At 41.8% G+C, this 72,089-nt stretch overlaps 1 protein-coding gene across 1 annotated transcript; it reads right to left on the bottom strand.

Moving 5' to 3' along the window:
- Positions 1-45,042: 45,042 nt before the first annotated feature.
- Positions 45,043-50,346, bottom strand: LOC128739597 (uncharacterized). Its single transcript, XM_053835092.1, has one exon. The coding sequence runs from the start codon at positions 50,344-50,346 to the stop codon at positions 45,043-45,045; it is 5,304 nt and encodes a 1,767-aa protein (XP_053691067.1).
- Positions 50,347-72,089: the final 21,743 nt, after the last annotated feature.

Genomic DNA, 72,089 nt, shown 5'->3' on the forward strand with positions numbered 1-72,089 from the left:
GGTTTTGCTATATACTCTATTCTATCACCAAACCAATGCAATTGAAGCCGATAAAATTCAAACTTCCGTCCGTTGGTAATCAACGACTAGACAAGAAAACGTAATAATATTTCCTTTGAAAAAGGCCAAAACCGAAGGCCAAAACGTCAGACAGCACAAAAAAGCCGTTTTCGATATAAAACTGACTGAAAAGCTGCAAATCCACAATACAATATACCGTCAAACGGGGTAACTTGCAACAGTTCTCAACTATGAGTGCAAGTGAAAACTTATCTGTAGTACATTTGAGGACGTTTGATTAATACGTAGTTATTAGGTCTACCATAGAACAATTTCACATATTGAGAAAAAATATGCGATCAATATTGGCTGTTGCAGAAATTTTTAACTAATTTGTTACTAGTAACCTCTTAAACGGGGTAACTTGCAACAAGTAATATTTTTTTTGGAAATTGAACGAATTTAAAGATTTGTATGAGTTTCTTTTGATTTGAATATGCAAATGATAATCCGACTTGCGATTTTTAATGCTTTTGCTATGAATATACGCATAAATGCGCTATGTCACGTTGGTAAAAACAATTTATGAGCCCCGTAACGGAAATTACAGAAATAACTTTTTATATTATTCATGCAGTTGATATTCCTTGTCTGGATACAATAAAGCTGCCTTTTTAAGGACCATTCACATATTACGTAACGCACTTAGTGAGTGGGAGTTGTAAAACAACGCATTACACGTCGTATATCCATTATGCAAAATCGCGTCATGAAGTGGGACGGGAAAGTTAAAAATCATCGATATTTCGGTTACGTAATATATGATTGTTCATTACGTTACGAGTGATCGTAATTAGACACTGCCATATTGCTGGTCGATTCTCGCAGTGACCTTATTTTCGTTTTGGCCGCTTCTATGGCCATTTTCAGTATATCCAGAGAAAAACTGGCATATTTTCGACTTACCGAAAGTCTCTTACACTCTTCAGGTGTGCTTTAGTTTTGATTGATGCAAAATTAAATGATAACGCGCCTCTTGAAGGTAACGGAAAACAGCTTTTTATATCTACCAGCTATTGCAAGTTACCCCGTTTAAGTACTTGTTTTACGAATAACGTGGTAACAAGTAAGATAAACAAAACTAGTGATCATAAATCAATTATTTTGTTTCCTTATTGTTCATTTTACTATAAAAAATGGTTGTTAGGGTTCTTTTATTTAAAGTGCCTGTGGGCGACACCAACGTTTTACTGACGAAAAATTGACGATGAATTTGACACCATCTTGTGGGATTTTTTAAAAATCATCAAAACAGCAGAAAATCAACATAACAGTGTCAAAGGCTTCTTTGAAGTGTTAACATCAAGATTCAGTGACTAATATAGATTAAAAATTCAAGTAACAGATCAAAAAGTACTTTAAATTGGATCGATATAGCGTTGTTGCATGTTACCCCGCTGTTGCAAGTTACCCCGTTTGACGGTATCTCAGGTAATATCAATAACATAAAAATTTCCCTAAAACCTTTAATAAGAATGGACTGAACTAGACTGTAAGGCAGCAATTGTCAGCGAATATATTGGATTTTTTTGATAAAAGTTCAAATAAACTCAAATTGACACTTGGGCGTAATAGTTAGAACTACAATACGCAGAAATTTATAATTTGTACTTTGTTAACTCGTAAAGCCGATCAATTCACTGTAAAAGGATTATTTTATTAACATGTAAGAAAAAACACCGCTTTTGGATCCATCCAAAATTGCTTAAAACCGATAAACTTCTATGTTCCCAATTTATGGTGCATTGTACCATATTAGCCAATTTAAACGTTCGAAACTGCAGCCGACGTCCACTCGTCATCATTCGCGAACCTTCGCAGCTGTCGAAGTTTCCACGAATATGTCTACAAATACGGGCAGGTATTTCCGACATATTTCCGAGCGAACTTTACCGCAATCCATCACCTGCATGCCAACGGCCAACTTTGCCGTCCGAGGAAAATTAGTCTTGTAAACTTATTCCGTCTAAGCTTACGTATCACGTGTACCTACCGGCCTGGTTGCTTACTTGCTGGTATGCTGACAGCATTTGGCTCCTGCATGACAGCGGAACATTTCGACGCCTGCACAGAAGGGGTTCATCATGTTTCAAGATGCAATAAACTTCAGCTACACGTTTCAGGATGCGATGTGGGCTGGCTCACCGGGGAAATGTAATCTTTGCGCTCTGTACAACGGGCACACCGGTGTGCTGCATACATTGGGACCAATTTCAAAGTGCTTCGAGATCTACAACGGCATATGAAGCAAAGCTGAATACTGTTTCTTCTGACAAGTGATGATGCTGATGTTGATTCTGATGATGATGATGATAGCGATGACTTGAATTCCGTTGCTGCTTCAGTTCTCGGGAAGGCTCTATCCCCAAGCTGAGCAATAAGTTCGTCTTGTTTCTTTATTTACCCGTTACATTACTGAACCGGAAAATAAACTAATCTGAGTCCACTAGCAAAGCCCTGAACGGACATCAAAGGCGACCAGAAAGTATACCGACTGTGTGTGCGTCTCCAACTCTGTTGGAGTATTTGAAAGCCTGACGGGGGACTTCTGAGGGAAATATAAATCTGCCAACTTTTGCCCAAAATGTTCGCAAACTCGACTGGCGACCGGCAACCAGCATGATGGCAATCATATATTTACAGTAAGCATTTCAGCAATATCATCAATCACAACAGTCCAGTCCCGACTGTGCCTGCGCCAAACTTCAATCCTGTAGATATCCTGTACGCCCTGAATAAACTCGAAAATATTTTACCTGACCGCGCGGTTGCTTCCAGCATCCACTGGGTTAGCGTTAGCGTTAGCATAATCCCATTAATAATTACCCCCGCCGCCAAAAGCAGAACGGTGAAATAAATTCCACTTCAGAGTCATCCGGAAGCTTGAAAAGCTACCGGATATTTCGAACGGGGGCAGGGGTATGAGCTTTCCGAAACGGTAGCTAATTTACCGCGCGCACGGTTCTGACGGGTTCCTCATTAGGCCGGTTTTAGCTGCGTCAAATTTTGGGGCCAATGTTTGTCTAACTTTTTCCTACGCCCACCGTCGCCGCTGCTGCCGATTCGAGACCGGCGAATTTGGTCGCACGTATGTGTTGAAGAGTTCGATTCGATTCGAGGAGAAGGAGGTTGAAGCTAAATAACGTTTCTCAATCTTTCATCAAGAAAAGCACTGGTAATACTTCAAAAGACCGAAGTTTTCCGTGTGAATTCGATTTTGTTTCTCGACAGTTTCACGAAAAATTATCAAGAATTCACTTCCATGGTGCTCAAAACGTGCCAGGAAATTATGAGAGTTTCTTCCATTGGGTATTAACCAAATAAATTCGAATAAACATCTGTAAATCTAGACTGAAAATTCCTAAAGCAGGGTTAAAAAGTATGGTATGGAAATAGTAATCACCGTATAGATGTAAAATTGTATGCTGTTCTAAAACAACGTTTTATTTTCAAAAATTATTTAAATATTGCAAGCAATACGCTTATATCTCAAGCTACGGTACGACCAACATCCTGAACAAGCTAAATCATCAAATGGATTTTTTTTGTTGAACACAAAAGATAGCATTTCCCACATTCATAATATTGAATGCGTCGTACGTATCACTTCCCATCTGTTATATTTGGTCAACACACGGATGATGAACAGTGTTTCCTCTATCCTTTCAGCACAAATAACGTATATCTTGGCACCGTTCTCCAACCAAACCATGTTGGCTTTCACTCGTTGCAAAAATTACCGACAGGACATGGCGAAAATTAAAATACCCCGCAGCCGAATGCTTGAGGCAGAGACCAAATCGGTCTGCTAGGTAGGTAGTTCGGAAGGACTATTTTTTTCCGCTGTTGGCCACCCAGTCGCCTGTTATTATGTGTCGTTCCCCGGCATATACTCGGCTCGGCCAGTTCGACCCGGGGACCTACCGGAAAGAACGGGAGCGGTGATAATGAAGCTAACTGCCAAATAACAGTGTGCCTTCACGCTTTCCGGTTGACTGCCGGTGGCGGTTTTTGGACTCGTTAAAATGTTTGCTTCGTTACACACCGGAATTAATGAAACTTCAAACAGGCTTCGGAGAAAACCATGGTTAACCGTTTCAATTTTAATTAACTTCCAAACCGGGACGAGTGGGGCATGCACGTAACCGGTGCCGGGTTTTGTTGTTGCTATGTGTGATACGGAGTTTCCCGTGGGATTGAAATTACCCCAATTTCAATTTCCGAATCAGTACACACGCACTCACTTATGAAAACTTTTCGATAGCGAAATTCGGCACCTTGAAGCGCGGTTTGCGTATCATCAATCTTTCTTTCTTGGTACTTTGCTGATTTTTCGCGAAGACGAAAGTTTAATACTTTTCCAGTAGGCCTCAATCAAGTTTGCTAGAGACCAGAAGATGTATGTATTACCTATTATAACAAAACAAATAAACAAATTCAAAAGTGACGTATAACTAACTAGGAGAAGACACCTTGGCTTAGATAATCTATTCATCATCTATTCTCAAATTTCATCCTTTTCTCAATTCTGAGAAAAATCGGATTTTTTAATATCGTACAGTATGGGTCAAAGGATTCTGGAATTTTATTGAATTTTTCGTTCCCGAGTAACGCCTTGTCTTGAAAGTTCTTATCCAATGAACATCGTTAAACTAACGGGTGACAATTAAAATTTTGAAATTTTTTTTCTCAAGCTGTCAAGAAAAAAAGAGATACATGAAGAAGATCTGATTTACCGAAAGTGAAGATACATTATCCATTGTTGAAAAAAAATTAGTGTACATTTGAAAACGGTCCGTAATCGGCTGTTCGGCTAAGCTTTTGTTAACGTCGAAACAGGAGCATTGTACGGCCGTCATGTCAACTTTGCGAATGCATCTCTTGGCTCTACCAATCAACTGTTTGCAATTCGTGGCTCTCCAGTTATTTTTGTACACCAAGGAACTCAAAATCCCGAGAAATCTTCGATTGGGCGCACTGAGACAGATATTTCGGGTCGTGGTTTTTGGGTAAAAATGGGATCGAATGGCTATTCAGGAACGATTGTGTTTTTTTGGCGTAATGCGATGATGCTCTTTCCAGCCAAAACACATATTGTCCATCTGCATGATGTTTTTGTAGAAACGGGATCAAAATTTTCTTCAAACATTCGGCTGGTGCATCTTAATTGATAGCCAAACCAGAGGGCTTGTTGTTGAAGAAACGAGAAAGAGAACAATCCTTCTGCGTCCATAATTTTGGTTGGTCTTCCACTATCTTGCTTGCGAATAGTTGTTGCGCATCTTAGGATATGTTAAACAATCGGAGCCGCAACATATTTGCTTTTTAAAAGTTGTACCGTATACTTTTTGCCGAGATTTCTGTTGCAGTTCGTAGAAGTGTACAACGCGCTCCCGAAATACTTCTTGTTTCGACGCCATTTTTAGCAAAACTTGGCAAGCAAAAGCAAAACAAAATATATTAACACAAAAACAGAGAGAGCTAACACATACATACTCTCACCCGTCACCCGTTATATGAAAATATCAGCAAATTTTCGCAATAATACAGAAAACATATGACCTCTCGAAAACACATTCAGTCGTAAATTGTATATCAGCATGCCTTCTATATTCTATGTACATTGTACATTCATAACATAATATGGATTTTCTATTACGGTGGCTGGGTATCTGGGTGAATCCATTGTGGCAAGTAACGTGTGGTGTGTTACGCCGTCTTGTTGAAACAACAGTTACTCCGTGGCATTTAATTGTTACACAAAAATTTCGAAGAGTCCCGATCTGTCTGTCTGTCCTGATCATCATAAACTATAACGTTATGGCAGGCAAGATCTAAAATTTAAGTCAAAATATTTTGGGGGCCAACCCTCCCTCTCTTCTCTCGTCTGGTTACGCGGTTGGTGCTAGGTCGAATGGACGTGAAGCCGGATCGTTGTGATTCCAAATGGACGCGATTTTTGTACTCACTTATTTGAGCGGAACTGTAAAACATTGATATTGTTGCCACAAACAAAATATTCGTTTATGCAACAATCAGCTGTTTGCAATTAAACGACGCATGTCCACTCAAATGATCAAAGTTAATAGGTGCATAGAAGAATAAAAATAGCAGAGCTGCTTATCTCTTACTTCTTAATTCTTACTTCTAATTTCTCCCGTCTTCCTTCTTTCTTCTCTTTTCTCCCTTCTCCATTCTCCCTTCTCCCCTCCCACCTCCCTTCTCCCATCACCCTTTTCCCTTCTCCCTTTTCCCTTCTCCCTTCTTCCTTCTCCCTTCTTCCTTCTCCCTTCTTCCTTCTCCCTTCTTCCTTCTCCCTTCTCCTTTCTCCCTTCTCCCACCTCCCTTCTCCCATCACCCTTCTCCTTTTTGCCTTCCCACTTATAACTTTTCACTTCTCGCTTCTCACTTTTTCTCATTTCTCACTTTTCACTTCTCAGTTCTCACTTTTCACTTCTCACTTTTCATTGCTTCCTTCTTACTTCTTACTTCTTTATAGATGATTCTGGAACAAACGGCCACAGGGCGCGAGTATTGCCGGAAACTATCCATCGGATGCGCATGCCATAGGAATCACATCAGTAAAGGGTTATTTATTTTCTCAGATCTCAGGCCCTAGCCAAGGTATCAACTTTTCATAATTTCTGTGTTTGTAAAGCAATTTTCCGAATTGATGGATGGATGGATGGATGGATGGATGGATGGATGGATGGATGGATGGATGGATGGATGGATGGATGGATGGATGGATGGATGGATGGATGGATGGATGGATGGATGGATGGATGGATGGATGGATGGATGGATGGATGGATGGATGGATGGATGGATGGATGGATGGATGGATGGATGGATGGATGGATGGATGGATGGATGGATGGATGGATGGATGGATGGATGGATGGATGGATGGATGGATGGATGGATGGATGGATGGATGGATGGATGGATGGATGGATGGATGGATGGATGGATGGATGGATGGATGGATGGATGGATGGATGGATGGATGGATGGATGGATGGATGGATGGATGGATGGATGGATGGATGGATGGATGGATGGATGGATGGATGGATGGATGGATGGATGGATGGATGGATGGATGGATGGATGGATGGATGGATGGATGGATGGATGGATGGATGGATGGATGGATGGATGGATGGATGGATGGATGGATGGATGGATGGATGGATGGATGGATGGATGGATGGATGGATGGATGGATGGATGGATGGATGGATGGATGGATGGATGGATGGATGGATGGATGGATGGATGGATGGATGGATGGATGGATGGATGGATGGATGGATGGATGGATGGATGGATGGATGGATGGATGGATGGATGGATGGATGGATGGATGGATGGATGGATGGATGGATGGATGGATGGATGGATGGATGGATGGATGGATGGATGGATGGATGGATGGATGGATGGATGGATGGATGGATGGATGGATGGATGGATGGATGGATGGATGGATGGATGGATGGATGGATGGATGGATGGATGGATGGATGGATGGATGGATGGATGGATGGATGGATGGATGGATGGATGGATGGATGGATGGATGGATGGATGGATGGATGGATGGATGGATGGATGGATGGATGGATGGATGGATGGATGGATGGATGGATGGATGGATGGATGGATGGATGGATGGATGGATGGATGGATGGATGGATGGATGGATGGATGGATGGATGGATGGATGGATGGATGGATGGATGGATGGATGGATGGATGGATGGATGGATGGATGGATGGATGGATGGATGGATGGATGGATGGATGGATGGATGGATGGATGGATGGATGGATGGATGGATGGATGGATGGATGGATGGATGGATGGATGGATGGATGGATGGATGGATGGATGGATGGATGGATGGATGGATGGATGGATGGATGGATGGATGGATGGATGGATGGATGGATGGATGGATGGATGGATGGATGGATGGATGGATGGATGGATGGATGGATGGATGGATGGATGGATGGATGGATGGATGGATGGATGGATGGATGGATGGATGGATGGATGGATGGATGGATGGATGGATGGATGGATGGATGGATGGATGGATGGATGGATGGATGGATGGATGGATGGATGGATGGATGGATGGATGGATGGATGGATGGATGGATGGATGGATGGATGGATGGATGGATGGATGGATGGATGGATGGATGGATGGATGGATGGATGGATGGATGGATGGATGGATGGATGGATGGATGGATGGATGGATGGATGGATGGATGGATGGATGGATGGATGGATGGATGGATGGATGGATGGATGGATGGATGGATGGATGGATGGATGGATGGATGGATGGATGGATGGATGGATGGATGGATGGATGGATGGATGGATGGATGGATGGATGGATGGATGGATGGATGGATGGATGGATGGATGGATGGATGGATGGATGGATGGATGGATGGATGGATGGATGGATGGATGGATGGATGGATGGATGGATGGATGGATGGATGGATGGATGGATGGATGGATGGATGGATGGATGGATGGATGGATGGATGGATGGATGGATGGATGGATGGATGGATGGATGGATGGATGGATGGATGGATGGATGGATGGATGGATGGATGGATGGATGGATGGATGGATGGATGGATGGATGGATGGATGGATGGATGGATGGATGGATGGATGGATGGATGGATGGATGGATGGATGGATGGATGGATGGATGGATGGATGGATGGATGGATGGATGGATGGATGGATGGATGGATGGATGGATGGATGGATGGATGGATGGATGGATGGATGGATGGATGGATGGATGGATGGATGGATGGATGGATGGATGGATGGATGGATGGATGGATGGATGGATGGATGGATGGATGGATGGATGGATGGATGGATGGATGGATGGATGGATGGATGGATGGATGGATGGATGGATGGATGGATGGATGGATGGATGGATGGATGGATGGATGGATGGATGGATGGATGGATGGATGGATGGATGGATGGATGGATGGATGGATGGATGGATGGATGGATGGATGGATGGATGGATGGATGGATGGATGGATGGATGGATGGATGGATGGATGGATGGATGGATGGATGGATGGATGGATGGATGGATGGATGGATGGATGGATGGATGGATGGATGGATGGATGGATGGATGGATGGATGGATGGATGGATGGATGGATGGATGGATGGATGGATGGATGGATGGATGGATGGATGGATGGATGGATGGATGGATGGATGGATGGATGGATGGATGGATGGATGGATGGATGGATGGATGGATGGATGGATGGATGGATGGATGGATGGATGGATGGATGGATGGATGGATGGATGGATGGATGGATGGATGGATGGATGGATGGATGGATGGATGGATGGATGGATGGATGGATGGATGGATGGATGGATGGATGGATGGATGGATGGATGGATGGATGGATGGATGGATGGATGGATGGATGGATGGATGGATGGATGGATGGATGGATGGATGGATGGATGGATGGATGGATGGATGGATGGATGGATGGATGGATGGATGGATGGATGGATGGATGGATGGATGGATGGATGGATGGATGGATGGATGGATGGATGGATGGATGGATGGATGGATGGATGGATGGATGGATGGATGGATGGATGGATGGATGGATGGATGGATGGATGGATGGATGGATGGATGGATGGATGGATGGATGGATGGATGGATGGATGGATGGATGGATGGATGGATGGATGGATGGATGGATGGATGGATGGATGGATGGATGGATGGATGGATGGATGGATGGATGGATGGATGGATGGATGGATGGATGGATGGATGGATGGATGGATGGATGGATGGATGGATGGATGGATGGATGGATGGATGGATGGATGGATGGATGGATGGATGGATGGATGGATGGATGGATGGATGGATGGATGGATGGATGGATGGATGGATGGATGGATGGATGGATGGATGGATGGATGGATGGATGGATGGATGGATGGATGGATGGATGGATGGATGGATGGATGGATGGATGGATGGATGGATGGATGGATGGATGGATGGATGGATGGATGGATGGATGGATGGATGGATGGATGGATGGATGGATGGATGGATGGATGGATGGATGGATGGATGGATGGATGGATGGATGGATGGATGGATGGATGGATGGATGGATGGATGGATGGATGGATGGATGGATGGATGGATGGATGGATGGATGGATGGATGGATGGATGGATGGATGGATGGATGGATGGATGGATGGATGGATGGATGGATGGATGGATGGATGGATGGATGGATGGATGGATGGATGGATGGATGGATGGATGGATGGATGGATGGATGGATGGATGGATGGATGGATGGATGGATGGATGGATGGATGGATGGATGGATGGATGGATGGATGGATGGATGGATGGATGGATGGATGGATGGATGGATGGATGGATGGATGGATGGATGGATGGATGGATGGATGGATGGATGGATGGATGGATGGATGGATGGATGGATGGATGGATGGATGGATGGATGGATGGATGGATGGATGGATGGATGGATGGATGGATGGATGGATGGATGGATGGATGGATGGATGGATGGATGGATGGATGGATGGATGGATGGATGGATGGATGGATGGATGGATGGATGGATGGATGGATGGATGGATGGATGGATGGATGGATGGATGGATGGATGGATGGATGGATGGATGGATGGATGGATGGATGGATGGATGGATGGATGGATGGATGGATGGATGGATGGATGGATGGATGGATGGATGGATGGATGGATGGATGGATGGATGGATGGATGGATGGATGGATGGATGGATGGATGGATGGATGGATGGATGGATGGATGGATGGATGGATGGATGGATGGATGGATGGATGGATGGATGGATGGATGGATGGATGGATGGATGGATGGATGGATGGATGGATGGATGGATGGATGGATGGATGGATGGATGGATGGATGGATGGATGGATGGATGGATGGATGGATGGATGGATGGATGGATGGATGGATGGATGGATGGATGGATGGATGGATGGATGGATGGATGGATGGATGGATGGATGGATGGATGGATGGATGGATGGATGGATGGATGGATCCACTATTTTAACATTTCTTCTCGCTGTTTGCTGTTTTTCATCAACTTTTCATCGCCATTTTTGCATCTATTTATAGTCCTTTCGATGTGTTTTACAACCTTTTTGACATTTTTGACGCTTTTTTGGCGTTTTTCGTCTTTTTTTTGTTGTCTTTCGTCTGTTTACTTTCATGTCATCAATTATTCGTCAGCTTTCCTTGGTCTTTTGATCTTTTTTTGTCGTCTATGTGTCATTTTCTTGTTGTTTTCTCGAAGCCTTTCCGCCATTATTCGTCATCTCTTTGCAGGCTTTTCATTTTAGTCTTATTTTTATGTAGTTTTATGTAGCAAGCGGGATTGAATAATCTGTACAAAACTTTGAAAATTGAATTTGGGGTTGGAATGAGCTATACCAAATTTAGTTAAAATCGGAGGTGGTCGATTACAACGGGTACGATCAATTGAGAGGAAAAGACCCCTAAATAAACTTAAAAATTGAATTTTTAAAAAACCCAAGATGAATTCTTTTAAGACCTTTTCAAACTTTATGTTTTCGGCAGGACAGTCATACGGCAAAGCAAAACGACACTTATTTATTTTATGCCCGACGTTTCGATGTATTTAACATCTTTCTCAAGGAGTTCTACAACATAAAATAACATAGTTAACATCATTTCTAAGATATAACAATAGAACGTCATACAGAACCACGTATCGTATTTTGTCTGGTGGCTTCTGTAGAAGGTTTGAACTAGTCACATTGATAATTAATACTAGCATTAACCGAGTGTATTCGAACGAAATTCTTGCGGATCGTTTTAACATACACCCTGGCTGAATCGGTACACTATTTGGCTATGGCTACTGTGATGGTTGAATATTCTGTGTAAAGGGGCGTTGTGTATTGATGCTGTTGCTTGTTATTGCGTGTGTGCGTGTTGAGTGAGAAGATTGTTTTGCTATGTTAGTTTTGATAGTGTGTAAGATTGCAGCGTATGTGGAGCTAAGGCAGTCAACATCTGATCGCTTGTTAACTGTATGATCGGTGTTTGTTATGTGACAAACTTCCAAAATCGGCAGTGCTGTTTGGCGACGATGTTGATCAACTACTTTCGTTTCGTCTAGCGCAAAACGGTGCTGAGTGTCTATGCAGTGCGCAAGCAAAGCAGTTTTTTCTCTCATGTTGTTTAGTTCGTGAGTTACAGTTGGATTACTTCGGTTTGTTACATTGATCAGCGCTTCCATCTGTTTGATGTTCGATCGATGATTACTGATGCGTTTTTTTAGTTGATTTGAAGTTAATCCGACATAGCTGGCTTGACAATCCCGGCACGGTATGCGGTAGATAACATTCGTTTTCATCTGCGTTGGAATGTTGTCCTTTGTGTTGGTAAACAGTTTTTTAACACTAAAATCGTTTCTTGTTGCCAAACTGATGTTAGGGAAATCCGTCCGAAACGTTTTTTTCAATCGATTGGTTAGTTGTTCTACATAGATTATCGGTTTGTAAATAATTGCTTCGGGTGATTGTGCAGGAACGACAACGGCTTGCGATGTGGTGGTGTTTATGCAACGGTGAATGAATGTTGTGGGATAGTGGTTGATCTTTAGCTGCTGCTTGATTATATCGTTTGTAGCTTCCTCAGTCAGGTTTGTACTGAACTCTCGCACTCGACGGATGAAGTTGGTGACCATGTTCGTCTTCATATGTAACGGATGGGTTGAAAAATAGTCAATGAAGCGGCCTGATGCCATTGGTTTGCAGTACCACTCAGTTTTGATTGATTGGTCTGGTTGACGTATTACAACCATGTCCAGAAATGGTAGTCGCCGATTTTGTTCTATCTCACAGGTAAATTGCAGGTTGCTGTTATATTGGTTGAATGTGCCGAGGACCTCTTCTACTTTGTCTGCTGGTAGAACAAGAAAAAGATCATCCACGTACTTTTTTATGACAGGTATCTCGTATCGTATCTCCTTGATGACGTTTTCCAAGAGCATTTCCATTACCAGATCCGCAACAGTGGGGGAGATCGGATTCCCCATTGCAGTTCCGAATATTTGTTTGACATATTTACCTTTGTATGAAAAGTAGCTACATTCCAAGCAAAACGTAACTATTTCGATGAATAAATCCAAGTTTATTTTGGTATTTGGCTTGATGCTTTCCCATCGCTGGATGATCGTATGTATCACCAGTTCGCGTGGAATGCAAGTGAACAGAGAAACTACGTCAAAAGAAACCAGAATATGGTTTTCTGGTACACAGACTCTATTAATGTAGCTGCAAAAAGTGAAGGAGTCGATAATATTGTATTCACTGTGGATGGATGCTCTCAGTATGCGGCCTATGTACTTTGACAACATGTACGACGGCCCACCAATGTTCGGAACAACTGGTCGAAGCGGAAGATTTGTTTTGTGGACTTTTGGAAGGCCATATATCCTCGGACATGCGGCTGAATGTGTACGTAGTTGTTTCGCTGTTTTTGTATCAATGAGCTTCAGGTTTTCTAATCTGCTAACGATGTTGTTATTTTGTTGTTGGTAGCCGGCGGTTGGGTTTTGCTTTACCGGTTTGTATGTGTGTGTATCCGCTATCAAGTTTGACATTTTTTCATCATAATCCTTTTCGTACATTACCACTGTTTGTTTACCTTTATCAGACTCGACGATAATGATATCGGAGTGTTCTTTAGTGAAACGAGACGTAACTTTGTAAGCATATTTAAGGAAGGTTGATAGTGGATCGTGTGTATTCATAGTGAAGCTGCTAATGAAATTCTGCATGATGTTTACAGCGTTGCAACGGTTGCGGTCACGGATTGTACGATCAGGAGATGAGTTTAGAATATTTTCTATATCGGCGATGATGTGATAGAACGGGATTTCATTTACAGTGTTATACGGTAATGCAAATTTTGGTCCTAGACTTAACAAAATTTCAGTTTCTGGTGGAATGACAACGGAAGTCGCATTGTGTATAGCTTTCACGTTACACGTAGGGATTCTGTAGCTGCTCCGGCTGGCGGCATCTGCAAGCAAGCGGGAGAATTTTTTCTTGGTTGTATCAGCTGTCTTTTGTAGGTGTGCGTCGTGGAATGCTTTTTGTTTCGAATGGTAAACTTCAGCTACTTCTGCTGGTACGCATACATTTATTTGCTCCTTCAATGTTGCAAGCTCGCATTGCAAGCTGTTGATGGTATGGTATGTTTGTTTGATTTCGATGTTTAACAGTGATTTCTTGAATCGGTTAGTGCATCTGTGCAGAGACTTAGTGAATGGACTGTTCTGTGCCAGTAGCGGAAATACACATTTAAAGCTGTTTACGATGTGACTAGGAAATAAACCGCGACGTCTACATCTTACAAGAAACTGCTTGCGGCTTATCATGTTTGCAAGTTTGCGATTTTGGTTGGCAAACAATTTAAATAACCTTTTAGTTTCAGTTCCGAATTCGTTGTCAATGTTGCTGTAGAAGTTAGTGCTAGTATCATTCGCCATTTTACAATTATCGAAGTGGAGCTATCGACTGTTTATGATTCCAAACTTTATGTTTTCGGCAGGACAGTCATACGGCAAAGCAAAACGACACTTATTTATTCTATGCCCGACGTTTCGATGTATTTAACATCTTTCTCAAGGAGTTCTACAACATAAAATAACATAGTTAACATCATTTCTAAGATATAACAATAGAACGTCATACAGAACCACGTATCGTATTTTGTCTGGTGGCGTCTGTAGAAGGTTTGAACTAGTCACATTGATAATTAATACTAGCATTAACCGAGTGTATTCGAACGAAATTCTTGCGGATCGTTTTAACATACACCCTGGCTGAATCGGTACACTATTTGGCCATGGCTACTGTGATGGTTGAATATTCTGTGTAAAGGGGCGTTGTGTATTGATGCTGTTGCTTGTTATTGCGTGTGTGCGTGTTGAGTGAGAAGATTGTTTTGCTATGTTAGTTTTGATAGTGTGTAAGATTGCAGCGTATGTGGAGCTAAGGCAGTCAACATCTGATCGCTTGTTAACTGTATGATCGGTGTTTGTTATGTGACAAACTTCCAAAATCGGCAGTGCTGTTTGGCGACGATGTTGATCAACTACTTTCGTTTCGTCTAGCGCAAAACGGTGCTGAGTGTCTATGCAGTGCGCAAGCAAAGCAGTTTTTTCTCTCATGTTGTTTAGTTCGTGAGTTACAGTTGGATTACTTCGGTTTGTTACATTGATCAGCGCTTCCATCTGTTTGATGTTCGATCGATGATTACTGATGCGTTTTTTTAGTTGATTTGAAGTTAATCCGACATAGCTGGCTTAAGCCGAAGCGGAAGCGCTGATCAATGTAACAAACCGAAGTAATCCAACTGTAACTCACGAACTAAACAACATGAGAGAAAAAACTGCTTTGCTTGCGCACTGCATAGACACTCAGCACCGCTTTGCGCTAGACGAAACGAAAGTAGTTGATCAACATCGTCGCCAAACAGCACTGCCGATTTTGGAAGTTTGTCACATAACAAACACCGATCATACAGTTAACAAGCGATCAGATGTTGACTGCCTTAGCTCCACATACGCTGCAATCTTACACACTATCAAAACTAACATAGCAAAACAATCTTCTCACTCAACACGCACACACGCAATAACAAGCAACAGCATCAATACACAACGCCCCTTTACACAGAATATTCAACCATCACAGTAGCCATAGCCAAATAGTGTACCGATTCAGCCAGGGTGTATGTTAAAACGATCCGCAAGAATTTCGTTCGAATACACTCGGTTAATGCTAGTATTAATTATCAATGTGACTAGTTCAAACCTTCTACAGAAGCCACCAGACAAAATACGATACGTGGTTCTGTATGACGTTCTATTGTTATATCTTAGAAATGATGTTAACTATGTTATTTTATGTTGTAGAACTCCTTGAGAAAGATGTTAAATACATCGAAACGTCGGGCATAAAATAAATAAGTGTCGTTTTGCTTTGCCGTATGACTGTCCTGCCGAAAACATAAAGTTTGGAATCATAAACAGTCGATAGCTCCACTTCGATAAGACCTTTTCTAAATTAATCGTTATGACCAATACTAACATCCTGTGAAGAGAAATCTGAGGTGCATGAAAATTAAATTCCGGATTTCCGGACAAACTGACTCGACTGATCAGAGCTACATTGGATCGAGTGATGTGTTCCGTACGCATATCTTAGACATTCTCGAGTCCCTTAGAGACGCGGCGGGGGTTGAGACAAGGTGACGGTTTATCCTGCATGCTGTTCAACATCGCTCTTGAGCGGGTGATCCGACGAGCGGACATCGAAACGGGAAGCAGAATTTTTACCAAGGGTAGCCAACTTCTAGGCTTTGCTGATGACTTCGATATCATAGCCAGGAACTTTGCGACGGCGGAGGCAATCTATGCCAGATTGAAAGCGGAGTCTAGGGAAATTGGGCTAAAAATAAATGCGTCGAAGACCAAATACATGAAAGGAAGAGGTTCAAAGGAAACAAACGCGCGTCTTCCACGGACGGTAACCGTTGACGGCGACAAACTAGAAGTGGAAAAGGAGCTCGTGTATTTGGGATCGCTGGTGACCGCGGACAACAACACTAGTAAGGAGATCCAGCGGTGCATCCTAGCCGAAATCGGGCCTACTTTGCCCTTCATAAAACGCTACGAACAGGAAGCCTACGCCGCCGCACGAAGCTAACAATGTGCAAAATCCTTATTAGACCAGTACCCAAGTAACAATTCGGGTTTTATTACACTCTTGTGATGGCATTTAACATCAAAGTTGGTCACGAAAACCGCAATAAGAGTACAATAAAACTCCTATCGTTGCTTGAGTAGTTCTATATGGACTTGAAACCGTGACGCTGCTCAAGGAGGACAAGCGCGCCCTTGCCGTGTTCGAGCGGAAATTGCTGCGGGCGGTATTTGGCAGAGTACAAACTGAAAGCGGAGAGTGGCGGAGGCGTACGAATCACGAGCTACAGGCACTGCTTGGGGAGACTCCCATCGTACATCTAGCGAAAGTTAGCAGGCTACGGTGGCCCGGAGACGTCGTAAGGATGCCGGACGACAGTGCGACGAAAAAAGTCCTTTTCAACAACCCCACCGGCACCAGGAACAGGGGGCCCAAAGTGCACGATGGCTCGACCAGGTCGAAAGCGATTTGCGACTTCTGAGACGACTAGGTAATTGGCGACGAGTGGCCCAAGACCGAGTTGAATGGATACGAGTGCTTGAAACAGCACGAGCCACCCCGGCTCTATGCTGAAGAAGAAGAAGATTATGAAAATTAAATAATAAGTGCCTTCGGACATAGCGTGTTGTGTTTTGTCGTATTTTTTTTCTTTTCAGCGTCTTTTTACACGATTTTTCGTGTTTTTAATGCTTTTCTATTAGTCCTTTTTTGTCGTTGGTTTTGTCGTTTTTATGTTTATTTCCGTATTTACGTCGTCTTTTTTTTTTTTTTTTTAATTCTATATTAGAGAGGTTTTCAGCGTCGTCTTATCGTCATCAATTTTTTCTCATCTTTTCTTCGCATTTTTCATATTTACACTGTCGATTCACCGTTCTTTCAATGTCTTTGTTCGTATTTTAGTCATCTTTTCATAGTCATTTTGTAGAATTTTCGGAAAGCTAAACGTTCCACCGTTTTTAATCGTAGTGTAAAAGGAGTCAAGCTAATTAATTGAAGTATGACAAAGATTCCTAGTTGGTTTTAAAAAACAATGTTATTTGCTTCACACTCACAAAGGGTGTGATGTAGAAACGGTAATACGTCGCCTTTTTGCCGTACTCTAACTGCAAATCTACGGATTAGTCCGTATATCTGGCAAGCCTGCATGTCAGTGCTTCAGTATAGTCACGCAATCCAATTGAGTACTTATTACTTTAGTCTAAAAATTAAATACACAAGTATCACAATTTTCCACCCATCTTCATATACTTAAGGATGTTTTCTCAAACTAATATCAAAACTGATATACCTGTACTGAAAGCGACGCGTAATTTTCGCGTTAATTTGGGTGCTGTCGGTAGTTGTCATTTTCAGTGATTGCTACGGGTAGGAACAAGCCTGTTTTTCCAATATCTCTCAAGCTGTGTCTTCGTGATTAGTTTTTGTTTGAACCCTGCCTGTTCATTAATCGTATTTTCTATGAAACTTTTTGTTTATCTGGAGTGTGAACAAAAATTTAGTAATCCAAAAAGTTCGAAACTGGATCTATTCTTCTGTACTTGACGTGTACTAATTACATGTTATAACTCAACTTGATTATCGTTATCTGCTTTTTCGATTGTCTATTTTCGTTGAAACCTCAGAATGTTTTAAGTAACATTAAAAAAGCCCAAAATCAAGATAACGAACGGCAGTTCAACTCAACTGAACCGACATAATCCAGTTGTGCACTTGTTCGCAGATTGATGCTATCCAGTTAAGTTTTGATCCAAGTAATACCTAATTACGAGCTCTGTTCAGAGGCCGAACAGAACGGAGTTCGGCCGAAAGCCGTCGGTTTCCGTAAAATGCTTCACTCCCACTGTGGCCTGCTGCCGGCCGGATTCGAAATTTAATTACAACATAAGAAAAATCCAATCAAAGCTGTGTAATCCAATTTTCGCTTTTATTTTCTCCCCTTCTTGCTGCTTTGGTTTTGGTTAGCACGCATTCGCGGACGGCCACCAGCATTACTGTTGGTGGCAGCCTCCAATAACCGCATGTCAGTAACATTAGGTTGTGGAATATAGAACATGAACGGAAAAATGAAAATCATTTCAAAGATGCGTCGTTGCTTTGCACGGAAGTTCAACATTGACGTTTGATATTCAAAAACGTGTTCTATATTGAAAAGTTGTACAATTATTTGAGGTTTTTTTCAGGTTCGCTTCCTCATAGACCAATGTTAGAGCACCATAAATGTTACCATCATTTTTTCCATAACCGATATAAGTCGAACATGCGGTTACGGGCAAAGAAATGGTCAACGGAACGGAAATTCCTTTCGGTGTCGCAACGGCCTGAGGCGAAATTACAAAAAGCCAGGATAATGCTTCCATTCTTTATTTTTGCATTCGGTTACCGTGGCTAAACCGAAACAGGACGGTGACGCACCACCACCACCACCACTCCGGGCTGGTGGGTAGTGTCGAGATAATCCGTCGGTTTTTCGTAGAACAACCGATGCGTACGTACGGACGGTAGCAGGACTGTCGATTGTCCAATGGCTACGTGGTACGTGTCCACTGGACCGAGTCGTTAAATTCGTTCTGCGGAAATCTGACCGAAACGAAGATAAAGACGAAAGTCAAACCCAGAGACTCTGGCACCGGAACCGCAAGATCCGATTAGTGTAAAATAGGAAAAACGAATCTGCTTCGTTTGGTAGTCTGAATGCCGCAGCGGATATTCAACAGCGAGCGGATCAGAGAGGATTTGTAATAGAATAGGATTCTCATTCTTTAATGGTAGGTATCAAGATCCGGACATTTAATTGAGCAATAAAGATTATGATTTTCATCTTTGTCGAAGGATACTTCAGTGCAGCTATTATTCAAACCATTACTTTTTTCAGTATATTCAACGCGTTATTAAAAAAAATCGGCCCAACTCTTTTCATTTCCATGCTAAATCCTCTTAGATGAAGTTGTGTTCAACTTTTCTATGCAGCGTCAGCGTTGCAAATATTCACAGAACGAAACTTATTAGCAATTGAAGTAGCCATCATGTCGCCTTTATTGCTATTGGCAACGCTTGCCAAGATGATCCCAAAATAATCCAATCAAAGTGCTCTAGCAGTTGAAGGCACGGCAACAAAGTTTTTATTGTTCCAAATCTCGTTTTTCCGCTCGGGCTTCTAATTTCGAAGCCGTTGAGCCATCCGAGTCGTCCTTGTCCTTGCAATTTCGCACCGAATGACGTGAAAATATCACACGAACGAAAAGCGAACCTCTTTCATTGCTATCATTTCATCAAGTGTTACAGCCCTTTTATCGTGCATGTATGCTCTCTTTTGTCCCAACATTACGCCCTTTCCTCTGATTGCGAAGCCCTTTGGCACCTCCCCAATTCGTATCTCCTCATCATTCGTTCACATAATCGCTTATATCGCTATCATTATTATCGTTATGATTATGGATTTCCACATTTTTCGCCTTCAAAGTGTGACTGTGTGTCTGTCGCTGGAGATGGGGCTCGGCTGGGTGGGTGGGTTGAGGGCACCCAATATGGCCGCGCCATCTCTGCCGGCGTTCCTTTTGTGAATGGTTCAAACAAACTGGTGGCAGTGATTTCCGTCCGACGTTACACCGATTCACACTTTCCCGCAAGGTGGCACGCGCTCGCTCGCCCGCAAGGTTCATTTCGGGTGTTTTGTGTAATTTCCCATAATGGGAAACGAATTCATCACGCACGAAAGATTGTCGTCACACGTGAGTGGAAAACCAAACCGTCGCCGGTCGTCGATGGTGCTGCTGCTGCTGCTGCTGCTGCTGTGAAAATATGGACTGAGCCAGAGGCGGTGCGGGGGTAGAAAAAATCGAAAGCAAACGTGGTTAAATTCGTGTTTGCACTTACGAATGAGCAATGATTTCTCGTTTCCAATGGAGCGAGGGCGGGTACATGCTTTGGTTACATTGGTTTGGTGCCGATGGGGGACTGACAGGATTCGTCATTTTTGCAAATTGACGAAAAGAACGCTGAGCTGCTTTTCCTTGATTACTGTGCTCTCTACTTTAACGCGAATGGGCCACCTGCTGATTCATGGACCGTTTCAGGAAGGGAAAGGTCATGCCGTTGTCAATGATGACAGCACCGCATGCGATAGAAATATTATACAATGATTTTCTTGCACGGCATGCTTCAGTGATTTAAAAGATTAATTGAAAACACCCACACTTTTGACTCCGTAGATTAAATTACATAACACCGCGGAAGACTTAAAAGGCATTTCTTGAAAATGATGTAAATGTATTAAGTTTTTATATTTACACGTTAAATCTATTAGTCATAGTCATCAATTTCTATGCCGACAATGCTAAACTACTCTCTTCTGAATATCTGTGAGAAAACTGCTTTTACGCAATTTTAACTAAAATTCTTGTAGCTGTTGGTTAACAGCTGCGTTAGTGGGTAACATCTGTGCCTCGCACATCTACAGAAAAATATTGTTGCCACAATGATCCTCATTCTCTTATTCAGCCTCCTTGTGGTACCAACCGGTAAACGAGCAACCTTAGTGGAAATCGAGTAGCCAACCCCGGAGAAAGCTAAGATCGTATACGAACAGGCAAGGAGGCACTCATGCGAATGCTGAGTGTTATCACAAGTAGTAGGCTTTGTCAGACTTGAGCATTTGTCCCCATGTCAGACGGCTCTACATTCTTCAAGCTAATGAACGCCTGAACTGCAGTTTAGGAGCGGCTCATGACAGCGTCGTTTTATCCGAAGTAGGCTGCTGAAGAAGCTAACAGGCAACATACCTAAATCAAACCACTACGGAAATTCAAGCTAATACACAGCGGAATATTCGGCATTCACCCAGGGAACGAAACAAGAACGACAAATGGAAACTCTGTACTTACAAGATTTGGGAGGCGGAGAAAAGGTAATCGGGTCGACTCCTGCAAACGCCACCTTCAAGGTACTTTTCTCAGATTTTGCTACTGTCACCGATAGCGCATGCTTTTGGAAGGCGCTCGCGCTACTACGGACCAAACTTTTACCAGCCATCAGATCTTGCAGAAATGTTGTAAGTACAACGTTCCCCCGCATCGCATCTTAATTGACTTCAAATCAGTGTACGATACAGTCTACCGAGATTAGCTATGGAAGATTACGCACGAACATGGTTCTTCGGGCAAACCGGCGTGACTGATCATAGCTTTTCATAGTATAGATTTTCACTAGTAGTCAAGCAGGTCTCGCAGATGACTTTGATTTTATACCCAGGAACTTTGCGACGGCAGAGGCAATCTACGCCCGACTGAAAGCGGAGTGTAGAAGAATTGGGCTAAAAATAAATGCGTCCAACAGTTTTCTCCAACAGCTGTTGGAGTTAGTTTTACGAGGTCTGATCTATACGATGGCCCATAATTTCTTCATCGGACAAGGTGCTGGCGAGTTCGATGGGTTAATGTTATTTGGTACAAAAACAACATTATTTGCTCTATGTCTGTTTACCACTGACCGTAGATTGTGAGACTGCAAGACGGGTAGAAGTAGGCACTTCTGGAACACTCGTCCTGGTATATTTGTCCGTTGGCGGAACCTGGCGCACCCACAAAAGGTCTGCCAAACCAAGAAATTCTGGTGAATTTGTCTACCTTCTTACTTAGGGGCCATCCATATACCACGTGGACAGCTTAGAGGGGGGTGGGGGGTACGTGAATGTCCACGCTTGTCCACGGAAGGGGGGAGGGGGTATAGAAAATGTCCACGTGGACAAGCAACATTTTTTGCAATACATAGAACTTTCATTTGTGCCATTTGAGTTAATTAAAATTAGGTCACGACGTGTATTGTATTTTGCCTTACAATCAAATGCAGCTCGCCACGAAAAAGAAAATCCATTGACAACGTATTTGAAAAATAACTCGTCTTCCTAAAATTTCACGAACCACAACGGAGAGGTCTTGTGATGTGTTAAAGTCAGCGACCAAGCTAAGGTACTCTGGTTGAACAGGGGTTGAAGCAGATGAATCTTCAAGCGAAGATCAAGCTGGAACAGGCTTTGCTATAGTCCATCATTTATTTGCAGTGGACAAGATCAGCATGGATAGAAGAACTAGATCTAGATAACAAGCCTAGTTTAGCTTGCTTTTACGTAAGCTTTTTTCTTAATTTTTTTTTATTACAGAATAACGCAAATGAAAACAGAATTGAGCACAGAATTTCACATAAGAAAAAAAAATGTCCACGTGGACAAACAATGGAGGGTGGTGGGGGTTGAGTCGATGTCCACGCTTGTCCACGGAGGGGGAGGGGGGTAATAAAAATTGGCATTTTTGTGTCCACGTGGTATCTGAATGGCCCCTTACCTCCCCGAAAAGGACGAATCATGATGTTGTTCTACCTCGGCAACTATACTACACACTTAACAACAAGCGCCGAATTCGGTAAAATTTTACCGGAATCTAAACAGCTGAACGTTCGGTAAAAATTTCGATGGTGCCAATCGACGTTTACAGACCATTAGTAATGTTTGGTGCAATAAAAAATTTTACCGAACGTTCAGCTGTTTAGATTTCGGTAAATTTTACCGAATCGTTTAAGTGTGTATGTGTCCGCCTTGATGTAAGCCTCGCCCAACAAACATTTCGGTTGAATAACAGCTGACTACGCGCTTATTACCCGGTAATTAGCTATATAACGATTGAATAAGCTACTATTCAAGAAACATGTTTGTTGGGCGTTGTCCATCACGACGCATCATCGTTTCGTCAGCCACTAGTAACGCAGCTTTCCGACGTGGATCCTTGCCACCATGTTTTGTTTGTCGTGTCGGTTCGGTGCCCTCTGGATCTTATAGATGGAGACGACCGGCACGTTGAATCATTTTTCGGACAAATCAGATGGACAGATGGACCGACTTGTTTGCCGCATCGCGAATCAAAAGTTTCGAATCAGACTTAACGCCTTCCTGGCCTTTACCAGGTCAGCTGTCTTCGACTTTCTGCCGTTGCCTGACTGCCGCTGGGTTGTTTATGTGTCTTTAATTGACTTTACCACTCGGGACGTCATCGAATGATGAATTCCCAGGTGTTTCCCGATCCAACTGTGGGACGCAGAAGAATTTTCCACGACGGTGCCTTGAATGTACAGCAGAACGAATGCGTTTCGATCGTTTATTACATTTCCATTTCTTATTTTTTTATTCAGTATGAACATTTTCGTTTCGATCAAGTTTGCTTTACCGTTTGGGGCTGCGAATGCCTGCAAAACAGTTAATTGATTGGCAGTCACCATACTAAAGAAAAGCAACCGCTCTAACGTATAAGTCATTACTACAAAAAAAAACAACCACCACATGTGCATGGAAGACGGGCAACCAACCCCGGTGGAAACTAAGGGGAGGAGGCACAGTGTTGTCTCGACACTGTAAGATGGCAGCCCCATCACGAGATTCGGTAGTGGAAGCTCTAGTACGGCTACCTACATAAACCCAAAAAAACTAGAGTCAAGAAATATCTTCTCGGAACATTCGGTATGGACCAAGGCGACGAAATAAGGACATGGAATGGAGACTTGGTACCTGGAACTGCAGATCGCTAAATTTCGTTGGTTGCGACAGGGTGCTACTCGATCAGTTAGAACCCCGAAAGTTTGGCATCGTGACACTGCAGGCTATCTGTCGCAAAGGCTAGAAGGTGTGAAGGATCCGTGGCGTCGAAGCCCAATTTTTCCAGAGTGGTGGAGCGACCAACGAGCTGGGAACGGGCTTCGTAGTATTGGGCAAAATGCAGGATCGCGTAATGGACTGGAAAGCGATCAACGAGAGGATGTGCGTGTTGAGGATAAAAGGCCGTTTCTTCAACTAGGGTATATCTACCAATAGTGGTCCCTCTCCCTATACTGGACCCTCGGGTAGAATTTTAGCGTTTATTAGTTTCTAAGTATAAATGACAAAGAACAGGTAGAACTAAACATGTAACATATTTTAGTCTATAAAATTTAGTTGCATTCGTTTACTTAAGCCGTAATTTTGACATTTTCAACAAGCGAGGATCCATTATAAGGTTACCAACGCAAAAAATCTCACCATTAGTGGACCCTCTCCATAAGAAATGCACATGAATTCCTATAACGGACCCGGTCGTTATCCTATTGTAAACCCCAAAGGGTCCATTAAAGGAAATTGAACATTCCAATCTGTTTTCGGAAACTATAGTGATTTGCAACATAAGTATTTTTGCTAGCTTAATAGAATGTTACTAATATTGTAAGTGCTATTAGTTGCGTATTCTCTAATGCCAGTTTAAAATAATCCATAGAAGAAGTCAACTCTAGCACTAAAAGTGTCTACTACTGGTAGTTATACCGTATACCATCATAAACGTGCATTGTCCATACGAAGGTAGATCCGACGACGAGAAAGAAGGGTTCTATGCGCAGCTGAGGTACGACACGTACGACAGCTGCTCACCATGGGACATCAGGATCGTCATCGGGGATACGAACGCCCGAATCGGCAGGGAAGCAATGTATAGACTGGAGATCGGGCCCCATAGCCTGCACACCGACACGAACGATAACGGCCAGCGATGCATCAACTTTGCGGTTTCCCGAGGCTTGCTGATTAAAAGTACCTTCTTTCCCCACAAAGATATCCCCAAGGTCACCTGGAGATCACCTGACCAACGAACCACGAACCAAATCGACCATATTCTCATCGAGGGCCGGTTTTCCCGAACATCACCAACGTACGCTTCCTACGAAGTGCGGATATTGACTCGGACCACTACCTAGTAGCAGTACATGTGCTCGCAAAACTATCGACGGTTTATACCTCGCGACAAAGTCGCCCTCCTCGGCTAAACATTCGGCAACTAGACAACTCGCGAACTGTCGAAAGCTACGCGTGAGTACTGGATAAAGCTCTGCCTTCCTCTGTGGAGCTAGATGCTTCGACCCTCGAAAACGGATGGAGTAGAATACGCTCGGCCGTCAACGAGGCCGCAACTGCGGTGCTAGGTGTGGAAACTTCAAGTGCATGAAATGATTTGTTGAACGGGGAATGCCAAGAAGCGATAGAGAGGAAAAAAAGAGCTTGGGAAAACTATCTGAGCATATCCAAGAGAGAGAATTTGGTCAAGTATCGACGAGCGCGGAATGAGTTGACCACGATCCTGAGGAAGAAAAAACGTCAGAAGGAGGACAGGGATCGTGAGGAGCTAGAACAACTATTCCGGGCTAATGACACCCGCAAGTTACGAGAAGGTGAACCAAACTCGCAAGGCCCACGCACCAAAACCTGACATATGTAGGGACGAGGGAGGGGATCTAATCACAAACAAGTGCGAGATGGTCGACAGGTGGAAGCAGTTCTTTGATGAGCACCTCAACGGCGATATAGTAGCAGGAGACGCAATGGAAGTTAACCTCGGAGTACCTACAAACGGCAACAGCGTACCGGCTACCGATCTCGAAGAAATCCGGCGAGAAATCGGTCTGCTGAAGAATAATAGAGCCGCCGGAAAGGACTGACTCCCGGCAGAACTCTACAAAAATGGCCGAGAATCGCTAGCAACGGCACTTCACCGGATGTTTTCAAGGATTTGGGAAGAAGAGAAACTACCGGAGGAGTGGATGGAAGGCGTAGTCTGTCCCATCTACAAAAAGGGCGACCGGCTAGACTGCTGTAACTACCGTGGCATTACGCTGGTCAACGCCGCCTACAAGGTGCTCTCCCAGATTTTGTTGCGTCGTCTATCCCCAATAGCAAGAGAATTCGTAGGGCAGTATCAGGCGTGCTTTATGGGGGCCCGTGCTACTACGGATCAAATTTTTACTCTCCGACAATTCCTTCAGAAATGTCGAGAGTACAACGTGCCCACGCATCATATTTTCGTGGATTTCAGAGCAGCATACGATACCGTTGAACGCGAACAGCTATGGCAGATAATGCACGAGTACGGTTTTCCGGACAAACTGACGCGGCTGATCAAAGCTACTCTGGAACGGATGATGTGCTACGTGCGCGTTTCGGGGACACTCTCAAGTCCTTTCGAATCCGGCGAGCGGATATCGAAGCGAGAGGAACGATTTTCAGCAAGAGTAGCCAACTCCTAGCCTTTGCAGACGACCTTGACATCATTACTAGAGACCGTGGGATGGTGGAGGCAATCTACGCCAGACTAATAACGGAGGCTAGGAGGATAGGGTTACCAATTAATGCATCGAAAACCAAATATATGGTACGAAGAGGTTCCCGAGAAAGTAACGTTTGCCTCCCACAGACAGTGGCTATTGACGGCGATAAACTGGAAGTGGTTGATGAGTTCGTATATTTGGGACCTCTGGTCACCGCCGACAATAATACGAGTAAGGAGATCCAACGACGCATTCAAGCTGGTAATCGAGCCTACTTTTCTCTCCCCAAGACGTTTCGATCTAGGAGCATACACCGCCACACAAAGCTGAAGATGTACAAAACGCTAATAAGACCGGTAGTCCTCTACGGACTTGAGACAGTAACTTTGCTTACGAAAGACATACGTGCACTTGCCGTTTTTGAACGAAAGGTGTTGCGGACTATTTTTGGCGGAGTCCAAACGGAAAGCGGAAAGTGGCGGAAATGTATGAACCACGAGCTACCGGCACTGTTTGGAGAGATTCCCATGGTACACCTGGCGAAAGTTGCGAGACTATGGTGGGCCGGCCACGTCGCAAGGATGCCGGGCGATTGTGTAGTGAAATCCGTTCTCTTCGAGAACCCCACCGGCACCAGGAATAGAGGGCCTCAACGTGCTAGGTGGCTCGACCCGGTTGAAGCCGACTTGCGTGTGTCGAGACGCGCAACGAATTGGCGACGAGTAGCCCAGGACCGAGTACAATGGTGAGAGATTCTTGATACGACAAGCACCACCCCTGCTCCCGGCTGAATAAGTATGTAAGTATGTGCATGGAAAAAGTCGACCAGACGCCGACCGACACAAACGAACATTTTGCTTGCGTCGGACCAACTGCGGGCGACAAACTTTTACTGTGCGTAGTTGATTTGGAGTCAAAAAGAGAAACGAAAAAATACGCCAAAAAATATGCTTCCTGTCAGTTTTCAGTTTACACTCTTCAATTTGAAAGCAAAGCAGGAGAACGACTGTTGGCTTCTCATGAGAGGCCACATGGATTACAGGTGGCATCGGCGCAAGCGGCAGATTGACTGGATTCAAAACACAGTCAAGTGATCGTCAAAAGGGCGCAAGATGAATGCAAAAAGCGTACGCATTCACGCAGTCACAGTAAACTTGTGATTTCTTTTCAAGCCCTGGTTTTGAAAGTGTTTGATCCGGTTATCTGCAGGGTTAAAGAGGTATAACCCGCGACGTAGTGTATGGTTAGCCGTACTGGCCCCGGTAGCGGTAAAAAAGACCTATACTATGTAAAACACTAGCAATAACATATGTCATTAAGAAAACTGGACTGATTTTCAAGCCACGTTATCAGTTGATTTGCATTCAACAGCCATGGCGAAAACAGTCAAACAACTACGCTTGGTTAGAGAACTGAAATGAACTGAAACTGGCCATATCACTCAATATCTCGAATCAGTAAACCAACGACACTCATTGAAGATACGAAACGTGTGTCGCTGGTTTAAAGGTGGCAGGTACTCGCAAGCTGCTGACTTACTTTGGTCAGTATCTCAGTTCAGTTCTCTACGCTTGATACTTTGTTCGGACTGCCAGCTCCCACATCGTAGCGAATAGAGATGCCAATACCGGGGGGTATTTTGAAAACCGGTTTTCCGCTATTGATAAATGCAATACCATTAAAACCGGTAAAATCCCGGTAAAAGTTAATACTTGAAAACTACATTTAAAAAATATATGACTTGAAGATCTTTCCGTAATCAAAGATACTCAATTTCTTTTGGCGAAACTAATTGACTATTTTATTAAAAAAATAATATTTAACATTGCTAAGAGAATTTACCGTGTCATCCTCTAAATAAGAACAAACTTTGATGAAGAAACTTCCGGAGGCAGAGAATCTTTATTCGGTGTCCACGGAAAAAGAAAGAACAATTCCTAGCGGTAAATTAGAAATGTGGCATAAGACAACCCTTGTTCAAGAGCTTTTAATTAGCGACTTAGATACTGACATTTATGAAAAATAATACTGAAAGTTCCTTGCAGAATTTTCAAAACATCCTTGATGCCTTGAAGAATATTACAAAGTCATCACGAAGAGTGCGGTTAATTATAAAACGAATAAATTTAACACTACTTATCATGAAAACTAAACATTCCGTAACAGATCAATACAAACAACCGACCGTATGATTCATTGAGTCACATCGAGTCTGGCCGCACGATGCATTCATTCACAAGTGCACCTAAAGTGCTGATTTGAACTTTTGATATTCAGTGTCGACCAGCGTCGCGACCCACGAGGATTCCAATTACATTCATTGAGGTTGGCTTAACCATCGAACACACTAAACATAGATTGATTTTATATACAGTCTTATTAGTCTATCGCTATTTAGCCTTAAGAACATATTATGATCAGTAAAATATCGATTCATAGCAACAGTCAAAAATAGTATAAAAGGAAACGTTTTGTAAATAAAATATGCCATTTTACCACTAAGCTTCATGTTCATGCTCCAGTCGAGGCTGCCTATGTCTGAGTAGTAGGCTGGTGCTGGTCATTCCTGCAAAGCAGGATGCCGTGGTCATAAACTACTTGACGCTGGATGGCAATGACTGGCAGAGGACCGAGTACTTTACGCCCCCAAGAAGGCAAGCGATGACATCAAGTATACTTTTCGCTCCAAGTTCCCGAAGAAGATTCTTCTGTGGCTGGCGATCAGCGAACAGAGAATGTTCAAGCCGCTGTTCTTTCGTTCGGGATTTACGGTGGTAAACGAGGAGATACCAACATACAGTACGAAGTACCTACCAAAAGTTGCCACCTTCATCAAGAAGTATTGCGTAAAGGTGGTCTTTTGGCCGAACCCGGCCTAGGTCAATTATTTCAAGAGATTACTGGAGAAGATGAACCGCCTGAAGATAATCGTTGTACCGACGATCACCAACTCTTCCAACTTCCCCCAACTGCAACCAATAGGATTTTTTTGGGCGAAGCTTATACGGAGAATTTACCTACTTCAATAATTTTGTTACCAAAATGGAAAAGGAGCTGACCGAAAAAGTTGAATAATATACCGACGTCTATTTTTTGATCGGCCTTAGCGAAGGTTCCGATGAACGGATGCAAAGCCATTTAGAAGGGCTTCGAGGCTTAATAAACATACGATGTAAGAAAAATTTGTTTCGTTGAATTAGGGTAAAGAACCGGTTTTAAGCAGTATAAGCAGGTCACTGATTGTTTTACCTTATTACAAGCGATAGGTTGACTAAGTGGGGGATATCAGCATACCAATCTTCTTGCTACCAATTCTTCAAACTGTTACCACTGGAAGACACTATTATTGAGCTGAACTTTTGATTTTTGCTTTAAAAGTAGAAGCGATGGAACTAATTTTAATCAGTCCGAACATATTTTCACCCTTAAGGTGCCTTTTAAAGCAGTCCTGAAATCTGAATTTTTATACGCCCCCACAAAAATCCCTCGAACTTTTCCGCCTATTCAGTAAAGGCCCAGACACAATGCAATTGCGGCAATTTGACAGTTTTTCCATGGGTTTTCTGTCAAATTCCGCAACGTAGTAAAATCCGTCCGCATTGTGTCTGAGCCTTAAGTTCGCGTACCTATTCGCGACCTACTAATCGGCATCTGCATTAATAGATTTGATATTTTTGATCGGTAGATGCGTGAAATGCCATCTGTCTAAATTGTTTATCAGGGCATATTACTCACCGCACCGTTCGGCAAGCGGTATTCGTCACCTCTTTTATTCTCTAGTGTTCTTATGGGAAACTGCGAGTTTGATGTCTCACTCACTGTTCATAAGGATGGTGGGAGAACAAAAGAGGCAAACATAGCAGCGCACATGGTCCGACTACAAAACAGTGTTGTCAAAGCAAATAACATTGAAACACATCGTTGCTTCATTAAATCACTGAGAAAATCGTCGAAAATTACTGAAAAAGCTGTCTTTTCTGTGGTTTTTAATAAAGAAAAATTAATTATGATCATACATTTCTCTAGAAACTATTCAACCACGTTTTCAGAATTAGAGGTTTCATTAATTTCAAACCTGTAATTCTTATTTCCAGAAACGAATCACTGTTTTGGCAACACGATAGTTCACGATTTTCTCTACCGTAGCTGCTACTGCTGAACAGGTCCCGTCGATTCAGAATGTATTTTCAGTTTTGTTATAAAATAATAAGACTTTCGGCTAGTAGCAAAACTTTAGTTTGTAGAAAAAACTGTATGGAATAATATGGTATGTGAGTGTTAAGTGCTTGACGTTTAGAATCGCTGAAATCAGTGTTGAAAAATGTGATGACTTGCTTAGTAGCGAGGCGGTGGTTGTTTCCAACAGCTGAAAATTGTACGTTTTTGGACAACTATTTTTAATTTATCATATTTCTTGTCGGAAATACAGTAAATTGAGTTTGTGGAAATTAAATCTATGGTTAAGTGATTCATGATGATGTTCTTATCGAAAGATTGTGAAAGTATGAATAAAAAAGTGCATTTTTGGCTCTCTTATTTTCAACTGATTAAAATAGGTGACACTGCTTAACTCGTTCCTTACCCTATGTTTTGTATTTTTTTTCATCGCCGTCCGAAATTAGTCGATAATGATTACGCGTGGCGTTTATATGGAAAATTAACAGAGAGGCCAGTCTTGTTAATAATGGGATCTACGCTTTAGTGGGATGTGCGGTAGTCTTTGCTCGTAGGTTCCTTCTCAATTCGTCATTCGTCATTGTCCTGCCTTGATAAGTGAGAAAAATGCTGCCATTAGTTTTTTACATATAACATCAACCTTTCTAGCAGCTGCGGTGGGAAGTTACGTGTTTTACATTTTGCGTCTACTGTTGTGACCCCATGACAATAAGTCATTGTAGCAAAGTATGTTGGTTTCTTTGCAGAGAAAACTAACAGCCGACTCGCAAAATACTGTTAAAAGATCTGACACTTACCGTAACCTACAATTAATAAAGCTAGAAAATCGCGTAAAGGACCAATTTTGTATTTCAATAGGTATTTTTTGCAATTTAATGTTATACTAGATTAATAGAAGAGTGCGGCGGTGGTGTTGAACAACCAATGCCATTGAACAACCTAATATATTTTTGTTCTATTTTATAGATATCTCGAAATATTCCAGTTCATCCAAAACTTACTCTCTTTCCAAAAAGGGTTATTCTAGATTGACACATTCTTACAGAGTTTTAGCTCTCGCAGTTTTTTAATTCCAAATGCCTGTAGAAAGTTGGCAAAAAAACAACCTTAGAAAATTTCAATATGGATGCTAACGGATTTATGTGGAATGATCGAATTGGGAGAAACAAGAAAATGAAGCATTACACTACCTAATATAAGGGTGCGGCAATAGTTTAGTGAGTAAAACGTTGGAGTACCAACCGATAAAGCGTGGAGGTGAGCCCCACCTGTCATTGAACGACCCAATATATTTTTGGCCATTATATCGAAATTTTCCAATTCATCCAATTTATCGTTCTTCGCACCAGACACTCCCTCCTCACTTCCTCATTTATGGAAGATAAATGAGTATTCATTTTCTAGACTGCAGAGGATAAAAATGAAATGTCGTGTAACTGTTCAAAAGGACCTAAGTAACACTGAGACACGCTCTTTGGTGTCCCTCTCTTCCGATTATTACGACGACATAAATGGATTTCGGCAAAACTATTCTAAACGACTAGCCAGCTAGTGACGCTAGCAACTGATTCAGGCAAAGCTCTCGTGTTAAAGTTTGATTGTCTCGCCATGTTAGGTGAACGACAAAAGATACGAATAGAATCACTCATTGTTACTTAGATCCTTTTGAAAAGTTACGCTAGAAATGATTTCCAAACAAACACCTTATTTCTAGCCGGTTTACATTCAGGTGTTACATAATTCATCAGATTACTGGAGCCTGAACAACGTGTGATTAAACACCATCCATTTGAAAGTGATTCAGAAAGCGAAGGCTTACGTTAACCTCGAGCGACGGCTGCAGAAAGGAGCGACGGTGCTAGGTTAAGCCTATTCATACCTACCAGAAAATTGTTTGCCGAATTCCCGGACAGATATCACGATTGGCACACATTTTACGTCCTTCCTTCCTCATTGGTATTCACATAATTCCTCAATCGTGATTCATGACATTTCTCGTCACGGTTTATTCTAAACTCAAAGTTAGCTTTCCGTTTCGCCCCGCTGGGCAATGGCGCGGCCCTTGTAATACCGGGTATCATTGGCAGCTCATCTGTGTTCAGCACTCGAAGCGACAAACGGTTTCCGCAGCGTATAATCCATGTCACTGAATGTCAGCCTTTGGCCTGTCAGTTAGTCGCTGAAGGGAACCGGCGAACGTGAACCGGAGCGACGGCAAAGCAATATTACGTCACGAGCCTCCGCACAATCCGTCGAGGTGAAAAGCAGACGAAAGAAAGATACTTTCTACACGTCGTACTTTTTCGACCAAATCAGTTCCACTTCCACACCCCCCGGCAGTAATGCCTTTTTTGTTTGTATCCATCACGGAGTCGACAAACCGAAGGCAATCAAAATGTGAGCAACATTTCTTTTTGCACAGGCTGCTCGGAACCGCACACATGACAGAATGTTTTTCACGCTCCCTGCAATCGCGAAGCGTCATTTAATGTGGTAAAACGAGGGATAAGAGATTCTATAAATTATTCAAATTTCGCAAAGTGATTTGAATAATACGATTATGCATGACTCAATCCGGACGAGGGCCAGGATTTTTGCCCGCCCGCGAAATGATCAGCCTCGTGTAATACCTAGGGATCTAGGTCGTCATTTGCCGGGGCCATTTGCGAGTAAAATTTGGATTTGGGGTATTGAATTTTGCCCAACCCAAAGCAAACCAAACCAAACCAAACGAAACCGTGACGAGTGTGGAACAACCAGATCGCGATGGTCGCACAAAGGACACCGTCAAGTCGAATTTCAGCGCTGTGCCCCCGGCCGAACTTCCCGCGGCGAAGACATGCTATGTGAGCTCCTAATCTGACCTGGATTCCGAGCAAGTCGACCGAATCGCACAAAGCTTGCCGCCTTTGACGCAAGGCGTGAATTAATCAGGAAAATGCTGTGGGCGACAAAGACGATGATGATGACGAGGAGGAGCAGGAGAAGCTGGAGGACGACGAGGAGGTTTTTGGGTGGTCGAGAAATCCATCACGCAACTGCCTGCCAGACGCGATTGTTCTCGTTTCATTGTTGCCCGTCTTCAAAACACGTGTAGACTGTGTGCAAGTTTCCAACCGAGTTGGCATTTTGGGACACGCAAATACGATTATAACTTTCATATACCACTAGAATTGATGCTCATCTTGCATTCATAATGGTATTATTTTCAAAGTAATAACTCGATCACTGTGTGAGTTGGGGCAGAAATTAATCCGGATAATGGTCCTTTCAGTAATTATTGCCGAACAGCAAACCGAACCAAACTGTGTGATATAATATATCACTAAACAAAACTAAGCTGCATTGTGTATATAAAATCTTCCTTCATCTGATGCTGAAAAACTATGCCACAAAGCATGGGCAACCTGCCCTGTAAATTATTTGCGTTCTGCTATTCAAAACATTCAGAAAAGTTGACTTGTGCTTGGCAATTGACTTTCGAAATCGATAAATTTTTCACATACATAAAAGTTGAAAGGCACCTCAGCATGTTGAACAATGAAGCATTGTGACGTTAAGAATTGATAATATCCATAAAATATTTCAAAAATTATAACTAACTGCCTTTATACCATCATAAACTGGGCGATTATTCTACTGTCCTGGGGTCCCGGCAGTAAAAGGCAGACACCATTGAGTGTCTTTGAATTTCACAGGAAGTGATTGTTGAACACTTGTTATAATGTGCCAGACGTACTGATAATCCTCAGCAACAATACGTCCGACTGGACTATTCCATATAATGCTCATATAGCATGTCCTTTAGCAAAATTGCAGTATCCGGATGCTGTCTCAGCACATAAGGACTGTGGATGGTGCTGATCCAGTCCGGAGTGGCTATTTTTCTTCTTGCTAGCCATGGCTGTTTTCTGCATCTTGTCGAATTATTTTATCGTTTTTACATGCATTTGATGCAATTCAAGTTTCAAGTTTAGGTTTAAATGAGATTAGGTTTATAACCCAGTAATGATTGTTTTGTTGAGCGGCTGTCGATTAATTGCACTTTTTGAAATTTTATTACTTTCGCGTAACTCAAGTTCACCCCGTGCCTAAAACTCCTATTTGTCTAGTAGCACCAACAATTCGTCTTCCAGACTGTCAAAATTGGAATTGAATTATTAAAAAGAATAGTGAGCATAGTTAGCAGAGCCCTCCTCCCAATACTACGCATCGAAATGATTGACAGTAATTATTTCTAGTACTTACGTAGAAGATTTACGAAAAGGGTTATATTTGGCAGTAGTAGTAGATTTTACCTGCAAGATAGTAAGAAAAATAAATCAATCAGTAGAGTTCAATTACGATTCAAATAGTTACAATTTTATTTTCTTTTTTATTTGCTCGTTTATGACTCTCTTTATGATGATTTATGATACGCGGTCACGACGTAAACTATTTTGGAAAGGGCGGAAGCGTTTGATGCAAAGAATAATTAATTGGATAAACCGGGAAATTTCGATATAGACCAAATAAATATTGGGTTGTGCAATGGCAGGTGGGGCTCGTATCCACGCTCTTTCGATTGGTAACCGAATGTTTTACTCCCTAAACTACTGCTGCCCGTTATATTAGGTAGCCTAATACCAAAGACTACAGAACTCAAGACTGGCCATTCCGTCAAATATCGACGGACTTGGTTAGTACGCCCTTTACGGATGACGGTGGTAACTTTCACTTACTCACTCTAACATCACAACCACACTGACATCATTGCATAATATCACGCATCAACCCCAGATAACACAAGATCATACTAGAAAGTTCATATTAAATTGTATGCATGTCAATTTTACTTTGGAATTGCATAATGATTAGAGCATGTCAAAACAAAGTGAACAATTAATTGCTTTGCAGTCGTGCGTATCCTCATATACAACTGTATACCTGTAATACCTGTAATACCTAGTTTTGCTTTATTCTCACAATTTTATCATTCCTTATACCCACCACACACTGCTATGCGACAATATTATTTTTGTATGACTGCTTTTTGTTTCTAGCGCCTAGATGTGATAGAAACAAGTAATGCGCTGCCAACAGTCGCTCCGGAAAGTCTCGTGATTTGTTGATTCTTATACGGTACGTCATCGAATGTGCCCCTTTGTGTCGCATCATTCTTGATGAGATGGACGACGTTGAAGTTTTCAAATTCACTATACCGTAAACGCACCTGCACACCGCATTTAGGGCACAGGAGGGTATTTTCAGCCCATTAAGCGTTGGCGTCTATTTTTCCGGCCTATGGCCTAGTTCTAGTGGAAGAACAGGTGGTTTTGACGTTCTTTGAATAAAAAATAGTAGATTACTTACAGTCTTGAGAAAATAGTAATGACATATTAAAATTGTATGTCGGCAAAGTATTTTTATTGGCGAAAGAAAAGGCAAATAGGCTGAATTTAAAAACCTGCTGAAAATACCCTCCCGTACCTTATGTTAATTAGAATAACAATTTGTAGGAATCTTGAAGTTTAGACTGAAATGTGTGGTGCGCAGAACTAGGCACAATGCTCAGAATTAGGTGCGTTTACGGTGCAAGAACCTTATACCGTCTATCAAGGTAGAGCAGTTTCAATAACAAAAGTTGAAGGCTTCACAAAACGATCATGTTACAGAACTGTCAGTTCTCATTGCATCTTGCAAAAAGCATGCAAAAATGCTATCGGAGGTTTGTGAGAAATTGTTAACAATTCACTGGTGTGGCTAATTACATGAAACGTTAAACCAAACCTCCTGTTTTTAGTTTTGACCTTGAAATGCGGTCATCTATTTATATAAGAGGCTACCCAAGCAGCACCATTTGTTGTATGAAGGGTTACGCAACTATAATTGAAACATTCAGGTATGGTAAAAGTTCGCATCAGTTACCTTTATCGAACTGTTATGTGATTGAAAAAGCGCAAGAGGTGGAGCCTATATGCAACCAATTGTTACACATATGTTTTATTAAACATCAATGCGCATTATCTATCCATTCGCGACTACGATACTAAAAGAGATTTTAAGCCTGTTCGCACTCCTACGAAATCCTATGCCGCGTTGTCAAAACTTGCGTGAAAACAAAAACAAAAATACTTCCTGCTCTTTTTTTCTCGCACAAAAACCAATGCGCGTTATCTACATACAAGCAAGTATTCACGACTACGATACTAAAAGAGATTTTAAGTCTGTTCACACTCACACCAAATCCTATATGTCGCGTTGTCAAAACTTGCGTGAAAGCAAAAACAAAAATACTTTTTTCTCTGTTTTCCTCGGACAAAAACCAAACAATTATGAGCAACTTTGTACATAATCGTGAATTATGTTTAGCGGGAAGCAAATTTCCTCTCTGGTCTCCAAGACGAAAATTATTTACATTAATATCCTTAATGCGAAACAAAACTTTAGTTTTTCGGGCCTATCATGAGCTAATCTTCATGCCATTCAAAATTTATCGTGCAAAATATAATTTTGCTTTGTATTATTTGATGTGCCTCGTGAAAGTTATTAATTTGTTAATTTTCAAGTTTAAAGAATTAAACCAGCCAGATTAAGAATTCGTTTACGATGGAAAAAAGCGGTGTAAAATCGAACTAGATACTGTAACCGAATAATATTTTAGTAAATGCCATGGATTCCTGATGAATGTTCGTGTAATTATTGTTAAAATAAAAACATTTCTTCGTTGAAAAATATTTTTTCATAAAAATATGGCGGAATATGATGTTACATTGATTGTATTTGTTTGGTTACATTTTATTTAAAAATATGCCTTAATCAACATGATGCAACATCATGTGACATTATTGTTTAGCAATGACATTATAATAACACGATGTTGCGATGAAGTTTCATGTTACTAGATGTAGACTAATATATTTGTGACAGCCAGTATAAGTATTGGATAACCTGAATCTAACGTATTAATAACATGAAGTTGCTTATTTGTTGCGTGTTTCAATACTGTAACCGGTGAAGTTTTTTGCAATTTAAACAAGACTAAATAGCAACATGGAAGAAGTTGCAAGTGCTGCTTGGGTAATGTCTGTACCGAAAACCAGGTCTCTGACAGCACGTCGTAAGAGGCTTATCGGTTACCTCGGTAACTAAAAACAGGTCCCTGACAGGACGTCATGCTTTCGTAGCAATGGGTTGTATTCTCAGCCACCTCACTGGTCGACTGCTGGACTGCTCGATTGCTCAACTGATTGACTAGACTGCTCGACTGGGCTGGTCGATTAGACTACTCGATTTGATTGCCCGACTGGACTGCTTAACTGAACTGCTCGACAGAACTGTTCGATTCGACTGCTCGACTCAACTGCTTGATTGGACAGATCGACTTGACTGCTTGACTGAACAGCTCGATTTAACTGCTCGAGTGGACTACTCGATTCGACTGCTTGACACATATGCTTGACTTACTACTCGACCCGACTGCTCGACTTAACTGCATGATTGAACTACTCGACTACTTCGATTCAACTGCTCGACTGGACTACTTGACTGGACAGCATTATTCATCTGGTGGACTAGACTACTAGACTCAACTGTTCGATTCGACGCTCGACTCAACTACTCGATTCAACAGCTTGATTCTACTGCTCGACTGGACTACTCGACTCAACTGCTCGACTCGACTGCTCGAATGAACTCCTTGACTCAACTACTCGATTGAACTATTCGAATCGGCTGCTCGACTCAACTGCTCAACCCAATTGCTCGATTCAATTGCTCGACTAGACTACTCGATTTGATTGCTCGACTCAACTGGCAGCTTGATTCAACAGCTCGACCTGACTGCTCGACTTAGCCACTCAACCCGACAGCTAGACTCAACTGCTTGACTTAAATGTTTGATTCGACAGCTCGACTTACCTGCTCGTTTCAACTGCTCGACTGGACTACTCGACTGAACTGTTCGACTCAACTGTTCGACTTTACTACTCGACTGAATCGCCTGATCCGACTGCTCGACTAGACTGCCCGACTCAACTGCTCGACTCAACTGCTCGACTAGACTACTCGATTTAACTGTGCGACTAGACTACTCGATTCAACTGCTCGACTGGACTACTCGACTTGCTCGATTAAACTGCTCGACTGGACTGTTCGATTAAACTGCTCGGCTCTACTGCCGAACTCGACTGCTCGACTGGACTGCTTGACTGAACAGCTTGATTTAACTGCTCGACTCAACTGCTTGACCTCTGTTTGACTCGATAGTTCGACTTAACTGCTCGATTCAACTGCTTGACTGGACTGCTCCACTCAACTGTTCGAGTTCGCTGCTCAACTGGACTACTCGACTCAACTGCCCGAATAAACTGTTGGACTTGACTACTCAACTGAACTGTTTGACTCACCTGCTCGACTTGACTGCTCAACTCGACTGCTCGACTCAATTGTTCGACTCTACCGCTTGATCCGACCGCTTGACTAAACCATTTGATTCGATTGCTCGCCTCAAGTACTCGACTAGACTACCCGATTCAACTGCTCGACTGGACTACTAGACTTAACTGCTCGGTTAAACTGTTCGGCTGGACTGCTCGATTTAACTACTCGGCTTGACTGCTCGACTTGACTGTTCGACTCGACCACTCGATTCAAATGCTCGACTCGACCACTCGACTCAACTGCTCGACCGGACTGCTCGATTTAACTGCTCGACTAGACTGCTTCATTTGACTACTTGACTTGACTGTTCGACCCAGCTGCTTGATTCGACTGCTCGACTCGCCTGCTCAACTCGATTGCTTGTCGCGATATCATATTAAATCAGACTGGACCAAGTCGCAAAATTTTTAAAAATGAGTTAGGCTATTACAAATATTATTAAAAGATGTGGCTTTTCGGTCTCAGGTTTCTTACGAAAACTTTATTTTAGAAACTCGAGACCGAAAAGCCACATCTTTTAATAAAAATTCAACGGTCTATTATAATCATCATTACAAATATTTAAAAAAGTTTTTGTTCTTCCGGTGTTGGCCAACTGAAAGGGGGGGCGAAAAATCAAACAGATTTTTTTAATCGAGCAACTGCTTTTTTAGCATTTTTACTTAAACTTTAAACGTGAAAACTAAATCTACTCTTGCTTTTTATATATCCGTTATTATTTTCCATGCAAAAAACTACGAAAGAAAGACAAAATTGAATGAATTTTTTTACCGATTTTTGGAAATTCCGTTGTTTGAAATTTTCATTTCTATTGCGTGTTAGAAGCGCTCAAACTCATTTTTCGAGTTTTTTAGGCAATAGAGCCCACAGACAATTTATTTTATAAAAATATTTTGACTTATATCCAACAAATTATTTTTTGCCCCCCGATTTTTCATACCTGGGGGTTGACAAAAACTTTAAAAATATTTGCAACGGCCTTATTGATAGCAAACGATAAAGAATCTATCGGAGGACGGAGGAGGAGGCACAATTTGTGTCTAAAAATAACCTAACCAGATATGTCGCTACCTTAATAAAGGGGTTGTGCAGTCTGTTTTTGTCTAGCGCCTCTGTGGTTCAAAGGGACATGGGTACCAGCGAGCCACATGCTCTGGCGGGTATTGTGGGTTCGAATCCGGTTATAATCTGTCTAAAAATGTGTCTAAAAATAACCTAACCAGATATGTCGCTACCTTAATAAAGGGGTTGTGCAGTCTGTTTTTGTCTAGCGCCTCTGTGGTTCAAAGGGACATGGGTACCAGCGAGCCACATGCTCTGGCGGGTATTGTGGGTTCGAATCCGGTTATAATCTGTCTAAAAATGTGTCTAAAAATAACCTAACCAGATATGTCGCTACCTTAATAAAGAGGTTGTGCAGTCTGTTTTTGTCCAGCGCCTCTGTGGTTCAAAGGGACATGGGTACCAGCGAGCCACATGCTCTGGCGGGTATTGTGGCATGCACCTTCCAGCATTGGACAAAAGGTAGGAGTCACAACGACTACTCTTTAAGCGTAGCTACCAATATCCCCCCTCTCACCTTTCCGCTCTTTCCCCTCCATTCAAAAAACTTCAAGGTATACAGCCCTAAGGGTTGTACGAAAGGGTGACGTAGGACTATATCAGATCATTAGATCAAAGACTAATGTAAACTGCATTTCTGCCATATGTATGTTTATAAGAATCTGTGAGTGCCATTGTTTAAGCGAATGTTTAAAAGAGAAGAGCGAAATATTCAGATTCAATTCTTCATTTAATGCAATGGTAGCTTTGAAAATACGTGGACGCAACCTTTGAGACATAGAAATTTCTTGTAAAAATCACTTGTGTGCACCATAAAGGTTGAAATGGAGATAAAGGTACCACAAGGGTGAGGGGTCTCAAACCATCATAAAATAAATAAATTCATCCCTCCACAAACCCCCCCTAGAGTTATGAGGAAATTTGAATTTCATTCGTATGGGAGCCCCCCCTCTTGGAAGAAGATCGGGTCTCAGTACACCATAGAAAAACATCTTACTAACAAAAATCCTCACATGCCAATTTTGGTTCCTTTTGCTTGATTAGTTCTCGAGTTATGAGGAAATTTGTATACTATTTGTATGGGAGCCCCCCCTCCTAAACAGGGGACGGGTCTCAATTTAACTTAGAAAAAAATCTTGCCTTCTGAATCCTCTACATTCCAAATTTGGTTCCATTTGCTTGATTAGTTCTAGAGTTTTGAGTTTTGTATTTCATTTGTACAGGAGCCCCCCCTCTTACAAGGAAAAGAGACCTCATTACACCGTAGAAAAAAAATCCTGCCTTCTGAAACCCCCACATGCCAAATTTGGTTCCATTTGCTTAATTAGTTCTCGAGTTTTGAGGAATTTTGTGTTTCATTTGTATAGAAGCCCCCCTCTTACGCTCCCCTTAAAATTGCTCTCTTACCCCTTTTAAAATTGTTGGTCATTTTATCTATCCAACGACATATAAATTGTTCAGTTTCGTTCAGTAGTTTAGTAGTTATTAGCATTTGAAATCTTTCATTCAAACGTTACACTTCGATTTTCGTTTTCACAAAGTGCTACCCAGTCTCAGTATAGTAAACAAAGACGTAGTCCCACGTCAAAAAAAAATCATTACCTTCCCCTACCGCCCCTTTATCAATTGTAGAACCACCGTTTCAAAAAATATTAATATATATATGCTTGACCGCATTTCAAGGTCAAGACTAAAAACATGAGGTTGGTTTACATGAAACGTCCCTAATCACTTTAGGGCTAAAAGCTCGTGGTTGATTTCTTACTAACCATATCGCGACAGGTTATTAAGGTTGGTATAGAAATAGACACGATCTCTTATATTGTATTACCTTCGTTTTCGCGCAAGACATCAGTTTTGAATATCGTTTCCAACATGTCAAATGTGAAGGGTGGTTGCTGACTTTAAGAACACATTTTACGTTCAGGAAATTAAAAAACTTAAAAGAGACATAGCGAAATAAACACACTCCCGTTTACATTTTATCCTTTTCTTCTATTGACAAGTTGCTCCTCAGTAAGTTAAACTAGTTTCTTGTCGAGTTAGATCTCAATTTTATCCGCATCTTGATCCATTTCGTTATCCGAGCTTCATCGCTTTCATCCTCTTTGGCCGGTACAACATGTTCTGTCGGTCTCGAGTAAGCGCAGTAGCTTTTACCATATTTTTGCCACTGTCCGTGGTAATGCAACAGATGTGCGATACAGTTCCAGAGAAAATAATTATAATACGGTTATTTCCGTATAATCCAATATGTGTCTGTTGATTTATGTTATCTAGCTTTAATTCGTCTTCGATCGAGCAAAGAATATTGTGTATCGATGAAGTTAGCTTACTTAAGGAGCTTACCTACAACTACGGTTAAATCGAAAAAATACGCAACTATTCTGGGCTGTTTTTACAAGACTGATTTGCATTCGTCAATTTCCACGAAATTGATGATAACACCATTCATTGTGATAGATTGATTCGAAGTGAAATTGTTTTACAGCTAACATGTGGTCAGCCAGTTAAAATATCAACTAGCTAACGTCCACTGCATCTTTCTAGTTCCTTTCCACACTCCACTTTACAGCTATTTGCATACTTGACAGAAATACAATTGAAACTATGTAAAGAATTGCAAGCAACTAACTGACGCAAAGCTGACCTGACCTAGTTATCCCTTCAGCCCTGTTTTTCTGCAAAACAACAGTTCCGAACAAATTCGTGCAGTATATGGATGCAATCTGGCAAAAGGATAGAATGACCGCTCACTTTTCTGTGACGTTTCAGTTTCAGGACATCAAGTTGGACTAGATTCAATGTTCAAACGATAATATTGGATTGAAGAAAAGGGGTGATTTTGCATTCTGGCGTACTTCCCAAACACAGACATCAAATTGGAACAGGTTTAAACGTCGTAAGGAATCTTAAACGTTTTGGAACGGGGAGGTTTTGTTACTTTTTTTGTAAAAGCATTAAGGGGAAACCGAAAGTGGCTCAAAGATGGCTGGATAAATGGCTACCATTCGAAGCATGTATTGTTTTGCGCCTTAAAAATGCATCTGTATTGGCAGAGCACGCTTTCGCCACGTAATCAGTGCTTCCAGCGCTGTTATAATGTCCTAAAACTTGTAATTCAATTTATCGATCTGCTGTGTATCAATAAACGCTCAGCAAAACATAATTGCTAATGGAAAATAAATTTAACGGAACATATCGATCATTACGTGTTCATAAAAGCGACCAATGTATAATTTGGAATTAGTTAATAGATATTTGGTTACGCACATATTTCGTTGAACTAGCGATTTCGGAAAAAGCAGCAACACAGTATCAAACTTTCGTCACATCAATGAGCTTTTAAAGAGCTTTCAACTTTCGCCGCATCGATGAGCTTAGAGTGAAATAAACAAACAAAACACAAACGCAGGAATCAAAAACGCAATCCGATGCAAGCGGATTAATTAAACATCCTAGTGATCCTACGCATTATTCAGTTGCTGCTGTTAATTTTGATTGAATCGGAATGCCTTGATAAAGAAAACAAACCATTTTTCGGGATGTTTGTAGTCAGTGCGGTTGGCTGCGGATCAGCTGTTTATGTTTGCAAGCTCCGCTATTTGACATATATTACCAATACTAATGCAATATTCAAATAAACGTTTAGATTTTTAACGAACACATGAGATGTACAGTACAGTGTTTGTCGCACTAACACAATAACGTTAGCCACTTTCGGTTCCGCCTTAAACAGTACAGTAAACATTGAATAGGTGGTTTGGTTAACTGTCGTCCCTGCCTGTGAAGCAAGGTAATCATGAAGCAAATGTATGTGTACGATAGCTCTATAGGGTCCGGATGGGTTTGATGTGGGATGACAAGGCCGCCAAAGGAAGGCCAGTGAGAATTCCGCCGTCCGAAATAAATCCTCCGCTCGCTTGGGTTGTGATCACTCGTAGCAATAAGTTCACTAGGTTTTTTACTTAAACCATCACTTTACTTCTTTAGACATTTATTAACACTACTTATGCTACTCGACTTAACAAAGGTAAAAAAACTGCAATACTAGTCAGAAAGTTGTCCTTTTATAGATTTTGGACAGAGGCTTAATTTTACCACGGACAAAGTGAACAATTAGTTCTATATGTATACATTTCACAATGATAATGATTTGTTAATGTGTAGTATGTACTTCTGTCAGCAACTAAGATAGCTCTCATGTTGAGACTGAGCTACTTTTGCCGCACCGAGGGGATAAGCGTCGCTGGAATAGGGTGGTTCACCAACATCCTCTCCCCCCTGAAACAACCCATGTTTCAGTCAGTTGATCGTTTCGTTCGCATTGAGATCCCCGTCATCCGTTGCAACCGGTAAGATGCAAATTTTGTCAACCGGTCTATCCACTGTCCCGTTCGCTGTTCGTAGAGTGACTACTCGGACCACCCCATCTGGTCCCGGGTGGGTCGAAATGATTCGCGCCATTCTCCATTTCGTTGGCGGTAGGTTGTCATCACGAATCACTGCTAAGCTGCCTTGCCTTATTCCAACCGGTGGTTTCCACCACTTAACGCGCCCTTGTAGTTGATTGAGGTACTCGGTTTTCCATCGCCGCCAAAAGTCTTGCAACCTCTTCTGTACAGCTTCCCACGTCTTTAGTCTCCCGTAAGCTGTGTCGGTGTAGTCTGCTGATGGTATGGATTGGAGAGCAGAACCAACCAGGAAATGACCTGGTGTGAGTGGCCGCAAGTCATCAGGATCATCCGAAAGCTGCGTCAGAGGCCGCGAGTTCAGACAGCACTCGACTTGTGTTAGAAGAGTCGTCATATCCTCGTAGGAGACTGGCGTGTCCGCTAGCACCTTCAAAAGATGTTTTTTCGCCGATCGCACAGCAGCCTCCCAGAGGCCACCGAAATGGGGAGCTCCAGGGGGTATAAACTTCCACTGCATTCCATCGTCTGCACACTCCTTGGCAACCTTCTGGTGATGTTCTTTGGTGTTCAGGATTTTCAGTAACTCTCGCATCTGGTTTTTAGCTCCAACGAAGTTAGTGCCATTATCGGACCACAATGTAGCACAATTTCCCCGACGTGACGTGAATCTCCGCAAAGCCTGAATAAACCGTGCCGTCGAAAGATCAGTGACCAATTCTAGGTGTGTCGCCTTCGTCACAAAGCAGACAAACACCGATACGTATGCTTTTACTGCGGTCCGCCGGTATCCTGATCTAACGTACACCGGCCCAAAATAATCGACGCCTGTAGTCGAAAATGGTCTCGCCGCCGTAACTCTCGATGCCGGTAAATCAGCCATAAACTGTTGAATCAGCGTCGGTCTCATACGGTAGCATCGCAAACATTGATGACACACCGTTCTTGCAATATTCCTTCCGCCTAAGGGCCAGTATCGAAGCCGAACCGTACTCAACAATAATTGTGGACCAGCGTGCAAGAGTTTAAGATGATAGTGTTTGAAAAGCAATTCGGTAAGCAAGTGTTTCGCAGGAAGCACAATGGGGTGCTTTGCATCATCAGACTCTCTAGAATGCCCTAACCTCCCCCCGACCCTCAATAATCCATCTTCCGCTATAAATGGGTTGTACCAGCGTAATGGTGATGAACGCGGTACCCACTCTCCCCGTGCCAGTGCTTTTAGTTCATTTGGGAAACCTTCTGCCTGCACCAATTGTATGACCTTATATTCAGCTCGTTGAAGCTCTATTGTTGTTAACGGACCACCTTGTCGCTTTCCTCCCTTATGGGACCACAGATTGTTCAGATAACGAACCCAGTACGCCGTTCTTCGGATAACAGAATTGAAATTAGGGAAACGAGTTAGATACCATTGGATGAAGCTGGGATTTTCCGGAACCACCGCCAGTACAACACGCCTTTTCTCTTCTTCCATACCTTCAGATGACAGGTTATGTTGCTTAGGCCAAGACGTCGGATTCTTGGATAGCCATTCAGGTCCTTTCCACCACAATTCATTGTTGATAATATTTTCCGGTGCAACTCCTCTTGAAATAAGATCGGCCGGGTTTTGTTCCCCAGGAACATGATTCCAGTGACAGTTTTCAGTCAGCGACTGGATCTTGGATACACGATTCGCCACAAATGTTGTCCAAGTTGACGGCGTTGCCAATAGCCACCGTAGTACTGTAGATGAGTCCGTCCAAAAGAAAGCTTCCATAGAACACCTGATTGACTCTTTCACCTTCAAATATAGTTCAGCTGCCATTAATGCGCCGCGAAGTTCAAGTCTGGGGATTGATTGTGTTTTCAACGGTGAAACTCTTGACCTCGATGACAAAATAGCAACCTTAATTTTACCGGACGTGTCCTTGGTACGCATGTACGCGCAGGCTCCAAAAGCCCTCTCAGAAGCATCGGAAAACATATGGATTTGCACGCACACCGTACTACATATCATGACATAACGCTCAATACGCAAATTGTTCAGAAGCGGAATTTGCTCGTGAAAGACTCGCCACTCATCTTCAACCTCTGTAGGTAAAGGGGAATCCCATCCTAATTTATTTCCCTCTTGATCCTCCAGACGCCACAACAGTTGCATAAATATTTTAGCGCGAGTGATTACTGCTCCAATAAGTCCTAACGGATCGAATAACGTGGCTATTATCGAAAGAACCTTTCTTTTCGACAGGGAAACATCTGACGACAAAGCGGGTATGCGAAAACGAAATCGTAAGACGTCGGTTTTGGGTATCCAAACTAAACCTAAAGTTTTAACCATGGGATCAGGGTCCAGATTAATCCCATCATCTGCTTGAATTGCGAGTTCTTCCTCCGGTAATCCTGCCAGTACGGTTTCACAATTAGAAGCAAACTTTCGTAGCCAAAATCCACCGCTGCGTAGCATCTCCTGCAGTTGGATGCGAAGTTCTGTAGCTGTGATTGGATCGTCAGCACCTGTTATCACGTCGTCCATATAAAAGTCCTCTCTAACAGCAGTCGAAGCCAACGGAAACCGCTTCTCCTCATCAGTGGCCAGCTGCATAAGTACCCTTGTTGCAAGAAACGGTGCTGGCTTGGTACCATATGTGACTGTCGATAGTTCATATGTAGACAGAGGGACGTTGGGAGAGGTACGCCACAGAATGCACTGAAATTGTCGGTCTTCGGGATGAATTTCAATTTGCCGAAACATCTTTTCAATATCGGCGACCACCATCACCTGGCGTGTGCGGCTACGAAGAATTATCGAACGCAAATCTTCTTGGATGACCGGACCGACCAGCAAGCTATCATTCAAGGAAACGTTGCTAGATGTTTTTGCGGAGGCATCAAATACCACCCGCACCTTAGTGGTTGTGCTGTCTTCTTTCACCACTGGATGGTGTGGGAGAAAACATCGCTTAACGTCCGTATCGTGTTCATCGTCGATTAATTTCATGTGCCCCATGGATTCATACACTTTCATGAAGTCGGCATATTGTTCTCGCAGCTTCTCATCTCGCCCCAATCGCTTCTCTATTTGTAAGAATCTACGCTCAGCTATCTCCTTCGAATCACCTAGCTTGGCAAATAACTCATCATTTCTCGGATAGGACACAGTATACCGACCCGAAGGCTGCCGTCGGGTAGTTTTGGTGAAATACTCCATACATCTTGATTCCTCGGGAGAGTAGTTGTGACATTGGACAAAGTCTTCAGATTCCCAGAACTTCTCCAGTAGGCTATCTAAATTGTAGTTTATTGTAAGGTCGCAAACGACAGATTTAACGGAAGCAGCCACCGAACATTTGCCCGTGACCACCCATCCAAACACAGAGTCCACCAACGAGGGTAAGTTGTTTCCAAGTCGGATTTTACGGCCAGTTGTGAAAAAATCGAAAAAGGCCTCAGCTCCCAATACCAAGTCAACTGAGCCACCTTTGAAGAATGTCGGATCCGCCAGTTCGATCCCACTCGGTAAATTCCATTGGTTGACGTCGACCGATATGACTGCCACTTGTGCTGCGATTTTGGGTAGAATGTACATTTCCATTGGTTGCGAAAACTCTGAAAACCTGGATTGTACCATGACAGTGATTTTCCTCTGTACCTTAGAAGATAAACCTTGGATGCCTACCACCTCGACCGTACATGGTTGCTCTTTAACCGTAAGAGATTTTCGCACTCGATCGCTTATTAAATTACACTCCGCCGCACTATCTAATAATGCTCGAGCATGAACCTGTTGACCTCGGTCGTCCACCAGAGTAACAATAGCAGTGAGTAAAAACACTCCAGTCGATGAACTAGATACCGTGTTGCAAACCACCTTGCTGGTGGTCGCCAAGTTGACCACCTTTGGTTCGATTGCTTCTTCGGTTGCAGCCATCACCGCCGAAGTTGGTTCGCCATTGGGTTTTGGTTTTTCTTCGGTTGCTTTACTCCTGAAGCACACGAGCGTATGGTGTTTCCCTTTACATTGCCTGCAAGTGAATTTCGAATTGCATTCTTTCGCATGATGACCCCGCCGGAAACAATTTCGACACAGGGAATGGCTACGCAGAAGTGCATCTCTCTCCGAAACCGATAACCTTTGAAATGATGGACATTGGTAGAGAAGATGATTATCGGAACAGCTGACACATGTGCCGCTCGTCGAAGGTCGTTGAACCGATGCATTGTATGCTTTGACCGTGGCTATTTTGTTTGGACGCTTAGGTTGTGTGTACTCTGCCTTAATTTCGCTGGGCTTGATGGGCACAGATTCCAAAATTCTGGCCCGACGCTGTAAGAACTCAGTAAGATCCTTTATGGTATCCGATTCTTTGGTGGAGGAAAATTCCTCCCATCCCCTTCTAGTAGTGTGATCCAAACGCGAACAAAGTAGATGCACCAGTAGCATATCCTTATAGTCAGTCTGCTGGGGAGTGACCTGATCTAATGACTTAACTATCTTCTCGAAATTGTCTAGTAGAGAATTTAACTCAGAAGCCGATTCTCTCCGAATCGTTGGTAACTCAAAGAGTGCCTGAACCTGACGTTTACGGAGAACCTTCGTGTTTGAGTAACGCTTCGTCAGTAGTTCCCATGCAACAGTGTAATTTGCCTTGATAAGGGGAAGTGAATCGATAATCGATAAAGCTTCTCCTTCCAGCTGACTACGCAAATAGTGAAACTTTTCGATCTCGGGCAGGTCGGTCTGCCTATGTATCAGTGAGGTAAAGAGATCACGAAAGGTAAGCCATTCATCTATCTTACCACTAAATTTAGGAAGAGTAATTTGTGGTAATCGCACATGAGGGGTGGGCCCGGGGGGATTATCGAGAGAGCGAGTAGTCTGGTTAAGTACGGTTTGGTCACAATCTTCTCTTTGCTTACCAACAAGAAAAGCTTTCAGCTCGTAAAAACGGTTCTCGAAATCGATCCGATTTTTGACGAAACTATCTGCTTCTTCTATCGATTCTTCGTGGGATTCGACGTCATCGATGGCCTCGTTCATTTTATCCCACAATCGATCCAGCTGCTCCAGTCGTACGTTGACCTCTGTCGATTTCGTATCTTCCCGGTACTGCTCCATAAATCGACACATATTGTCGAACGACGTTTGTAATCCACGCAGCTTCGTTTGCAGTGACTTCAGTGACGGAGGTTTGGATTTAGCGGCAGGCATGGTGTGTTCCTCAAAAAATGAGACCAAAGTAGCAAAGCTTGGGGAAACTAAAGTGCTTGGAGAGCCAATTACCTGATGGCTCATGAATATGAGCCTTTTGTTTTATTAAAGATGCTCCTCGAACTTTCACCCAGTAGAATCCGTAGTGCAGATCAAACAAATTGGACCGGTTGCGCCAGCAGCAACCGTTGATAATGATAGCGTCTCGTATAAATCCAATCACAATTGTTCCTCCCAGGTAAGCGTAGTAAGCCAATTGGTTGCGAGCGTAGTGTTATCAGCAGTGTGAATCCAATTTCGTATGTGATTTACCACCGTGGGAAAAGTGCGGACAATCCGCTACCGTCGAGTGATAACCTGTGGGTCCACAAACGAAAGACCGCGAGCACAGGGATTTGGGTTGTAGAACTTTGGAATCGCACTCACCGATTTTTCCAGAGGAATAAGGCCTTGAATAAATGTATTTAATTCCGTGAGGGAGCAAACCGACGCCACTTAGCAAGATGGCGTATCCTATTATGGGTTTCCAGTAGATTGGGTAGGCCGGGTCCAATGGCGCCTTCTGATGTCCTTCGGATTGGATGTAATGGGTTCCTCAAACCGCATCCGGTTCGAAGGACCAGTTGTACGATAGCTCTATAGGGTCCGGATGCGTTTGATGTGGGATGACAAGGCCGCCAAAGGAAGGCCAGTGAGAATTCCGCCGTCCGAAATAAATCCTCCGCTCGCTTGGGTTGTGATCACTCGTAGCAATAAGTTCACTAGGTTTTTTACTTAAACCATCACTTTACTTCTTTAGACATTTATTAACACTACTTATGCTACTCGACTTAACAAAGGTAAAAAAACTGCAATACTAGTCAGAAAGTTGTCCTTTTATAGATTTTGGACAGAGGCTTAATTTTACCACGGACAAAGTGAACAATTAGTTCTATATGTATACATTTCACAATGATAATGATTTGTTAATGTGTAGTATGTACTTCTGTCAGCAACTAAGATAGCTCTCATGTTGAGACTGAGCTACTTTTGCCGCACCGAGGGGATAAGCGTCGCTGGAATAGGGTGGTTCACCAACAGTATGGGATAGTTTGATCTTGAAACTTTACTCACATTTTCACCATTAAGCGTATAAAATATTGTTATGAATATGTTACTATAAAATTGCTGGACATTTTATCTATCCAACGGCATGTTAACAGTTATGTTTCTCAATCAGCAGTATAGTAGCTATTAGCATTTCAAATCTTTCATTCAAATGTTACACTTCTATTTTAGTTTTCACGAAGTGGTACCCGGTTTAGTAAACAAAAACGTAGTACTACGTTAAAACATTTCAGGTAAATATTAATATGTTCAAAATTCCATACATGTTCTGGTTTCAAACAATCCTACATTAAGCGTAGGTTCGTCCGCACTGACAATTATCAAAAAGCAAGATTGTCGTTAACATACCATTTATATCTGTTCCATTCCGTTCGAACATCTTCTCACTTATATGCTTCCTTTTTTTTAACAACAGCTACAACAGTCAAGACCAGGGCTTCGACTGATCCTTTTTTCTACCGCAGTCACACCACCGCGCATTCAAATTCACACCGTCCGTTTAGTGGTGGAATACGAACGCAATGCATAACACGACTGGCTCAGTCATAACGCTGATTGAACGCAGTAGAACGAATGCGTTCTAAACCTTTTTAACATTTTCGTTTTGATCAAGTTTCCTTTATCGTTTTGAGCCGCGAATGACTGCAAAATAGTCAAATGAATGGCAGTCACCACGCTAACGAAAAGCAACCGCGCTATCGTATATTCAATGCTACAAAAAAACAACCACTACATGTGCATGGAAGAAGTCGGTCGGACTCCGTCCAATACAAATGAACATTTTGCTCGCGTCGGACCGACGTCCGGGTGACAAACTATTACTGTGAGCAACCGATTTGGAGACAAAAAAAACGTCATCTTATGCTTCCAGTCAGTTTGCAGTTTAGATTCTTCATATGAACGCGCAAAGCGGGAGTATGACTGTTTGCTTCTGCTGAGAGGCAGCATGAATTGTAAGACGGCAGCAGCGCAAGTGGCAGATTGACTGGATTCAAAAAAACAGTCAACAGTCACAGATCGTTCAAAAAGCGCAGGTTGATTGCGAAAAGCGTACGCATTCACGTAGTCATATTCAACTTGCGATCCCTTTTCAAGCCCCGGTTAAGGCACGAAAATAGATTCACATTAGCCAATCCTTGAGTGCAAATGCCACATGTTTGCAGCGTCATAAAGCAAGCAAAAAACAAGATCGAGAGTGAAACTTGTCTAATAAGTTTCCAAATGATGATTTCTACTTCGGATTACCATTGGTGAGGTCCAAGTTTCAGTATTTGTAGTTCGAGCAGCATGTTCCTAGCAACCGTATGGAAGATTTGGAGTCCAAACTCAGACTGAAAAGGAAAGTTGAACTGTAGTCGGGCAGGGAGAGATTGACGACTCTGCTTTTCTTTGTCGTTTTAATAGTCTTTACATGTCAAGAAGGCAAGGGTATCCAAGTACAGTGGACCACCGTTCGTTTGAACGATTCCTCATGCAAACTAACGGGGTTAGCTTTTAATTTGAATAACTGGTCCTCCTAAATATGCTGGAGCTTGTGTGAACTGGCTGCCCTGTTCTTTGTTATTGTTTTGGCGGTTTGATTCAGTTGGCAGTTGCAAGCAGCGAATATTTCATTCTCCGATCAGATTTCTACCATAATCGTTGGGAAAACGCATTGTGAAACAGATTGAACACGCTAGATCAGTACAAACAAATCGTGTTTATATGCATTGTCTGCATAAGCAAATCATGTCACATTGAGAATGACATTTGAACCATTTTTAATTTGCACGTCGTGCAAGCCAACGGGGTTCAAACTAGAAGGTGTTCAGACTAAAAACGGTCAAACGAACGGGGGTCCACGGTACCGTAAGTTTCGTTTTCTTTTTCTTAAACAGCCACACGCTTGGTGTATGTAACTGTCGTCCGTGTCTGTGAAGAAATACTATCGCATGCAAAGTGTGTTTTGACCTTTCGATAAGTTTCGATAATTCTCACTAACTAGAGATTAGAAAACAGTCTTTCTATTGAATCCACACAATTGCTGGATCTGTTATGAATCGAATGTAATGCAAAACATCAAAATTAATTGAGAATTGGCAGAACTGCTGTCTTTCAAAATCGTTCATTGTAAGACGTCAAAAAAGTGCCTACAACTTACAGCGCAAAATTAAATTATCGTTTATGTTCAAAGCGCAATTGTGGTATTCGGAATGCCAATTATAACTAATCTATACCTAGTTTGAATTTTACAGTTGGAGTTGTATCTTTCAGTTTTAGAAAGGTTCAGGTGGTGGAAATCACGTTGAAGCGAGTTACATCCGCTTACCCCGTATTCCCACTTGCTCCGGGGTTTCTTATTGTTATTTCCGATATGTTTACTTTTCAAACTGCCGATAGAAAGGTGCCAAACAACGGCGCGGGCGATTCCGATTTGTTCCATCACCAACTATGTATGTACCTTCTGGCGTCTGTTCCAAAACGGTATATCCTCACCTACCCTCTCTAGTAGGTAGGGAACACAGTCAACGGGAGGGCTACATTGTTGTCGAAGACGAGCTTCTCTTGAGGTTCGAGGAGGGACTTTCGACTTCTAGTGGCTGCTCGAGTGGATCGGTGTGTTTGTTATTTTGTTAAGCATCAATTATAGCTCGCTCCTCCAAGGAATGCCAGCAATTAAAGTGTTTGTCTCTGTGGTTTGTTTGCCGAACTTGCAGCATTATAATTGCGATAAGAGTGCACGCTGAGTGCGCAATAAGGATTCCTATCTGGTAAACTTGCTATCTCTGCCAGTTCGTTGGCTCGCTCCCATAACATTATTTTCGGTCAGTGAGCTTTAAGAATTAAAGCCTATATTTTAAACGCTGCGCAATGTAATACAACTCGAGTGCGTATAAAATTCTCTTGTCAACTAACATTTCACTTTCCGGAGTGCTAGGATATTAAGTGCAACTGCTGTGGAGTTGGAAAAGAACTTTTACTCGAGTTCCGCTTTGTTTGGTGCAAAATTTCTTGAGACAATATCGTCTTGCTTGCGAGGGGGGAGGGCAGGAAGCGCGCTGAAAGGCAACCGGAGAGCAAAACTTTTCATCTTTCGCCGGATGTCTCACCCGGTCCGACGACACCCATCTATTCACCTTGTTCTTTCGAGCATTCCACTCCCGGATACCTGTCGCTTGGTGATCTCTCCGCTGGCTGGCGCTGACTGCTACCACCATTAGCAAGCACTCTGCATCGGCCTTTATGAAATGCCGCGCCAGCCTTTCTTTCTACCTCGCTGCCAGCAGACGTGGAATTATTCTCGGTACTTTCATAGCAGTGAATTGTTTAAATAAATTATGGCACTGAAATGTATTAAATTATATTACCTTAAAACGTGTAAAACGTCAAGTAATTGATACACATTTCTCTGGCAACCGGCGCTGGAAATAAAATGCGGACGGGCAAACATTAAAGTATCACTTTAACGACCAATGTCAGCGGCGTTATTATCGTCATTCAAACGGACACCGCCATTCCGGCAGTTTCGGCTTTCACGAGCTCTACCGGTAACGGCCGTCGTAGGATATCCTGTAATGATTCCATGTTGGCGCATCTCGCAAACCGCCCCGGCCCCACCGGGACGATTGGCCGCTTGTTATTGCTCTTTATCGCTATGTCATAATCTGCAACGACAACCTTACCGGCTCGGTTCAGACAAAACTAATAAAAAAATAAGACGCATCTTCACAAGTTCAGATCATGGAAGTTCAGGCAATATCCATTTCTTTTTTTTCTAGCAAATGGAACTTCCCTATAACAGCAGACAGGAGTGCGTTCCGGATCCGGAGAGTTTTCATAATTACGCCAGCTAATAACTTGCCATCACTTTTATTGTCTTTGTTCAGAAATGCTCTGTTTAGGTCAGAATTGAAGTCGTTTAGTGGAAACTTAAACTAATGGCTTGCTAATTTGGTTTGAAATGACTTCCACCAGATTTGCTCGTCATTGGATGCTGGCATTTGAGTGCACATCCACTAGACACCGCAGGTATGCTTCAATCTACCCAGAAGTTATAGCTTTTGCAGAAGTGCACTCTAACACTTTCTGTCCCAAGTGCAAACATATCATCACTAAGCTGCTTATCTCTGAAGATATCTTTCCCAGCCTGCATTACTAACTGTACTTTATTATGGACTACCTACCGACCGCCCACGGTATTCTCTCACGTTCTACTCCTACTTTGAGGCTCACACGAATAAATTTGATGTAGCAGCACGAGTTGTGCTGCAGAAAGTGTATCTTTCGACAGCAAGGACACGGCACAGCTAACTAACCTTGCAATTCGTCTTTCTCCTGCACAGTAAGCTCCTCAGCATGATTAAGAAGCTGAACGGGTTTGCTCCATGGGAACGTTTGTATTCTTTTTTCCTTCGCGGTCCATGGTACAGGCCAAGTGCCAAAACCACATCACCGCAGGCCATTGGGCTGCGGGTAAAACACCTATAGTAAGAAAGAAAGAAAAATTTCAGCGACCTGCACCTTTCCACTTAGACACCGGGATCCCCTGTTTCCGGTCCGTCCATTCCGAAGCCATTGTGCGATGGTGGTGCTTTGCAAAATAAGGCTAGAATATGTTTGCATGTGACCAGAGGCTTGGCTTTCTTTTCGGAACAAAAAAAAAAGCGCAAGCTTTCCTGTTAATACGATGGAACCGGAAACCGGGTGGAAAGGTTGCGACCAAATAAGAAACATTCTCATCATTTTGCTTAGCATTACACCTGAATCCGGTTCTTGCCTGACTGTAGTGCAGGATGTTAACATGGTTGCCTGCTAGCTATGTTTAGGTGTGGCTGGGTATGATGAGAAGTGTTCGTCCTTACGTTGAGCAAAAAAAAAAACACTAAAAATATAAAACGTATGAAACTGTTTTCGTTTGTTCCGCATGGAATATTTTTACTGTACAATATTCCGTCCCATGAAGATTGCAGCTTAAAATGCATGGATACGGCGAACGCGGCACATGTCGATTCTTGCTGAAACTTTTCAACCTGAAGGGATGTTTTTACGTGACTGCTTTTTTTATGCCAACGCGTTCGAAACTCATTTCAGTTGCTCAAAAACTCGTTATTATTTCATCCGTTTTAACCAAGGGAAATGTGTTCTATGTTTATGAAGATTGATTGGTCGTTAAAAAATCAATGTTTCTTGATTTCGTTTGATTTTGACCCATTATGCCCCACACTTTTTCCAGCAGAGATAAAAAGCTGATGCTTTCAGAAAAGTTTTGTTTTAGGTCAGCCGAGATGTATTTTTAATTTTGTCTCTATGTCCCGCAACGATACGCTGACGAAATGCAAACGCAAAGACTTACAGGAGAGTGGAGGGATGGTATGCACTTTTTATATAGCCTTATCGTTCCGGAGAGGTGCAGAGAAGAGTGCATTGCGTTTTCGCAACGCTGGGAGAAAATGGGTTAATTCACTCTTTTTGAGTTTTATTAGGATGATCTTAAACTATATGTTTGGGGTTAGTTCAGATATCAAATCGGACCGACGAGCATTATTTTTGACGGAAATAAATATTGATCTTTAAGTTTTAAACAGGCTTCATTTTCGGTTTTTGCTCTGTAGTTGCTCATTTAACTGCAGCGACTCAACAGAATTCGAAAAAGTAGTGTAAAGGGCAATTGTAGAGTTAATTATTGTCTACTATTGAAAGCTGCTAAAAAAAGTGCCAAAAATGCCAAAGGAGCGACAAAAATGTCAAAAAACACAACAACCAAAACAAAGGTGCCAAAAAGGCGATGAGGAGATGGTAAAAAAAACTGGTAAAATAGTAATTTTACTTTAACTGGTAAAATAGTAAAACTGGTAAAATGACTCCAAGCAAACGCTATCAAAAGTTAAGCAAAACGCCACAAAAGACGACAAAAACAGCAAAACGCTGAAAAAAGACCAATTAACGATGCAAAGATGCCGACATAGCTAAAAAAACGAAAAATTAAAGATAAAAAAAACGAAAAAACCAAACAACGAATAAGGCCATTGCAAATCAAATTTAAAGTTTTTGTCACAGACCCCCCCCCCCACCCTTGGAAATTGGCTTGAAAAATCGAGGGGCAAAAAAATAATTTGTAGGATCTGAGTCAAATTTCTGTTTATAAAATCAATTGTCTGTGGGCTCTACAGTCTGAAAAACTCGAAAAATGAGTGTCCGAGTTGAATTAACGCTTCTATTACGAAACAGAAATGGAAATTCGAACAACGGAATTTCCGAAAATCGTCCAAAAAATTATCCTTCGTTTTTGTCTTTTTTCGTATATTTTTGCATAGAAAATAATAACGTATATATTATAAGCAAGAATAAATTCGGTTTTCACGTTTAAACCTTAAATAAAAATTCCTAAAATCCATGTTTTGTTTTGCTCGATTAGAAAATTCACTTTGTTTTTTTTCGCTCCCCCCCCCCCCTTCGGTGGCCGAACACCGGAAGGACAAAAACTTTATAAAATATTTGTAATGGCCTAATTAAAGATGAAAAAAGGAAAAACAAAAACGAAAAATTAAAAATGAAAGATGAGAGTAAGCGTCCTTGAGTAAATTAAGTCGAATGTCAAATATTAAAACACGAACTAAATTGATTTTTTTTTTCAAACATTAAAAACAGTTTATTGGCCAGGATATGTTTCAATTTAAAGTCGATTTTATGATTTTTAAATGCATTCGCTGAATTTTTAGAGCGGAGAGAGAAGAAAGTGTCGAGAGAGAAAAGATAGAGATGGGAGAGAAGAGAGAAACGAGAGAGAAGAGAGGAGAGAGAAGAGAGGAGAGACAAGAGAGAAAGACAAGAGAAGAATCGAGAGAGAGTGTGAGAGAGAATGAGAGAGTGTGAAAAAGTGTGAGAGGATGAAAATGTGAGAGAGTGCGAAAGAGAGATAGAAAGAGTGTGTGTGAGAGAGACGAGAGAAGATTCGAGAGAGAGCGAGAGAATGAGGAAGTGTGAGAGGGTGAGAATGTGACAGAGTGAGAGTGATAGAGAGAGAGACGAAAGAAATATTGAGAGAGAGAGAGTAGGTAGCGAGAGAAATTGGTAGATGGAAGGAGAGACTACTTTTCAAACGTGGAATATAATGTACTAGGGAAAGGGCACTATAATTCGACCTATGAAACCAACGCATGGCTAACAAAATGTAATATATCGTCCAAATAGCGCTATTTTTTCGAAAATATGATAGAATAGTATAAAAGGATGTATTTTCAATTAACATTTAAAAGGAAATAAGTGTACGATGTATATTTTTCACTAATTTTCTCGTTTCAATTCAATATTCCATTGGGTTAATTTTCGATCCCTTGTTTTAGTTTTCGACCCTTACGTGTTCTAATATTCGATCCAAGTACAAAGTAATGTATTTTCAAAGTCGATGGTTGTTTAAATTGATGAATTTAATGCAAAAAAATAACTGCAACATTTCTGTAATATCACATTGGTATTATTTTTTTAAAGCTAAACCGTAAACCTTTTTTGTAGACTATTTCAATTACCCTTCTCCTTTAAATGAATATATGGAAAATGTATGAAATGCAATCCCGGAAAACGCCTGAAATCATACAATTACTTTCGGGTCTGGATACTTTTTAGACTTCCATGGCTTTTGAACGATGGGTCGAAATATGAAACAAGCGTCTTTGAAAGCATATAGAAGGCTGTTTCGACCGGTCGAAATCTAGAACACAAACAGTTTCGCGTTTCAATTTTCGTACTATTTTAAACGTCTCTAATTACATCATAAAAAACAAATATTCACTGCAACAAAAGGAAATTAGACAGAAATATTGCCTTTTCTTTGTATACAAACATATTGCATGAATTCAGTGTCCTAATATACACAATTTATGGAAATTTTGGCGCTAGGTGGCATTGGTGCTTTATTTGTTTTGATTGTTTACCGCAGGTTAGAATACAGACTAGATATTATTTTTTTTGTCTACGGCGTAATTGTTCAAATAGTCGAGACCACTTTATTCTGAAAATTTTGGTACAAAATTCAGTCGTCAGGCGACGCTAGTGATGTATTCATTTCCTTCCGGTACTATGCTCAATTTTCGCGGATCGTTTTGACATAAATCCTGGCTGAATCTGTACATTACTTAGCCAGTATTGCGAATAATTGTTACTAGTTTTATTTTGCGAATAAATGTCGAAGGCGACGACCTCTTGTCGAAACAATATGTTCATAAACAATAAATAAATCAAAACAAAAAGCACACTAGCGCCACTTGGTGATTAAATACTGTGCTAAATTGTCTATCATAGAATGATCTGACCAATCTTCCTGAACACAAGAAACTTGCATGTCATCTACTTGTTTAAAGCGAACAATATTTATAAAATGGCACACGTACACCACCTGGTGAGTGAATTCTAAGCCGTTCACCAAGTTTGTATCTCCCACTGGGCTATATTCACTTCGTATCTTGTCTATATAATCAACTTTAGCGAGAACAAGAACGATTTACACTAGTAGAACCCAAAAAATTTACGACCAAAAAATATCGATTTTTCCAGATAAACGCCACCTAGCGAGCAAATCCTGTAAAATGTTACAAGTAACTTGAACATCTCGTGTTCGCGTATATTTTGTAGAAGAAAGCATCGTTCTAGATGGTAAGGATTTGGTGATATAAACATCACAAACCTGAAAAAATCCGATTTTTCCGACTTTTCTTTACTAAAACCCCTCCTTGTAAAAGGAACCCCCTGCCAAGTGGACATTCATAATTATAGCATTTAGTCCATTGAATTACCTTTCTGAAACATCTAAAAATTTGGAAATCCGTCTATTTTTCGCTGAGATATAGCAGTTTGAATTTTGGGGTCAAATTGACCCCAATGTACAGACAACGTAAGTATTTTTTTGTACAGACAGAAGGTTAAATACTAACAATGTACCAAAAATAAACTTTAAACTGGACAACTATGAAATCGCTGTATGCGTAAAGCACCACCCACCGCCTTATTCGGGGGACTGCTGTATGTTTTTATCCTGTTTTACGTTCAATCGAGTTTTTCCCAGCTAACATTTTCATACGTATATCAAAGTGAAAAATGAGAAATATGTACCGATATATATATCTTGAAAAATCGCAGTAGGTGCACGAAACCAGCATATACGTACTATTTTGGAGCCGATATACGTACTGCAGATTATTCACATTCATAAGTATTTGTATACGATGAGATCCGACTCAATATGATTAGTTCCATAATCCTATACAATTCTGTGATGAAAATCGTAAGTAATTCAGTCGTCATCATTTTGTACGATTGAATATAAACTAGGGCGCGATTTAATAAGCTTTGTGTACGATTTCGATTTTGTTTAACGTCAAGTAAGATGATTTTCATATACAGTGGTTTACCGATTTTATCTACCCATCCGAAAATTTTTGGTAGATATATTTGGAAAGTAGACAAATTTGGGGAAAAATAAATTGCTCCAAAATAATTTAAATGAACAAAAAATATTGTTAATATTGATCATTTTTTTCAATTATGTATTATTTTAGCGTAATTTGATGCGTAGGGCTCATTTTATTCATATCAACCATTAGCCATAACGCACGTCAACTCAGCAATATTATGAAAAAAGACATATCGAAATTCAAAATTGCTCCGATTTTATTCAAATTTTGTGTACTTATTCCTTTGTAGTAAATTTTGGATCCGTATTATTATTTGGTACTTAGGGTTCTCTTTTCTGAGTCAGTGTGGTCCCAAAAGTTACCATTTTTTCCACCTTTTTTTTCTTTGAAAATTCATAACTTTTGATCCATTCAACTGATTTCAATTATGTTAATACCAAATGGAAAGTATTTTAATGAGCTTTCAGCAAAAAAATATTGGACTAAAGCCCAAACTTTTTTATTATCACAAAAATATTGAAAACATTCACTTTTTATGTTTCCATGGTGTGCAGACCAACGAAATTCGCCCAACGAAAGTTTTCAAAAAGTATCAAGAATACAATGGAGACGCATGGTTTTTGTTTTTACTTGTAATAAAAGGGGTTTTTTGACAAAGAAATGCGTCTCTAAAGTAAAACGCAATGCGAGTCCATTGCATTTTCGCATCTTTATTTCTTAAAAAGAGTATCTCAAAAACTAAAAATGTCAGATATCTGTTTTTGATATCGTATGTAAACAACTAGCTTGCCATTGAAAGAATAATGAAAAAATAAAACCTTTTTTTTCATTTCCGGGTTTCCGAGTGATTGCTATATATTTATATAGTAGAAAGGCAAAAACGAATATTTTAAATGTTTTAAGTGATTTTAAGAGTTTCAAGGCTCCTACAAAAAATGTTTTTGCAATCATAAAAAACTTTGAACGTCAGTTTATTGTTTTTTTTTTTGAAAAGCTCAATAAAATTCCTTTTATTTGGTAATAAAATTATTCAAATCGGTTCAATGGTTCAAAAGATTAAAAATTTTAAGGAAAGAAAGGTGATAACCATTGTTTCTAGCGGAGACGGGGTGTACCCGTTAGCGTTACGGTATAGAAAAATATCACAAAGGATCATTATGAAATGTTAAAAATATGCGTTACAAAATAAATGCAAGTTACTTTGCGTATTTGACTTCAGCATTATTATACCCATTCTGTATATAGTTACATACCACAGATGCCATATAGTAAACTATAAAATACAGAGAAATATTCCCTGTTATGCATAAATTCATGAAATCTTGCAAATTTTCATGCCGAAATGGCAATTTAAAAAAAGGTAGATAAAACCGGGTCTAAATGGTAGACAAAATCGGGGGTACCTAAAATCGGGTGTAGATTAAACCAGGTGTAGATATAATCGGAATACCACTGTATTGATATACGATCCGTGGTTTGCTGGGTTGTCTCAGCGTAGTTGGGCACGGGAGGCTATTTTCAGCAGGTTTCTAAATTCAGCCTATTTGCCTTTTCTTTCGCCAATAAAAATACTTTGCCGACAAACAATTTTAATGTATTATAACTATTTTCTCAAAACTGTAAGTAATGTACCTACTATTTTTTATTCAAAGAACGTTAAAACCACCTGTTCTTCCACTAGAACTAGGCCATAGGCCGAGAAAAAAGATGCCATCGCTTAATGGGCCGAAAATACCCTCCCGTGCCTTATTTCTTTTGCTCTTTTCAGTTCACCAATAATTCAATTCTATCTCATTACGTACATTTTATTTTTTCGAGCTAATTGACATCTTGCAACTAAATGAAGAAAATTGTCAATTAACATGATAGTATAATCCAAATATTAACATAAACGACAATTTGACAGTTCAAAACAGGTTAGATATTTTGACGTCGAGTCACCAGGCATCCAGAAATCATTGAAAAATTTAGGTAGCGATGCAACTAATTTCCACTAATCTATACCTATGAAAATGTCTGTCTGTCTGTCTGTCTGTCTGTCTGTCTGTCTGTCTGTCTGTCTGTCTGTCTGTCTGTCTGTCTGTCTGTCTGTCTGTCTGTCTGTCTGTCTGTCTGTCTGTCTGTCTGTCTGTCTGTCTGTCTGTCTGTCTGTCTGTCTGTCTGTCTGTCTGTCTGTCTGTCTGTCTGTCTGTCTGTCTGTCTGTCTGTCTGTCTGTCTGTCTGTCTGTCTGTCTGTCTGTCTGTCTGTCTGTCTGTCTGTCTGTCTGTCTGTCTGTCTGTCTGTCTGTCTGTCTGTCTGTCTGTCTGTCTGTCTGTCTGTCTGTCTGTCTGTCTGTCTGTCTGTCTGTCTGTCTGTCTGTCTGTCTGTCTGTCTGTCTGTCTGTCTGTCTGTCTGTCTGTCTGTCTGTCTGTCTGTCTGTCTGTCTGTCTGTCTGTCTGTCTGTCTGTCTGTCTGTCTGTCTGTCTGTCTGTCTGTCTGTCTGTCTGTCTGTCTGTCTGTCTGTCTGTCTGTCTGTCTGTCTGTCTGTCTGTCTGTCTGTCTGTCTGTCTGTCTGTCTGTCTGTCTGTCTGTCTGTCTGTCTGTCTGTCTGTCTGTCTGTCTGTCTGTCTGTCTGTCTGTCTGTCTGTCTGTCTGTCTGTCTGTCTGTCTGTCTGTCTGTCTGTCTGTCTGTCTGTCTGTCTGTCTGTCTGTCTGTCTGTCTGTCTGTCTGTCTGTCTGTCTGTCTGTCTGTCTGTCTGTCTGTCTGTCTGTCTGTCTGTCTGTCTGTCTGTCTGTCTGTCTGTCTGTCTGTCTGTCTGTCTGTCTGTCTGTCTGTCTGTCTGTCTGTCTGTCTGTCTGTCTGTCTGTCTGTCTGTCTGTCTGTCTGTCTGTCTGTCTGTCTGTCTGTCTGTCTGTCTGTCTGTCTGTCTGTCTGTCTGTCTGTCTGTCTGTCTGTCTGTCTGTCTGTCTGTCTGTCTGTCTGTCTGTCTGTCTGTCTGTCTGTCTGTCTGTCTGTCTGTCTGTCTGTCTGTCTGTCTGTCTGTCTGTCTGTCTGTCTGTCTGTCTGTCTGTCTGTCTGTCTGTCTGTCTGTCTGTCTGTCTGTCTGTCTGTCTGTCTGTCTGTCTGTCTGTCTGTCTGTCTGTCTGTCTGTCTGTCTGTCTGTCTGTCTGTCTGTCTGTCTGTCTGTCTGTCTGTCTGTCTGTCTGTCTGTCTGTCTGTCTGTCTGTCTGTCTGTCTGTCTGTCTGTCTGTCTGTCTGTCTGTCTGTCTGTCTGTCTGTCTGTCTGTCTGTCTGTCTGTCTGTCTGTCTGTCTGTCTGTCTGTCTGTCTGTCTGTCTGTCTGTCTGTCTGTCTGTCTGTCTGTCTGTCTGTCTGTCTGTCTGTCTGTCTGTCTGTCTGTCTGTCTGTCTGTCTGTCTGTCTGTCTGTCTGTCTGTCTGTCTGTCTGTCTGTCTGTCTGTCTGTCTGTCTGTCTGTCTGTCTGTCTGTCTGTCTGTCTGTCTGTCTGTCTGTCTGTCTGTCTGTCTGTCTGTCTGTCTGTCTGTCTGTCTGTCTGTCTGTCTGTCTGTCTGTCTGTCTGTCTGTCTGTCTGTCTGTCTGTCTGTCTGTCTGTCTGTCTGTCTGTCTGTCTGTCTGTCTGTCTGTCTGTCTGTCTGTCTGTCTGTCTGTCTGTCTGTCTGTCTGTCTGTCTGTCTGTCTGTATGTTCCTTATAGAAGCGAAAACTACTGAACCGATCGGCATGAAAATTTGCATGTAGAGGTTGTTGGGGTCGGGGAAGGTTCATGATGGTTAGAGACCCCTTTTCCACTAGGAGGGGGGGGGGCTTACAAATGAAACACTAATTTCTGCATAACTCGAGAACTAATCAAGCAAATGGAACCAAATTTGGCATGTGGAGTTTTTCGGAGGCAAGAATTTGTTTTTGATGTATTAGGACCCCTCTTCTGTTTTGGAGGGGGGGCTCCCATACAAACGATATACAAATTTCATCATAACTTGAGAATTAATCAAGCAAATGGGACCAAATTTGGCATGTGGGGGATTTGGCAGTCTTGAATTTATTTTATGATGGTTATAGACCTCCCACCCCTGTGGTTGGGGGATAAGGACTCTCATACAAATTAAACAGAAATTTTTGCGTAATTCAAAAACTAATCCAACGCGAGAAATTCGAGACTCTTCCATAAAGCAATAGTCAATGACACCGTAGACCACAGAAGACCACAAAAACTACAAGGTATACAGCCCTAAAGGTTGTACGAAAGGGTGACGTATGACTATATCAGATCACTAGATCAAAGACTAATGTAAACTGCATTTCTGGCATATGCATGTTTATAAGAATCTGTGAGTGCCATTGTTTAAGTGAATGTTTAAAAGAGGGCGAAATATTCAGATTCAATTCTTCATTTAATGCAATGGTGGCTTTGAAAACACGTGGACGGGCCTAAGGTTCATAAGTACAACACCTGCAACCATTGAGACATAGAATATTTCTTTTAAAAATCACTTGTGTGCATCATAAAGGTTGAAATAGTAATGAATGACCAGCCTCCAGATTATTGTATTGAATATGATTATGCGTAGCTTGACATGTTTCAAGAATCTTACTTTTACTCACTTGTGAGCTTTAAAAGGGCCATTGGTTATAAATAACATTAAAGCCAAAGCACGTTCATCGCAAATATGACGTGCCATTCGAATGTCCTTCTCTTTTGACATGCATGGCAACAGTCGCGTAAGTTCACGGCGTCGATTCACTGTCTTTTGCTCCGAGAAGGTTTTACTAGTTTATTTTCACAGCTTACCGCTTGTTACATAGCAGAAAATATGGCAAATGCGCAAAAATTTCTGTTTTATTTGTATGAGAATCCTTATCCTCCTACCACAGGGGTGAGGGGTCTCAAACCATCATAGAAAAAATTCATGCCTCCAAAAACACCCACATGCCAAATATGGTTCCATTTGCTTAATTAGTTCTCGAATTATGAGAAAATTTGTATTTCATTTGTATATAAGCCCCCTCCCCCCTCTTAGAAGGGGAAGAGGTCTCAGTACGCCATCGAAAAAAAATCCTACCTTTTAAAACCCCCAAATGCAAAATTTGGTTCCATTTGCATGATTAGTTCTCGAGTTTTGTGCAAATTTATGTTTAATTTGTATAGGAGCTCCCCCCCCTCTTACACCGTCCATAAAATTGCTCTCTCGCCCCTCCATAAAATTGCTGATCATTTTATCTTTCCAACGACATATAAATTGTTCAGTTTCATTCAGTAGTTTAGTAGGTATTAGCATTTGAAATCTTTCATTCCAACGTTACACTTCTATTTTCATTTTCACAAAGTGCTACCCAGTTCCAGATAGTAAACAAAGGCGTAGTCCTACGTCAAAACAATCTATAGCAACACTTGATCATTCAGGGCGAGGCGGCCGCGAGTGTTGCCGGCGACCCGCCGTCGGAAGCGCCTGGGAGGGGAGGCAACCCTCCCCCCCGCAGAAATCACCACTGTCTATGTGTATTTGTTTTCCTAGGTCAACTGACCTCTATTACTTTCCTTCAGTTGAGTCCGAACGAGCGACAGCGAGTAAGGAGAGGATCACCCCTACGAAATATATAATATCTATCTTTATATAATCTAAAATCGATAAAGCTTTGACATCTGAGGCATGTATCTCAGCGGATAGTTATACAGTTGATGAAAATAATTTTTACACCACATTTCACATCCACTAAAAAAATTTATTAGAGAAAACTAACATTATAAACAATATTTATACACCACCATCAGTCAGATTTTCGGTTCTAAAAAGAGTCTAACATTGTACTAAACAAATGTTTGAAACCAACGAAATAAAAAAACAACACCGAAAGTGGTTTTTCGTTCACAAAGTGTACCCACAGCGAGATATTATTTCATCGAAATCACTCAGTTCTCGTTTGGTAGAATCATTATTCATGCACAATCACGTTATTATTCATAGAGCACGGCAAATTGTCCTTAAAACATTTCCATGTCGCTCGACCAAGCACTCATGTGTCTGAGAAACGGTCCTGTTCGCTTGTGGGAAAACACCGGCACCACAGCAGCGGCGATCCGTTCCGTTCCGTTCCGTTCCGTTTGCCCGCCTACAGAACCTCTTGTGTATCGCTTCGACTAACAACAAATTACCGTCATCCGGGAAGTATAAATAAACATCCCTGCGGTAACAATGGACCGGTTTCGGAAGCACCCATATTCGTGCGTCTGCTGTATGGAAAACTGCGCTTCCGAGACTGGGAGCGTACGACCGGAGTTGAATCCTACACGCGCAGGATACGATGGGAAAAATCAACAAAATGAAACTATGTGCCTGCGGCCGGTAGGAACCTGTTCCGGTTACAGTGCATTTCAGCGCTATGCGGTGGCAAAGTTATTACCGAAAGTTGCAAAATTGACTATAACGCGCGAAAGGAGTAGTTTGTTTGCGAAATTCGCATTATCTAATTTTCATCGGGGTTAACGGAAAAATTAAGCCGAAATTATTTTCCACGAAAAGTTGCTACCGTAATCTCGTACTTTCCGAAATTGATGTATTCCGGAAATCAATCATATCGCCGTAATTTCATCCGAAAACCTACTCAAACCTTGCGGCGTTTTTCACTGTGCAGCCGGCCTATTCAATTCCGAATATGTCTTCTAGGATGTTATGATTTTGAGAAAGCTTTCTCTCTCTCCTCGCCCCCTCCTAAAGAAGCATCCGGATTCAGGTTGAAATGCCGAAAGCTCACAAAAGGATACATCCATCATTATCTTAATTTCACCGAGCGGCAAACAAACGCAACCAGTGGGTTGAACACGGAGAAACATTGAAGCGAAGACGCTCCGAATGCTATTCGTCGTGTCATCAACTTTAAGGCGATTATTTTGCTGATGCTGATACATTGGAGAACATCGTACAATCATCGTATGACAGAGCCCGGTGCCGCCTAGAGTGCCACTCGTTCGTCCTCGCCAGTTCAGTTCAGTGTGATGGAAAGTAAAGATGCCGGTGGACTGCGCCGGGCGTCAAAGAATAAGTACCGGGGAGGAGGTCGTGTGCTTGTAGCAGAAGATGTCTTAATAATTCTGCTGATGAGTAGACATTAGCATAAAAGCTGACGCACTGCCGATCCGATGGGAAGCCTCGGTGACGGCAAAGATACCACCACGGCAAAGGTTCTTCCTCCTCGTAGTCGTCTTGCTGCTGCGGAGTAAATGGCACTTTCAAAGACGGGCCACTTTCTAAATAGGTTGTGATGTAGTTAAACTGTAGGAACTTTGCTGATTCACTTCACCGACGGGCTATCATTGAAGTTTTGCCTCAAGAGGTGGAAAGTTTAGAACAAAAGGCTGGTGACATACAAAGGAGGATCCGAATTGGGTAGAAAATGAATAAAGTCTGCAAAACCAATATGGAAATTTTGTCAACAAATAATCCTGTAGGGTGGTTAGATCAGTTTAATTAGTAAAATCTGTGAATTTAGTATAATGCCTAGAATATGCATATTATGAATGAACGGAAATCGGAGAAATTCATAAACACCACATAACCACAATCGTTTCATTGCACAGATCGATGTATGGACTCATTGCTCATGTTTGCGAAATGACCACAATGGACTCTTATTTCCGGCTGCAACAACCCACCATTATTGAACCATACTCCGAAATCGGTTGTTCTAGCTCACCAGATCGAACTCCGCAAAACAGTCCTAATTGGAAACTGCTACAAACTTTTCTCGCAGTCGCGCCATTAGCGGATGGATGCCACCAATCGTGAAGCGATTCGATGCGTGAACTATAATTAGTGTAGAGCTGGACGAGTTGAATTTCCCCCATTGAAACAACTTTATTCCTAATCAGTCTCACGTACAGCAGCGGGTCAGTGGGCAACAACACTCGAAACTATTTCCATCAGCGATTGGTCTGCCGCTGTCAGAAGAAGGGATCATTGTGTTTGCAGCAGATTGCACCAGTAGATGCTTTCGCATGCATGCATCCTTGCACATCAGCTGTATTGGAGAGTTGTTCTTTCCGGTCTAGGTAACGACGGGTAACAAACGGGTGTGCCACTGCATGTTTGCTACTGTCTGCGATCTCTCTCAGTCTCTCTCTCTGTCTCTCACTTCAGTGTTGATGGTTGACTTTTGCCTCATTATCAAAAGTTTCATCGGTGCTGTTCGACAGATGTTCCAAGCTGTCCGCAAGCTTCCCTTCTGGCGGTCATCAATTAAAATATTCCCGCTTCGTGTAGCATTTCGCTTGGTCGAACGATACATTGCATCAGCTGCTGCTAGCTGAAGACATCTGCTAACTAGTGCCATTTGCAGTCGGCGACAGTGGTGCCTGATTTGTTACTTCCAGTTGTATGGTCTACCAGGTGAACTCTATTCCGTTTCTTTCAAAATATGAACATAAATAATATGAAGCGATTCTATTTTCAGCGATGGGTACATCTTTTTGCAATATGCAAAATATCTAGTAGACACGAAACGGTTGAGAAATTCTTTAAAAAATTATCGTTACATCATGCAACTATAGAAATGCATTACAATAGAGGTGGAAAAAAGTTGTCACCCAAGATTGCGTGAGTGAACCACCGCAGCAGATTTTTCATCTCGTTTTGGTGGGAGATCATCGATAAAGGGTGGCTGGAAAACTCTTGATGGTGGGTATGCATAATAAACCGGAACGGTATTATCGTCTAGAGGAGATGCATCACGTTTCGCATAAGCATTCCAATTATGCTGAACCGGTTATCTTGCAAAATCTGTGCATTTTACGCAAGTTTCATCCTCAAGAAATCAGTTGAACGTCAGCAAAAATAAAATGCTACTTTTTAAGGTACAATGACCGCGATGATGCAATGCAATGCAATAACTGCAGTGGTTTTGGAAACAAACATCGAATTCAGAACGACGAACTTAAGTACGGTTTATTTCTAATTCCCGTCGTAGTAAGGAAAGCCACTCTAATTTTCATCATTTCTTAGGTGGATTTAATGAATACTCCAAAAGTTCTGCTGCTGATTTGACTCAAACACACTTTGTGTAGGACTGAATGACAAATGTTATACTGCAAAATTTCTGCAGGTCATGCAAGTTTTCCCGGCTGCAAAATAACAACGATGCGTTGCGTGAATTATTTTCATTTTATGAATGATGCAAATTGAAACGATTAGTCGACATTTTCTTCTTCGTCGCACGAAAAAACGTAGGAAATTTGGATGCTAGGAATTTTTTAATGAAAAATGCCATTTTTCATTAAAATTATTAGCAAATTATTAAAAATATCAGCGATTTCAAATATCAGCGATCAATCTAAGTAAGTTGAGATTTATTTATCTCAACTCACTTTGATTAATCGCGTACGATAGTCAACAAACGAAAATATTAGGGACTAACTAATTTTGCAATGTGTGTCATAAAAATCGCTGATATCTATACCTATAATTTTTTATAGGCTGTAAAAAAGGATTTCTGTCTGTCTGTCCGTATGTTCCTTATAGAATCGAAAACTACTGAAACGATCGGCGTGAAAATTTGCATGTAGAGGTTTTTGGGGCCAGGAAAGGTTTTAGTGATGGTTAGAGACCCCTCCCCCCACTAAGAGGGGGGGCTCCCATACAAATGAAACACATATTTCTGCATAACTCGAGAACTTATCAAGCAAATAGAACAAAATTTGGCATGTGGGTGTTTTTGGTGACAAGAATTTATTCTATGGTAAATTGGGACCCCTCCCCTCTTTAGAAGGGGAGTTATGACTCCTCTCTTCTTTAAGAGGGGGGGCTTCCATACAAATGAAATACAAATTTTCTTATAACTCGAGAATTAATCAAGCAAATGGAACAAAATTTGGCATGTGAAAGTTTTCGAGGGCAAGAATATTTTCTATGGCGAATTAGGACCCCTCGCCACTTTAAGAGGGGGGGCTCCTATACAAATGAAATACAAATTTCCTCATAACTCGAGAACTAATCAAGCAAATAGAACCAAATTTGGCATGTGGAGGTTTTTGGAGGCAAAAATATTTTCTATGGTGAATTAGGACCCCTTACCTTTTTAGAAGGGGGGGGGGCTCCCAAACAAACGAAATACAAAAAATTGCAACCAAATTTAGCATGTGGGTGTTTTTGTAGGCAAGAATATTTTCTATGGTGAATTAGGTTTCCTTTACACTTTAGGAGGGGGGCTCCTATACAAATGAAAAACAAATTTCCTCATAACTCGAGAACTAATCAAGCAAATGGAACCAAATTTGACATGTAATTGGTTTTGGAGGCAAGATTTTTTTCTATGGTGAATTGAGACCCCTCCCCTCTTTAGAAAGCGAGTTATGACCCATCTCCCTTTTAAGAGGGGGGGGCTTCTACGCAAATGAAATACAAATTTCCTCATAATTCGAGAACTAATTAAGCAAATGGAACCAAATTTGGCATGTGGGAGATTTTGGAATCTTGAATTTATTTTATGATAGTTAGAGACCTCTCACCCCTGTGGTAGGGGGATATGGACTGTCATACAAATAAAACAGATTTTTTTGCGAAACTCAAAAGCTAATCGAACTCGAGAAATTCGAGATTCTTAGTAACACTAGATCATTCAGGACGAGACGACCGCGAGTGTTGAAGGTGACCCGCCGTCGGAAGCGCCGCCCACTGGGGGAGGCAACTCCCCGCAGCAATCACTATTGTCTACGTTTATTTGTTTTCCTAGGTCTACCTGGGTTTCCTGGAACGAGCGACAGTGAGTAAGGAGAGGATCGGGAAATGGTACTTTCCACAAAAAAGTTTTCCGTAAAATGGTACATTCCGCTTAAGGTTTTTCGCAAAATGATATTCGGCGAAATGTTGTACAATCATGGCGAATATCACTATCCGCTGTCTGGCTATGCAATGAGGGGACAGGGGAGTTGTTTTCTACTTTAGTGTGAGGAAAAATTGCAAATTTGTATAGTAAACTACCCATTCTTGGTAACTAATAAGCATTAACATAAGCAGCAAATCAGCGTATCTAGCATTTTATGCTGCACGTTGTTGTATATTAGCTTTTTGGCTGCATAGGTGTTGTAATTTGGCATCTAAAATTGTATTCAAATTCTTCGTGTCGGTAATTAGCTGTAAATTAGCATTGTCAGCACTATAAAAAGGTTATCAGTAAAGTAGCTACATATTTTGCCAAAATAGCATTTAAGTAGCATTTAAGGCGACGTAAATGCTTATTGGCCTACATTTGAATAGCATTGGTG

This window comes from Sabethes cyaneus, chromosome 3, assembly GCF_943734655.1.
Source record: "Sabethes cyaneus chromosome 3, idSabCyanKW18_F2, whole genome shotgun sequence".
Classification (NCBI taxonomy): domain Eukaryota; kingdom Metazoa; phylum Arthropoda; class Insecta; order Diptera; family Culicidae; genus Sabethes; species Sabethes cyaneus.

Coding starts and splice junctions, on each gene's coding strand:
- LOC128739597 (XM_053835092.1), bottom strand. CDS start 50,346: ATGCCTGCCGCTAAATCCAAACCTCCGTCACTGAAGTCACTGCAAACG.